The sequence below is a fragment of the Podarcis bocagei genome, assembly GCF_964188305.1.
Source record: "Podarcis bocagei genome assembly, chromosome: 1".
Classification (NCBI taxonomy): Eukaryota; Metazoa; Chordata; class Lepidosauria; order Squamata; family Lacertidae; genus Podarcis; species Podarcis bocagei.
In genome coordinates, this window is record NC_138125.1 from 124,431,566 (window position 1) to 124,502,518 (window position 70,953).

The 70,953-nt window shown below is 44.7% G+C and overlaps 2 protein-coding genes and 3 long non-coding RNA genes across 14 annotated transcripts in view; 1 reads left to right on the top strand and 4 right to left on the bottom strand.

Annotated features, from left to right (window-relative positions):
• Positions 1 to 5,032: 5,032 nt before the first annotated feature.
• Positions 5,033 to 14,442, bottom strand: LOC308582057. Its single transcript, XR_014005466.1, has 3 exons — positions 14,316 to 14,442; positions 13,186 to 13,237; positions 5,033 to 5,526 (listed from the first exon to the last, which is right to left on the bottom strand). It is a non-coding gene; the product is annotated as an uncharacterized lncRNA (long non-coding RNA).
• Positions 14,443 to 14,555: 113 nt separating this feature from the next.
• On the top strand, positions 14,556 to 58,900 carry MFSD6 (major facilitator superfamily domain containing 6). Of its 4 annotated transcripts, XM_081164598.1 has the most exons (8): positions 14,561 to 14,676; positions 26,071 to 27,643; positions 37,016 to 37,113; positions 47,096 to 47,257; positions 49,679 to 49,777; positions 51,830 to 52,110; positions 55,558 to 55,579; positions 55,811 to 55,953. In XM_081164598.1, the coding sequence occupies exons 2-8, from the start codon at positions 26,127 to 26,129 to the stop codon at positions 55,822 to 55,824; spliced, it is 2,193 nt and encodes a 730-aa protein (XP_081020724.1). In that variant the 5' UTR covers positions 14,561 to 14,676; positions 26,071 to 26,126; the 3' UTR covers positions 55,825 to 55,953. The 4 variants fall into 4 exon arrangements, with proteins under 4 accessions (XP_081020723.1, XP_081020724.1, XP_081020721.1 ...); XM_081164597.1 differs by lacking the exons at positions 55,558 to 55,579; positions 55,811 to 55,953 and adding an exon at positions 57,800 to 58,900 and having other exon boundaries at positions 14,556 to 14,676; XM_081164595.1 differs by lacking the exon at positions 55,558 to 55,579 and having other exon boundaries at positions 14,564 to 14,676; positions 55,811 to 58,900.
• Positions 20,125 to 45,572, bottom strand: LOC308581821. 7 transcript variants are annotated; one of them, XR_014005308.1, is made up of 3 exons: positions 44,414 to 45,572; positions 22,192 to 22,298; positions 20,125 to 20,449 (listed from the first exon to the last, which is right to left on the bottom strand). It is a non-coding gene; the product is annotated as an uncharacterized lncRNA (long non-coding RNA). The 7 variants fall into 7 exon arrangements; XR_014005309.1 differs by lacking the exon at positions 44,414 to 45,572 and adding an exon at positions 25,145 to 26,060; XR_014005310.1 differs by lacking the exon at positions 44,414 to 45,572 and adding an exon at positions 24,978 to 25,119.
• On the bottom strand, positions 53,837 to 55,551 carry LOC308582003. The gene is made up of 2 exons (XR_014005444.1): positions 55,103 to 55,551; positions 53,837 to 54,773 (listed from the first exon to the last, which is right to left on the bottom strand). It is a non-coding gene; the product is annotated as an uncharacterized lncRNA (long non-coding RNA).
• Positions 58,901 to 61,371: 2,471 nt separating the features above from the next.
• NEMP2 (nuclear envelope integral membrane protein 2) overlaps positions 61,372 to 70,953 on the bottom strand; it is a 20,080-nt gene continuing 10,498 nt past the window's right edge. The window contains exons 6-9 of the mRNA XM_081181200.1: positions 69,319 to 69,433; positions 67,001 to 67,226; positions 65,431 to 65,607; positions 61,372 to 62,129 (exon numbers count right to left, since the gene is read on the bottom strand). Coding sequence (XP_081037326.1) covers positions 61,913 to 62,129; positions 65,431 to 65,607; positions 67,001 to 67,226; positions 69,319 to 69,433 — 735 coding nt within the window. The 3' untranslated portion in view covers positions 61,372 to 61,912. The remainder of the gene's footprint in view (positions 62,130 to 65,430; positions 65,608 to 67,000; positions 67,227 to 69,318; positions 69,434 to 70,953) is intronic.

Sequence of the window (70,953 nt, forward strand, 5' to 3'; positions counted from 1 at the left end):
GCAGGGTTTGTTACCTTCTCAGCACATGGTATGCAGGAAAATGTCTGATATTTCCAGGAAGCAATGCTACTTTTATAAATCAATGGGCGCAACCCAAGCGAAAATACAGTGGTACCTTGGTTCTCAAACTTAATCCGTTCCGGGAGTCCGTTCCAAAACCGAAGCGTTCCAAAACCAAGGCGCACTTTCCCATAGAAAGTAATGCAAAATGGATTAATCCGTTCCAGGCTTTTAAAAACAATTTAACAGCAATTTAATATGAACTTTACTATCTAACGAGACCATTGGTCCATAAAATGAAAGCAATAAACAATGTACTGCAGTCACACAATCAATCAGGCAGTAGCTGAACTGGGTTCCACACAGTCACAAAAACAAAAAGAGCCGCAAAAACAAAAACGCAAAATAAATAGCAAGTGTAAGTGTAACACTCAAATCGTCAGCGTAACACTCAAATCATAAGCGTAACACTCAGAATGGAGCATGTTCAGCTTCCAAATAAAGTTCGCAAACCGGAACATACACTTCTGGGTTTGTAGTGTTTGGGTTCCAAGTTGTTTGAGTACCAAGGTACCACTGTAAAATCTATTGCCTAGGTATAGACTCAGCATAGAACAACAGCAATAGTTCACTGTCGTGGCTTTTACATTAAGAGTCACTTGCATGTTACAGCAAATTAATGTTGCACAGAACAATATTGCAGGTAAGCTCTATATGGAAAAGACAGCATGCTGAAATGAAGTCTGGCAAATACTGATTCTTTATTACAAAGCGTCTCTACCTTCTCACTTCTCCTGTAGGTAGCCCTTCCATAAATCCCTCTACCAGTTGCCACTGGTAGGGCTGCTATATATCCAAGTTTTCCTGGACATATCTGGGATTCATCCTGGTGGAATTTCTGGAAATCATGAAAAATGTCCAGGAAAACTCAAGACGTATGGCAACCCGTTGGAAGTGTTGATTTTTTGGCGAATTTCCTTAAAAATAGGTCAAAAACTTCCATTTTTTTTGAGTATTTGCAAAAAGAGCTCAACAACTTCTGTGTCTGGATTTTCACTTTTTGAAATATGGCAACCCTATGTTACGGGAGCAAAGTTAGAGGACGTCTTCCTTGTATAATTTGCAAGGCCAAATGTGATTAGGAAGGGAGTTCAGTTGGAAAGCAGGAAGGGAAATTGGCTACGGCGGTCTAGGTGGGCAGCTATTTTTATTTTTTTATTTAATGGAAGAAAAGCAGAAGACGTGGGGGAAAGTAAATGGAACGCTCAGCAATGTGCATGCTCAGCAAACAGAACTACCATATTTTACACTCTATAAGATGCACCAGAGGAAAACAAGAAAAAAAAATATTCTGAATCTCAGAAGCCAGAACAACAAGAGGGATTGCTGCGCAGTGAAAGCAGCAATCCTTCTTGCTGTTCTGGCTTCTGGGATAGCTGCGCAGCCTGCATTCGCTCCATAAGACACACACACATTTCCCCTTATCTTTTATGAGGGAAAAAGTGAGTCTTATAGAGCAGAAAATACAGTAGTTGTGTGGGGCGGATTCACTGAACTATGGCTGCACCCCATCCTAATCTGCCTACTGGTGTGAACAGAGAAAACAACAAAATGAGGCCAAATGAATTAAAATCTGCCAGTGGTGTGGAAAATTTCGCTGCAAATCCTCAAACAACATTATGAGGAAGGGGACTCTATACCAGATAGTGAATGGGTGGGGCTTTTCCTCCCTCTCTTAGGACAAAGCCAAAATTGAGAGTTGGTTGTAATGGGACCTAGAGGAAGAGCTACAGGCTGAAAGCTGGATTTCTGTCTGAATCCAAGGCTGCGGCTATGGGAGAAACAAGACCCTTTTGGGATGTTAATGTTGTGAACCCCTCCACCATAGGCTTAGGTTGTGTATATGTGTAAATAAACCATACATCATAAAGACACCACAGTCTCTGCTGTGCCTCATTTCCAAAAAGGAAACACAAACCCTGGGTAAGGGTCCAGGATCCCTGGAATCTCACAGTGCTCAGAGATTGGGGTGGTTTACAATATGCAGCGGTACCTCGGATGTCGAATGGAATCCGTTCCAGAAGTCCGTTCGACTTCCAAAACATTCGGAAACCAAGGCGCGGCTTCCGATTGGCTGCAGGAAGCTCCTGCAACCAATCGGAAGCTGCGGAAGCAGCGTCAGACGTTTCCAAAGAAGGTTTGCAAACCAGAAGACTCACTTCCGGTTTTGCGGCATTCGGGAGCCAAAACATTTGAGTAGCAAGGCATTTGTCATCCAAGGTACGACTGTATAGGCACTGAAATTATGTATGTCAAAGGACGTAGTCCTGTTTCTTTCCCAGTGGGAGTCAAATGTGTTTTTGTAGGAACAAAGGAACAGGAGCCCACCTTCTAGCTATAATTCAGCAACCTAATTTAAAAAGTTAGGTCAGGGGGAAAAACACGCTTAACCAAAAATAGCCTGTTTCTGCCTTGTTTACGTTTTGTCTGTCTGGAATGTTTTCATTTCAGTAACTAGCTAGGCAGGTTCTAAAATTGCATTGTATTCTGGAAATAGGATCTTTTCTGATGGTATCTAGGATTAGCACAATTGCTGAAATGGTTGGGGAAACAGGTGCCCTAAAAGGAAGCCCCAACTTAAAAACAGGGTTGCCAACCTTTTCTCTGCTGAGCTGTTGGGCCTTTTAACAGCTTTCCAGCAATTCATCTGTTTTTATTCTCTATGGGATAAATTCAATCTTTACATTCCTTTATATTCATCTTTTTTTGGAATATGAAACAAATGGAGGCGGGAATCCAGTTTTCCAAATATTGTGCCAGAATCGTCCTTATTCCACTGCCCCATAAATTTATGTTATTTCTGATTTAATGTTAGTAATAACCCATGTGCCCTCAAAATACTCCTCCTTAATCTGGGTTTCAAAATAATTTGTTATTTGAGTCCTGTTCGCTTGCAGAATTCCGTTTGTCACAATGTCTCCTTTACAATGCGTTTTCCTTGAAAATATATTGAGGATCCAAGCACTGGATTGCACTGCGAGTCATTCATTGATGTCATAATCCGAGGTTCGTGGCAACTCTGTTTGCTTCTATGATTATAAACCGGGACATCCATTAAAGATTTAATCAATAAGACTGAATTAATATTTCAAAAGGCATTTTCTGCTTTTGACACCAGAAAGCTTGCATTCTGAAGCCGTATCTACAAGTTTATATCATATAGAATTGTAGAAGTGGAAGGGACCTTGAAGACCATGTAGTCCAAAACCCTGCAATGCAGGAAGATGCAGCTGTCTCATACAGGAATCCAACCTGAATTTCAGACTTCTCTAAGGACCAAACGATATGCAGCCTTAGCGATCTGTGACAGATTTTGTGGCTTTGCAAAAAAAGCAACCTGCTATAGCAGAGGACAAGTTGGAGGACTGGGGGGTGGGGTGCAGCTCTTTAACCCTTTCCCTGCTGAAATAGCTCCCCTGAAGCTGCTGCTTAATTTAGCCCCATGCCCACAATAGCTTTTTGGGGAGAACAGTAGTTCTTGGAAGCTGAGCCAGAGAGAACTAAACACTGGCACCAAACTACAACTCCATGGATCATTTGGAGGAAGCAACGGCTGGGTTAATCATAGCAGCTTAAGGGGGGATTTTGATGTGGAAAGGGTTAAACGCCCTCTTTCTACACCACAGATTTCCACATCAAGTGGCCATTTTCAGAAGAAAGAAAATCTACCCAAAGAACGTTGTTGTTGTTCATATAATGGTTAAGTCCAGTCAAAGGCGACTATGGGGTTGCAGCGCTCATCTTGCTTTCATGCTGAGGGAGCTGGCATTTGTCCACAGACAGCTTTCCGAGTCATGTGGCCGGCATGACGAAACCACTTCTGGTGCAACGGGACACCGTGATGGAGCGGTACCTATTTATCTACTTGCACTGGTGTGCTTTCGAACTGCTAGGTTGGCAGGAGCTGGGACAGAGCAACAGGAGCTCACTGCGTCACGGGGATTCGAACCACCGACCTTCTGATTGGCAAGCCCAAGAGGCTCAGTGGTTTAGACCACAGGGCCACCTGCTAATTTAATGCCAATGGCATGAGTAATGAACGGGACTGATCTGAGCTAAATGAAGTAGAGAGCAGTCTCCTACGCAGTTCTGCCAACACACACCAGCTCTGACCCCTGGCCACCTTCCCACAGCCTTCCTCCAGAGCCTCTCTTGCATGGAAATACGCAGTAGCTCTATGAGCTGCTGAGAGAAACTAAAGAGAAACAGGAAAAGAGGGACTGCAGTGAGAAAAGCCAGGAGTAGAATTCTTCCTGTTTACACACACCATACATTTAAAGCACATTCAAACCACACCCTCCCGCCCCCAAATAATGGGAACTGTATTTTAAGAGTGGTGTCGAATTCTTTAGCTCTGTATAGCTCTGTAAATTGCAGTTCCCATGACTCTTTGGAGGAAGCAATGTGCTTTAAATGTATGACGTCTACGCAGTAAGTCACCTTTCTGTATGATAGAAATATGTTTACTGAAGTGTAGGTGGGTTCCCATGAGGCAAGACACAGTGATAACAGCAAGAACTTTTATTGAACTACATAACTGGGAAACAGGGGCAAAGCAACTGCTTATATACATTCCTGAAAGCCTGGGCCACTCCCACTCCCAACATGACTGGCTGTCTAAACTTCCAAGCTGCAAATCACAACTCAGAGTTCAAGGACCAATAGCAGAGGCCCAAATCCTGAAACGTTCTGTGATTGGACATCATGTATCAAATTGGAACACAGGAGCTCAGAATCCTTAGTCCAGACTCAAGCTCAGGCAAACACAAACCACTGAATACATAACATTTACAATGGGCAAAGCGATACCCTTTATGTGGTGTTTAATCGCCTGAGTTTGGTACAACCCAGTTCTTTATTTTAAAAAAAATAACAACTGGCCTTCATATTTCATTAACATTTGAAGCATTTGAAGATTTACAGAATGCCATCATCTTGACTAGTAGATAGATAGATAGATACCTGTAGATAGATTTCAGGTTCCGGTGGAGGAATTAGCAATTGTATTGTCCGTCTCACAGGACATATGGGCTTCTATGTGAGGAGCACCACCCTTGGTAGCTACTGCTGTGTGAGCACAACCTACAGTTGTGTAGCACAGCTTTCATTTGACGTACCACCCAGTATTACAAAGCCACTTCCTATCCAGGAAAACAAAGCTTATTTTCTGCTTCTCACAGCACCACCCAACATCCTAGGCAAGGAACCAGCAACCACCCTTCCTTGGCAACCAAGCCGCTCCCAACATTTATTTAGTAAGGGTGGATGTCTCTACCTTGCTACACAAATAGAACCAACTCTGCCCTTCCTCAGAGACAAGTTCCAGAAGAGCTAGTCTGTAGCAGCAAAGAGAGCGAGTCTAGTCATATCTTTAAGGACCAACTGGTACTCCTGTTTATTGTGCTATGACGTTTTGCAACTACTTCCACTGATGGACTGAGAAGATGGTGTCTGAGTGCCCATGGGCTGAGATTACAATGGGAGAAAAAGCAAGTTATGAGGTGTTTTATCTTCCGGTGTGCATGTGTACAGTACACATGCCTACTCCTGAGACACGGGTGGCCCTGTGGTCTAAACCCCTGAGTCTCTTGGGCTTGCCAATCATAAGGTCGGTTGTTTGAATCTGTGCAGCAGAGTGAGCTCCCATGGCTCTGCCCCAGCTCCTGCCAACCTAGCAGTTCGAAAGCACACCAGTGCAAGTAGATAAACAGATAAACATTGCATTAATCAATTGTTATCTCACACGTTCCAGTGCATTTTCCTGTCACTTTCATTACTGCAAAAGCCTGGGATGAATTGGGTTGGGGGTTGTTGTTGTTGTGCAAGAGCTCCAAATCGGTTTTAATTGCGCAACTTGAATTTGCCAGTGTGTGGCTGAATCCCACCCAAAAACAGCAATAGCTGATTTCATGCCCTTTATTCAGCTCATAGTGGTGAGGAGGAATGAATGAAACTCCCCTCAAAGCATCTGCTTTATATACATTATTTACACAATGGGCTGCACATGATTGGCTAATTCTGGAATTCTACTGTAAGCCAATCAGGTTGTGGATTCACTTATATCTGGAGCATGATTGGGTGGTTCCTGCCAACCAATCATACTGCTGCATTGTTCTAGGACCAATCAGACTGCTTCAGTTTGGATCCTATTCAACTCAGGGCATAACAGCCTTGAATCACTGTAAAAAGGAAACTAAAACAAAAACATTATTTTTGTAGCATCGCTTTGAAAAAAAATGTTATCCACAGAAGGACTTGTGAGAAGCAATGCGATTAATCGAATAAGAATGTTTTACACATTACTGTCTTAAAATGCAAGTGGGTCTATCATTTTCTCAATTCGGATCGAAGCTGGTTTCGGGGGAAATGCAGAAAAATGTAGGATTTCCTCCTAAGAAACAACAAGATAGATATGGATTGCGGTCAACGTTGTGCACATGCCTCTACTCAAATATGGGAATATTGTAGTAAATGGGAGTGTGTTCACTGAAGTGAGAACAAATGAGATTGAAAAGACACTTTTTATTAGTATTGAACGAGGAGCAGGGGGAAATGCAGGGAGAGGAGCAACTCTATGGTTATTTATAACAAATTGAAAAAGAATGTTTAAAAGCACCTTTCAAAAAAAACCAAACCAGAGTCCTTTTGTTGGGGATAATTCAGATGGAAATTCCCAGGTGTCAAAAAAGGTTATTTATGTATGCCACTATGGCGGCCCTGATTTGTTAGCCCAAAAATGGAAAGCAAGTAAGGTTCCGACCAAATAAGAATGGGAACTTAAACTGATGGAATAGGTAAAAGGTAAAGGACCCCTGGACGGTTAAGTCCAGTCAAAGGTGACTATGGGGTGCAGTGCTCATCTCGCTTTCAGGCTGAGAGAGCTGGTGTTTCTCTGCAGACAGCTGTCGAGTTGCAGCTCGGCATCCAGGGAAAAATCAGTCTCACACCATGAGGGGTTCCGAAATATGGCTGCTCCTAGGGCTAATGCAGCACAGCTTTTATTGTGTGAAATCAGAAAGATACAAAATACAAGCCAAGCAATTTGTTCTAGCCAGCAGATAAGAACATGCGCACTAGACCGTGCGAGCGATCAGGCTATGTTAGTTGACCAATCATGTAGGACAGCACGAGCTGTTCACGCACTGTTCATGCTCCAAGGATGCTTCTAGCTATGAGATCACCCTGCAACAATAAGAACTTTGCTCATGCTCTCATGTACAAGCAATCATTTTCCCACATGTCCCCTTTTCTTGTTTATATTATTAGAAGAAAAGAGGGACCATTAGTCCAAATCATACACTTCATTGCCTAAGCGTCTACACTTTGCAACATAAATTCCTCTTGTAACCCCTGTGGTGGGCCGTGGTCGGTACCACCATGCAGTGCATTGGGAAATCAAAGAGGGTATGCATTGAATGCAACAACACACCATAATGAAGCCAGCAATACATGCAATTACAATCAATAATATTTTTCTTAACCATAATCCATTAGGCAACCAAGAAAACAACCACTCCCATGGATCAAAACCTTCAGGTGGATTCAAAGGATTATGAGCTATCATTTGTTCCATATAATCAATAGTAGCAGAGATATTGGTCGATTGATCGGTTATATACATACAGCAATGAGAATGAATTAAGGCACAAATTCCACCTTTAGAAGCAAGGATCACATCTAAAGCATAACGATGTTGAAGAACTACATTTCTTATTTCTGACATTTCTTTGTTAATCATTTTTAAAGCCAAAATGGTGGAATTGAACAAATTTTCTGTCCAGTTTGCCAATTTATGCAAATCACGGTAATTCATGGCTGCACCTAAAGAAGGCAGAAGAGACCTAGAAATAGCTGTCCCTGTATATTGAGAAATAGGTGATTGTACTTCCCTTCTGTTACGCAAACGGACCGCTGGGAGCTTATCTATTTTATATATCAGGGGTATTGAAGCAAACATGTAGATTCACTGCTTTTTCTCATCCAGTTGAACCAAACATAAAAATCTCTACACGCAGCTTGTTGTTCATAAGTCATGTAAGTTGTGACATTATTAACTAAGACCTTTGGCCTACCACTCATGGTTGTAACATTAAGAAAACAAGAAGATCCATTAACATACTCATAGGTCCAATTACAATATGGATAATGACCTAAAATTTTTTTTGCTATTATGATTAAAACGAAAACAATAAGGAGCGAATTCTACAAGCGATAGAAATACAGGAGGTAAACTTATGCGATTGTCCTTCATATTATTGCTAATCTTATATAAAGCATTTACAGGAATACTAGAATACCATCACCAAAAAAACCCTCAAAGCTTTGAGAAGCTTTTTAAAATCATTTTTCTCAGCAGCTAAAGGCACTAGCCAAGCATATCCCGCTTGCTGTAACTAAAAAGATTGCAACAAGGTTGAGAACAGAGCCCATTGTCTTCGCAGGCCTTGCTAAAGAACCATACTGCAACTTGCAACTTGCTTTCTCTCCGGGAACCATGCCAAAGCACAAGAATGAAACAACTGGAACACACTGAAATCCCTTCACCCCCTCCCTTGCCAAGAGTCCACAATAGTTCCAAGACAGCCCTCTGTACATGCTCAGGGGAACACATCATAAGGCAGGACTCCTGAGGGAGGAGAAAAAAGAAGAGATCTGGGGGGGTAAAATCCAAGCGATGCCAATAAGGATGAGAATGGTAAATTAGTCCAATGGCTGTTTCCGAGCAACCTGCGTGGTATTTCGCGGCTCGATTATTGGCATGTAAAAACCATAATCCAAAAGAAGTCACACAACCATTTCTGCAGATACAGGAGCCCATTTGCTGTAAATAAGTCTGATGTATTGCTCCTTGTACTGCTGAGTCAAAAGTCCAAGCCCAATGAAGCGTGATGACACAGATGGGATGGTTGCTATTAGGAGGCAAAACCCAAGCGATGCCAGTCCAGCGAGGGCATCCTTCAAAGCCAGGCTCACTTCCCAAACAAGAGGCGGCAAAACTGTAATGATGTTTGGTGGTTGAAGTGGCTTCCCAGGGAAAAGGGGGGCCAATGCAGTAGGGGTGAAGATGGCCTTTCAGCGTGCCAGGAAACACTGGAACAGCTGTGGAAGAGCCTCTTCCATTGCAGAGGTGATTGTGATCTTGTCCGCTGGATTCTTGTGTTCTTTAAGGGCAGAAAATAGTGGAGACAAAGTGGAGGTGGGCAGGTCCAAATAACTCTTTATCCAATTCAGCTGTCCAAGAATTTGTTGTAAATCCACCAATCTAAGATAACCAGGAAACTGTAGTTGAGGCGTAACTGGAATGGCTGCAGATGCTGTCAGCTTGTGTCCCAGGTACGTAATAGGTAAAGTCCGCTGGATTTTTTCCTTAGCCACTGTCAATCCAACAGGTTTTATCCTTAGCAGGATTTTGGGACACGGCGGAGGACAAGGCCGTGGCTAGCAGATGAGCTTTGTGCATCTCAGTGCCCACTGACTGGCAGGCTGTAAGGATATCAGCAATGGCTATATTTGATGTTGTCATCAAAGGGCACAGTGCTTGCTTATGGTTCTCATTTACATTAGTGAATGCAAGCTGGCGTACAGTCAGGTCTTGTGCTGCCAGGTCCTGAACTTGCCGCTTGAAGGTATTGTACAAGCGATCAACAAATTGTCCATAGGGTTCTGTAGGGCCTTGTCTAACGCTCCCCAATAGGCCATCGCGCTCATTCTTGTCATCAGGGACAGAGGCCAGAGCCTCTTGGGCTGAGGCTGTGGTGGCTGCCCAATACATAGGATCAAGGGCCAACTGTTGGGCAATGGTAAGAAAATTGCCTCCTCCCGTCAGCCCATCGAGGACATCGGTTTTGGTCAGCATGACGGGGGCTGGGGGTGCAGGAGCAATCACAGGAAAGAGATTTGGAGTATCAGAATCAAAAGGCAGCAACGGAGCGGTGGCACAAAGAGTCTCTTCTTGGAGAGGAATAATAACGGGAGGTGCAGGAAGTGAAGAATGCGGAGAATGCAGGGGAGGGACGACAGGAGGAGCCGAAGGGAAAATGTCCGGCGGTTTAGGAGGTAGGTTTGAGGCAGGCAAAACAGGTACCGGGAGGGCGGGCGAAGAAGCTGTTGCAGCAGCCAGAAGAATGTTTGAAGGAGTTAAACACGACATAGCTTTGTAGACGTTACACCAGGCATGCAAAACCTTGACATCAATTTGTGGATGATTTTGAAAGAAGTGTCCAATTTTTTTCCAATCATCTAACCCCCAAGTTCCGTCCTGGGGGAACCACGGACAGTGAGTGTCCAGGGCTTTTATAAGGGACTTAAGGTCAGCTTTCCGAACAGCAAGGTTGTTACTGGCCAAAAGGAATTTAAGGTCTTTATAAAAAATTTTCTGTGGTGCAGAGAGAGACTTTCCCATGATTGCGAGAGTTGCAAAAAGAGCAGGGAGCACTTACCGAGGGATCCTTAGGAGGATGAGGGAGGCGCCTTTTTGCCCTGTCCGGGCGGAGATAAGTGCTGATAAGTCCGTAACGTAGTCCAGAATCACATTCACACGGGAGCTCTCACCAGGGATCCACTACGTGGATGAACGACGCGTCTGCAGCCCTTGCGGGGCGAGGTGAGAGCTGAACGTTGTAAAACAGCATGAAGTCCGAAAGAAATCACACGGGAGCACTCACCAGGGATCCACTACGTGGATGAACGACGTGTTGGTGAGTGCTGAATAATCCGAAGGCAGTCACACGGGAGCACTCACCAGGGATCCACTACGTGGATGAACGACGTGTTGGTGAGTGCTGAATAATCCGAAGGCAGTCACACGGGGCACCAAATGTCGAGTTGCAGCTCGGCATCCAGGGAAAAATCAGTCTCACACCATGAGGGGTTCCGAAATATGGCTGCTCCTAGGGCTAATGCAGCACAGCTTTTATTGTGTGAAATCAGAAAGATACAAAATACAAGCCAAGCAATTTGTTCTAGCCAGCAGATAAGAACATGCGCACTAGACCGTGCGAGCGATCAGGCTATGTTAGTTGACCAATCATGTAGGACAGCACGAGCTGTTCACGCACTGTTCATGCTCCAAGGATGCTTCTAGCTATGAGATCACCCTGCAACAATAAGAACTTTGCTCATGCTCTCATGTACAAGCAATCATTTTCCCACAGACAGCTTTCCGGGTCATGTGGCCAGCAGGACTAAACCGCTTCTGGCGCAATGGGACACCATGACAGAAACCAGAGCGCACGGAAACGCCATTCACTTTCCCGCCAGAGCGGTACCTATTTTTCTACTTGCACTGGTGTACTTTCAAACTGCTAGGTTGGCAGGAGCTGGGACAGAGCAACAGGAGCTCACCCCATTGCGGGGATTCGAGCCGACGACCTTCCGATCGGCAAGCCCATGAGGCTCAGTGGTTTAGACCACAGCAGCTTGTGGATCTAATTTATAGAATAAGAGAACAAGAAGAACATACGTTTAAAGAAGCCTGGAAAATGTTTATTGAATATATGGGGGGGGAATTGTGTACACTCGAAAACGTTGGCAGCATTAAGATAAATTCAACAGTGTAAATAAGTTTTGATGGAAGTAATAATGGAATACTGAATGGTTTAGTTTATGTAAAATATGCAGGGATTTATGCCATGCAAAATGAACCATGGAAAGGGAAGAAGGGAAGTCATTGATATTTTAAGGTTGTTTAAATGAATTTTCTAAATTGTGAAACAGAAAATTTAATACAAATTATTATTAAAAAAAATACAGAAACCCTATGGTTGTGAGCATCAGCTCCCTAAAATGGCTCAAAAGTAGAGGAAATAGTAATAATAGTAATAGTAATAGTAATAATAGTAATAATAATAGTAATAATAGTAATAATAATAATAATAATAATAGGAATAAAATTGGGGACCCAAACATTCCTCCATGCCACCTGCTTTCATCATTCCAGCCACAGGGAAATGGGCAGGCTGTAGTCTGGATGAGAGCCCAGTAATTTGAAGCTGTATCCAATCAAGACTGATATATTCTGGGTGGGTGGTTCGTCTGTCCAAGCACGTGTTCATTCTACGCTACATAGGACTACATAGAATAGATCTGCAGCTTGGGAGCAGGTGTGACTTGATTCATTTTTTTGTTACCAGAAGCCTTGAATGCAAACATTCAGTAAACAGAACCTGGAAGCTATGTGCCTGGATTTTTTCCTCACTTAATGATACCACTCGGGCACCTTGTGCTTCTAATTATCAGCCAACTGTCATTACCTCTCCAACGTGATCACACACACCGTGTGCAGCTTGGAAGCTTCAGGGGAAAGTGTCTGTCAGGGAACTGACATCGGAGGGAGAGGTGAAGGGGAGGCTCCCAGATGATGCTGGTGAAGGACCCAGCAGCAGGGGGAGAAACAGCTCAGTAGAGGAGGAAGCCAATCAGCGCAACACCAGGGATGAAGGGGGGCAGACGGGGGAATTGGAGAGAGGGCTCCAGGACTCTTCACTGGACATCAGTGAGGAGAGCCCAGGTCCTCCGCTACCCACGCCTTCCCTGCGCAGAAGACTCCCGCACAGTGAGAGGAGGAGGAGACTGGGTGTCAAACAACTTTTATGTTGGAAGAGGTTCAAGAAACGCCCACTGACGGATTCTGCCAGTGACTGAGGCAGCCACGATGAGAAGGGGCTGTGCAGTCAGAAAGGTTTAACAAGGCAAATTAACCGAGAAAGGCACCAGCTTACGCACGAGTAACTCATACTTATTACAGTGTCCCTTGGCTCTGATGGGGTATCTCATCCCGCCAACTTCTAGCCATGCAAGGTGGGAAGGGAAACGATTGCCACCCCTTCTTCCCTCGCACTGCCTTCCTGATAAGGATTCCCCCCTCTGCCTGTAATTAAGTCAGAAAAAAATCTAGATACGTAGCTGTATGCTGCCTAATCAAATAAATGTTTACTTTGGGCCTTAGCTGCACCCCCACTTGGACAAACGTAGCCTGGGGTTAGCTATCTGGGCTTGGTGACCTCCAAATTAGACTACTGTAGAGCACTGTTGCGGGGCTGCCTTTGAAAACAGTGCAGAAACTTCATTTACCACGGAACACAACTGTTAGATTAACTGAGGGGCTCTGTGTTTTAAACATGTTACCTCTGTACTATTCCAACAGCTCCCAGTCCTTTTCTCGGTCCAATGCGAAGTACTAAAAAAAAAAAGAAAAGAAACATTTAAATTACCATGTGTTGAGATTCTTGCATTGCAGGGGGTTGGACTAGATGACCCCTGGGAACCCTTCCAACTCTACAATTCTATGATTCTACTCATGGTTTAGATCAGGTTAGGATACTCAAAGAACCATCTGTTTCCACACATTAAGACCTTCCGTGGGGGAGGGGCTAATGTATCTGAGAAATGTTGCCAGTGGAGTTCCTCCTTAGTGGTGGCCCCCCAGTTATGGAATGAATTCCACAGAAAAACTCACTTTATTGTCTTTTTGAGGCCTTGCAGCCTTTGTAATTCCGCAAACCTCTAAGTTTATATCTTTTTGTAAAAATACAGTTGTAAAACAGTTTAAAAAAACTGTTTCTGTTTCTCTTTTCCTTTCATTTACATCTCACCATGCTTAGTGCATTATGTACTTTTTGAACTTTCAATAAAGATGTTAATAAAATACTGGTTTTTTGTTTTTTTTTTAAAGTTCAGTATTCCACAATACCTTTAGAAAGAAAGCATACTTTTTTTACATATCTGAAGGCCTGCAAACACCCATCAGCTCCCGCTTTTTCTCCCGTGGGTCACTCGCTGAGTCGGACTATGTTGTCAATCATGACAACAAGCAAAGCTTTATAAACCAGTGTGGAGATGTGATACCTTCAAAGAAGGCCTTGTGCATGTTTAAGTTAAATTTCATAAAAAATTGGATTTGGAAAACCGTTAAAAGGACATGCAATGAAATTCAACCAAGGGGAAGCGAGGAAGTCACTTAACAAAGTTAATAACTGTAATTTTCAATAAGGCTATGATTTATGTTTGTTTGTCTTGTGTGTTTGTTTGTTTATAATATTGTGAAAACTAATAAAAAAAATTGGCGGAAAAAGAAGGCCTTGTGCATGAAATTGGATGGATGAAAAATATTTTAAACACCCGGAAAAGGCGAAGAAGAAGAAGAAGGAGCCGCTAGACTCTAGACTAGAGGAAGGTAAGGAAGAGCGGCAGGAGGAGGAAAAGCTGCGCAAGGAAGAGGCGCGGCGCGGCGAAGGCGGAGCGCTGCTGGGCTGCACCTGGCGCGCCTGGATCCTGCCTTTTCCTCCCCGGCGGGTCCCCCGAGAGACGGGCGGACGAGGCGGTGCTCCGGCAGCCGGCGAAGCCTCCTCCTCCTTCTCCAGCATCAGCGTGCAGCAGCCCGGGGAGGCGGGCCCTGCAGGGCGCCGGTGTTCTGGGGCGCGACCGGGGTCAGCCAGCCAGCCAGCCAGACGCGCCGAGGCGAGCAGGAGATGGTGCGCCACGCTCGCCATCCGCCGCCGCCGCCGTCCAGCAACAGCAGCAGCACTCGAGGCGCCGACGCCAGGGCTGCCAGGGCCGCCGCCCCAACCCCCGGCTGCAGTCGCCTAGCGAGCCTAGCGCCCCCCTCGCCGAGCCGAGGTGAGTCTCTGCCTCCGCGCGCCCCTCCCCGCCTCTCCGCCTCCTCTTCCCCGGCAAAGGCGAGCGCGGAGAGGCGCGCGCTGCCCTCGCGCTTTGCGGAGAAGGAACAAAAGGCTGAGGGAAGGGCTGGCGGGTGAAGCTGCTCCCCAGCTGCTGCTGCCGCCGCCGCCGCTGCTGCTATTATTATTATTATTATTATTATTATTATTATTATTATTATTATTATTATTATTATTATTATTAGAACGGCAGAGGTGTGGCGTCGAGGAACCCGAATCAATCTCTCCCCGTGTGAAAGAGAAATAATAATCTGGGGAGGCAATACCTTCCCATAAGGGACCCCTGGCAAACTCTAGGGTGGGCTCCTTCTGTGGGTTTGGAACACAGGTGCCATCCCACGCCGAAGATTGTGGATTCCTGCAACTTTGCCCATTGACTCTCTTTTGAGTGGAGGGTGCCAAGTCCCCACAAATATATTATTGTGGGTGCCGGAGCACCCACGGCCCCCTGGAGTTGGCTCTTGTGGATTATTATTATTATTATTATTATTATTATTGGAATGGCAGAGGCATGGCGTGGAGGAACCCGAATGTGTATGTGTCTCTCTCAGTGTGAAAGAGAAATAGTAATCTGGGGAGGCCATACCTTCCAATAAGGGACCCCTGGCTAGGACGGGCTCCTTTTTGTTTTGTTTTGTTATTTTGACAAAGTAATAATCATAAGCAATTAAGAATAAAAATGTGCACCCCCACCCCTGAGAGACTATTCCATTGGAGCTATCCAACCTCCCAAAATTTCAACACCTTTTGATGGTTTGACCCCTTTCCCTTTTAACAGTACAAAATTCTACAAACACCTTCCATATCTCCTCAAAATCGTTTCTCTTGCATAGTCAGGGTGGGCTCCTTCTGTGGGTTTGGAACATAGGTGCCGCCCCATGCAACTTTGCCCATTGACTTTTTTGGGGGGGTCCCAGTCCCCACAAATATATTATTATGGTGAAGCACCCACAGCCCCCTGGAGTTGGCTGCTGTGGTTTGAAAGGAAGATGGGTGCATAGGAGCCAGCCCCTAAGGCCTGAGAGGTCTTTGTCCCCCCCTAAAATATTTGAGGGGGCCAGCCTCCCCAAAGTTAATGGCCATTCCCGTTCAAATAGGGTGCGTGCGGCGTGTCATGTGATTGATTATGTGGGGCATGGCTTACCTGGGCACCCCCAATATTTTATTAAAGTTGGCACCCCTGGGTGGGTGGTGTGTCTGTGATGGGTGTTTGTGACATTATTTAAGTTCCTTAGAAAATAATTTGACGTGCGTTGAAAGCCTCACTATATGTCCTGGGAACGCAGCACAGGGCAGAGTGGTTGAATTCATATGCACAGACATACACGGGAGTTAATAAGCTCCTGTCAGTGGATCAAGCCTGCCCACTGTCTCCTCAGAAGGAAAACTCATCCGAGTGCTTTGGGACCTGCCTCCAGGTCAAGTGTGTACAGTCCTGGCGTTACGCTCTACGTACAATTTGTGTTCTCATTTTGTCTTTTTCCGTTGTGAACCGCCCTGTGATCTTTGGATGAAGGGCGGTATGGAAATATAATATATAATAATAATAATGACAATGCTAGCTCTATGTTCCTGAATTCTGGCTTATTGCTCCTGCTGCTGTTATCCTTGGCCCTCTGCTTCTGTGTTAAGTGCTTAAGTTTTAAGTGCAGAGGGAGTATTGAAAAAACAAAACATTAAATGAGTACCAAAATTAAATTATTTAACAAGAGGATCAGACAGGCATCATTTCCCACTGCTCCACCAGGTCCTCCGGATGTTTGAGGGACAGCGGGGCTGTTAATAACCCGACTCCTGTTTGTTTTTGTGATGTGCCAGGGAGCCGGCGTTTTCCTGCCGGGGACTTCCGCAAATGTAATTGCCAGTGGAAAGAGAAAACGTTGCAAAAGCAACTGGGCGGTTGTTAACATGGGAAGAGAGGGCTAATTAGAGAAAGGCAGCCAATCGTGCGCTTGCGTTTACTAAAAGGAAACAACATCTCTCTGTGTGTCATCCTTGCTGCTACCGGTGTCATTTGCAAAAGTGGTGCTGTTGCTTGTAAAAGCAGCTAAAATATCGGAGGGCTTTTGTGCACAAAGGTAAAACACTTTCATGGGACTTTGCCTGCATTCTCACTATTGCACTCACCCACCTTTGTTCTATTTTAGCTGCATAATAGCCACTGTAGCGTTTTTTATTGCCGCAACGTTCAAATAGGTCGGCCCTAATGAGTTTTATTTTTAACAAGTTGAATGGCTTCCTCCCTGCCCCTCAGCAGGGCATCAGAAGTCAATAGGTTAGAGAGTCATTTGTGAGGGTTTGAAAACAAGCACATGAGGCTGAAAGGGGGCTGTATCTCTTTTAATTAACATAATATTTTTTAAAAAATGATTAGGAAGACTGACCAAACTGGCCGTGTTAGTTCACATTTGTGAGTGTTGTGGTTCCAACTTCATCGAATTAGCATTTCAGTCCGGATGTTTGCCGAATGGTGTTTTTTCTTGAAGGAGAGAGGCTGGAGACTGAGAATCTCTTTGTCATTACCTGTTGTATTGCAATTATGCGTTTGGGGTAGAGGACCAAGCAAGCGCCGGGAACAGACAACCCTAGGAAATTGGAATCCTAGCTATACCTAGAGAGTCACAGGTCCCCCACCTGTAGCCTAAAGTTTTGAAGAGGAACGATGGACAGTTTTTCCGCCAAATATTATTCCTGAAGTAGCTGCCACTCATCCTAGATTGCTGAAGGCTAAGGCCACATCTGCATCCAGTGTTCGAAACTCACATTGTTCTGGGTGCATTTTGAAACAGGGTATTTCATTAGTGCGAGCAGTTTCTGAGCTCTGGGCGCAGTGCTGTGCCTAAGATTTCAGATTAAAACTTCAGAGTGGAAGAAAAATAGGACCTTTTCTGCCTCCCCACTTCTAGCTACTCTCTGCTGACTGGAGAAGAGACCCTCTTAAGAATATGGGGGCAGGGGAAGGACTAGACCATTTGAAAAATGAACATAATATTTTAGCTGCAGTTCATTCATTTTCAGCTTTGTATTTTTGTTATTTAAAAAAGCACGCCTAGGCATTCTGCTGTTGCACCTGTAAACTAGGTTTATGATGGGATTATGCTCTGGGATTATGCTCTATGTTGTTGTTTAGGGTGGAAAATTTCCCTCAAGCTTTCTCTTCAACCCTTGGCAGTTTTGCATGCATAATTGTTCTATCCAGTCATGCTAGAGGCAGCGCCATTGGCTGTGTTGTAACGTCTAGGTATTTCCTAATGTGCAGGGAAGAGCTTTTCTTATCTTGATTTAGCTCGAAGCATTTCCTTAGGATGAAAACTGGTGGTTAAGAAAATAACCTAGTCCCACCTGCGAGTTCCCAGAAGTTTCTCACTTTAATTTCACACCAATGCTGTAAAATGCCGTGCGAAGCCTTGGTGGGCTGCGAAAACAATCTAGCGGCAATATCGTAAAATATATCCAACCCGGTGTGAGATATGTTGTATTTGTCACCAGGGATATTTCCTATATTCCAGTTCCTGTCTGGTTAAAATATTATTTTGTGCCACTTATAAACCCTTGTTTTTCCCCCTTTTGAATAAAACAGAGAACCTTTTTTTAGAGAGAGATGCTTTTCCGAAATCTAGTTAGTAAAGCTGCAACTTTTATTCAGGCTGCAATCCTATACCCAGTTACCTGAGAGTAGGCATGTTAATTGATGACTGATATTTAATTTTAATTATTTTTTTTTAAGTCATGACGTGAGTGCTGCTGATCATCTCATTTGTGGTTCATGTAGTTGGAGGTCAAGCTTGCCTAAGGGGCTCTTGACTTCATACCCCTGCCTTCAACCTCACAAGTCACCAGTACCCACTGACCAGAGGCAAATGGGGAGATGAGATGGTGGGCTGTGAGGTAATAATAGATGTCACAGTACTGGCCGATGGGCAAATCACTAAATTTCAGACACTGGTGGCTTGAAGAAGTCAAAGCTAAGGTAGGCTTTCATGAATCACTTAACTTGTGGATTTGTATGTGTTGCTAGAGAGACCCACATGGTTGCGCTAATGAATAGCAGTGCTTTTATAATGCAGACCGTTCGTAATGGCAGTTCAGATGGGAAATTAATTTTCTGGAAGGCTAAAAGCCGAACGGCCCATAAACCTGTCTTTTAAACTCTTTTTTATTTGTTAGGAATTAAGCCCCAGAGTGGAGGTCGGGTTCTTTAAGAATGATAATTTGTGCTGATGTGATCGTGCTGACTTTCAGCGAGGCTACACTACCATTGTAAGCGGCGAGGGTATAATTATTTCCATTGAGCGAGGCTTCAGTCTGAAACACGTATATTAGGAAGAAAAACCCCACAGAGCTCGGAGGGACTTCCTTTTGAGTCAACGAGGTTGTGCTTCCAAGTCCCTTGAAGGATCGTCTAAAACTGACATGTGAGTAATAGGTTCTGCTGTTAAGTGTCAGTGGTGCTCAGTTGCAGATTTATGTATAAGCTAAACAAGCTATAGCTTAGGGCCACACGCTCTTGGGGGCCCCCAAAAAATTTAAAGGAAAAAAACCAATGATGTACATTTCCGAAATATAAGATAAAAACAAACAAACCTACATACAGCAACAGTGTTTTGTGTTGTGTAGGCTCCTATGATGCAAGTAATGGGCCCCGCCTGCTAGCCTGCTCCCTAAAATATCACTGGTTTGCTCATTTCTATATATAGGGTGCCTACATTCTGCTGGGACTGGTTGCATGTCAACATGTGCAAATGGCTTTAGATACCTATTACAGTAATACAGTGGTACTTCGGGTTACATACGCTTCAGGTTACATACGCTTCAGGTTACAGACTCCACTAACCCAGAAATAGTACCTTGGGTTAAGAACTTTGCTTCAGGATGAGAACAGAAATCGTGTTCTGGCGGTGCAGCGGCTTCAGGTTAAGAACAGTTTCAGGTTAAGAACGGACCTCCAGAACGAATTAAGTACTTAACCTGAGGTACCACTGTACCTCCGCAAACGTCCTCCTCATCTAGCGTCCATTCTGGCGAACGTCCACAGCAAACCTGGAAGTACCAGAATGGGTTACTTCCGGGTTTGCCACTCGCGCATGCCCAGAAGTGCAAACCACTCCGCGCACGTGCGCAAACGCGGCGCTTTGCCCTTCATCCTTTTCAGCTAGCGGCTGAAACGGATCCCGGTTGCAAAACAAGGTACGACTGTAGGACCACAAATTACCATATAGCATATATTCAACACACACAAGAACGGCAACAATTTGTTGTTGACAAAGGACAGCTGGACATATAAAGGGTCCCATTACCTTCAGTAGCTTAGGGCCTCTTCAAACCTAAATCGGGCCCTGGTGGTGCTGGTCCCAAATTTTGCTCCTTCCGTACGGATATTTACACATACTGCAACACACGCTCCCTTTTATTAAGTAGATGTCAGTGCCCGGTTGACATTTAGTAATGCACACTGGTTTCATTTGCTCGGCATAGTTCTTCCTTCACTGCTTACTCTTGCAGAAGAATCTGCGGGTGAGCTTATGGCCAGGTGTGATGGCTAAACAGACCATTTCTGGGTTTCCCCCCCATAGTTGCTGTTCACCAGGCTTCCTCGGTTTCTGTGACTTCAGCAGCTCTGAAAGGTGCAAGGGACAGTTTCGCATGGTGGTGGTGGGGGTAGGAAGCGCTCTGTTGGAGCTCATCTGCATGCAACCAGTAAGCCCGAAATGTACCTGGGAATCGATAAGTTCAAAAGGCAAATATTTGTTGACTGCATTTTAAGTTGCTCGGTTCAAGCTGCCCTAAACTTCAGGGCGATCGGGGTAGATAAGAGATATTGCTGCTTTAGTATCTTGAGCATGGGTAGGCAAACAAAGGCCTGGGGGCCGGATCCGGCCCAATTGCCTTCTAAATCCGGCCCTGGGAATCAGTGTGTTTTTACATGACTAGAATGTGTCCTTCTATTTAAAATGCATTTCTGGGTTATTTATGGGGCCTGCCTGTTGTTTTTACATGAGTAGAATGTGTGCTTTTATTTAAAATGCATCTCTGGGTTATTTGTGGGGCATAGGAATTCATTCATCTCCCCCCCCCCCAAAAAAAAATATAGTCCGGCCCCCCACAAGGTCTGAGGGACAGTAGACCGGACCCCTGCTGAAAAAGTTTGCTGGCCCCTGATCTTGAGGATGAAGATCAGTGATGGTGGGCATTCCCGCCCCCCACCCATTGCCTGTGGTGAAAATGACTGCAAGGTTTGGTTTTACCTAGAATGTAAGAAAAAGCACCTTCTGGGAAAGTGCAATAAAATAAATAAATACAACTATATATAATCAGAAACTTCAGTATCACCGTATTTGCAGTTAATAAGATTTTTCCAGCGATTAAACTTGCCTCATCCTTACAAATCCTGAATTTTCATTAAAAAAAAACAAAAAAACCCACACAGCAAGTATTAAGACAACTTAGGCAACCTCACTCTTTATCTGACATTCATCTTAGGTTTAGGGAAGTTTTTTGTTTGATGTTTGATCGTGTCTTTAATATTCTGTTGGGAGCCACCCAGAGTGGCTGGGGAAACCCAGCCAGATGGGCAGGGTATAAATAAATTATTATTATTATTACTATTATTATTATTATGCGACTTAGGTATAGCAGCAAGAGCTCCTTCACAAATGTATAATGGCTTTAAAATAAGGCAGGGGTCTCTACTCAAGGCTTCTAATGGTTTTTCGATCATCCAGTATCAGCAGAACAGTCATACCTCGGCTTGCGAACACTGCGGGTTGCGCGTTTTCGGGTTGCGGACCATGCCAAACCCGGAAGTACCAGAACAGGTTACTTCCGGGTTTTGGCGCATGCGCAGAAGTGCCGAATCGCGTCACGTGCGCAGACACGGCACTGCGGGTTGCGAACGCTGCGGGTTGGGAACGTGCCTCCCACACGGATCATGTTCGCAATCCGAGGTATGACTGTATTCCCCTAATTTTTTCAGTTCCTTTGCAGAAACTTCTGAGAAATCATAATTTCCTTCAGAGGTTTAGGGAGTTGTATTTCAGCGCATGTAGAAAACCACACTGTCATCGGTAACCGGGTAGATGTTATGAAATAGAAACCGTATGGTTTCCTGAAAGAGTTGAGCAAAACTCTCAGTAGTTCTAGCTTTCTAAGAGAATCTATAGAAGGAATTTCATTTGGTCAATTGACCAGTCAAATATTGGCGGTTGACCAGTTAATTAACTACTTAATATTTGATTGCAGTCAACTCTTCGCAAATATTCTACAAAGCCAAGAATACCATGGTGTAGCTTTTTTCAGCTTCCTTTAAAATGGTTGCTGTATTTTGCATTATTTCTGTTCTTTTTTAATTTCATTTTTTAAAACAACAACAACATGCAATTATAGGCCAGGCTTCTGTGCAACATGCAATTATAGGACAGTGTGCAACCTGGCACACTGAAGTTTTTCTGTACTTAACAACTCTGATCAGTCCAAACATGACATGGCTGTGCAAAAATGGATTTAAAGGGAATTGCAGTCTCTGGAGAGCACGAGGTTGGGAAACGATAGATTGACCTGGTGTTCCTGTATAAAATAAAAATGTTCTGTAAATGGTTAGCATTTATAGAAATCTTCCTAGCACTATTGAAAGTAAAAAGAATTCATTATAATATTTAATTTTATTTAATCGAAACATATCATTCTGTAACACATAACATTAACTTATAACATATATGAAATAAGAAACCGAAGCAGAAAACATACAGTTGAATTAAAATTAAGCATACCCAAACAATACAAATTGGGGTTGTTGCATTTACAGTCCCTGGGGAGAAGGATAATTATTGCTATTGGAGGGTAGCAGTATCCCCTTTCTAAAAATAAAAATAAAATGTTTTATTTGTAATAACAGGATATTGTCCTCAGAGTTTTATGATATTCTCACTTGAAGCTGAAGAGTTATTAAGAATTCCAAATAGTGCCATATTTCCCTAGAGGCATTTAAACATTGTTGTCATAAAATAATTTTTTTGCCCAGTTGTTGAAAATGAATATTATTCCCCCCCTACTCTACTATATCTTAATATTTTAGTTAATTTGTCATCAGTAGCCATGAGCCAGATTTTACCGTCCTTATTTAGCTCTTCTAAATATGTCTTGCGATAAACATCCAGGCAGCTAGCAAAAAAATAATAGAATCAATACTTTATCCAATCCGCCTTCATTTTGCCCATCCCATAATAATACTAGTGAAGAGATTGCCATTGGTTCTTGTTTTGTTATTAAACTAATTTATACATCTCCAGAAAGCTTGCCAGTTGGATGACATTCCCACATTATGATGTTATAAAAGCTAATTTGATTGTTTCAAATTACTATTAAGGAGTTGGCAGAAATACCAAGGCCCTTGAAGACTTAAGCACTAATTCTTTTTTGTTGTTGCTGTTCTAATAAAGTTAATGCTTTTTTTTAAAAAAAAAAACCCTGACTCAGTATTTGGGTCATATTTGACTGATCTGTTAGCCTTTATTGACTAATCTTGTGAAGAACTGAGGATCTAGTGCCTAAAACACATAGATCTAATCTAAAAGGAAGCGGTATAGGCTTCATGGTTTTGCCACGGATTTTGGATAGTACAGCAAAATCTATTCGGATTTTGGATTTGTACTTCATAATAATGCGTCATTCGTCTCATCATGGTACCAAGTTCTGCAGCATAATTGCAACTGATTTTAACCTGACCATGTTCATAAGGGGCTTTGGGATACTGTGGGTTCTGGCCGTGAAAACCTATTCTGGAAATTTGATTTTTATGGAGTTTGTGGGAGGCTGTAGCCCTATCTGGGCAATCCTTTCATGGGATTGTGGTTGTGAGGAGGACAGAGTCAGGCTTTGAAGGAAATAAACCACCATCTGACTTTTAGAAGACATCTGAAGGCAGCCCTATTTAGGGAGGTTTTTAATGTCTGATGTTTTGTCGTGTTCTTAAATATTCTGTTGGGAGCTGCCCAGGGTGGCTGGGGAAACCCAGCCAGATGGGCAGGGTATAAATAAATTATTATTATTATTATTATTATTATTATTATTATTATTATTATTATTATTATTATTATTATTAATTGAGTGTGATGAAACAGGAAGTTTGTCCCTATGGGCACACTCCACTTTTTTTGCAACGGTTCCTCAGAAAATGAAAGCGACAACAACAAAAGAGTGGCATTTGAACCCAGACCATCTCCCATTTTGATTTTTCTGACGTGCCCAAAAGTCTAAGAAGTACGGATCCAGTCATTTTGTATAGGAATGTGGAAAGGACTGAAAAAGCTCGCGAAAGCTGCATGCTTATTGACTCTGGCTGTTTTGCTCCCTTCTCCTGAGGTGAAAAGCCCTGCCAGGTTTCTAGGAACCAGGGTGGATTTGATTTAAATGAAATCGATTTAAATCACGATTTAAATCACTAGTCAGTAAGACTTGATTTAAATATATATTTTTTTTTAAAAGAAAGACCATTCCTGCTGGTATAATCTTAATATTTACAACCAGATGAAGGTTTCATTTCTGGAATAAGAACTTTCCAGAGTAGTTTTTACATTTTTATATCAAAAATTACTGATTTGGTTATACTATTAGAAATACTTAGATAATTCTTGTGAGGTTTAATAAGTTAGCTGTTTATATTTGGACAACTTTTCTGCTGTGCTTTATTGGAAGAGAAAAACAATCATTTCCTTAATAACAACTTAAACAATTTATTTAACTAAAACGAAAACATTACAGCGTATGTATCCATGTTTGTTAACTGATGTGGTTTAACCTTTTAAAAAAAAACTAAAAAACTTAGAGTGAGTTTCAGCACACAGGAAAAACTTAAAACAAATCCTTATTTCCTGATGAATAGCCTTTGGACTATAATGTAATTTAAATAGAAAACTATCTTTAGAAAGATTTTTTTCCCCCTCCAAAAGCATTTAATTTTAAAAATCTAATTTAAATTTAAAAAAATCAATTTAAACCAAAAAAATCCATTTAAAAAAAATAAATCCATTTTTTTAAAAAAAAAAATCATTGATTTTTATCCACCCTGCTAGGAACTGTTCCCTCACTTTTTAGCACGATTCATTTCTTCCCTTTATAGTATGAATTCTGTGGTCTGTTCCCATTCCCATCCCCAGGTACTGAACACCTGTGAGTTTTGTAGAAGCAGAGCCAACACTGTTAACTGTCACTAAAAATAAATAAATCAGGCCCCAACCTGAGATTCACTGATATTATTAATAGGCCTTACTTATGTGGTATCAACCAGAACAGACTTCAATGTGGCACAAAGGGTTGTAGCCAGAAGAGGTAATGCCATCCCCTCCAAAAGAATTAGAGCACGTTTTCTTTGCAGTCGATCCATAATATTCTTCCTGACTGATAAATAATCATACCTGAAAGATCATATCATCCCTTCACTATACTCTGCATGGTATGGCTTCCGGTGAATAACAACTTAACAGGAGGTCTATTCTGCAAAATGTAGGAACAGGGCCTTTAGTGTGGTAGCACCTACCATGTTGAGTATTATTATTATTAATAATAATAATTGAATTTATATAATAGACCGGTGCCATCTCTGTTGCCTTTTTGTCACCTGCTGAAAACTTTTCTCTTTCAACAAGCCTTCTAGGTTGAGATGTTTCCCAGGCTGCATCGGTATTGAAATTGTTTAAAAGACATTTTTTTATGGTGATTTTACTGTTTTATCCCTTGTTGGTTGCTGCGCTGGGCTCCTTTGGAAGGAAGGTGGAAATTTAATAAGTAATTAATGATACATAAATAAACTTTGGCATTAATTTCTCATAGAGACACTTCAGGTACCTATCTTTAATAATCCTTTGTCCTTTCCTTATTGGAGTACTGTCATTCATATAATAAGAACTGGAGATTTTTTTGACAATTGCATGCAGACGTTTATTAGTTCTGTATTTACAGATGTTGCAAGGGTCTTATGTTACTGTAGGAGGGATCAAAGTTGTTAGCAAAAAATCGAGTTATTCATTGCTGCCGTATCTCTGTAAGTAAGGGCTAATAGTCCTAAAGTCCTGTTTAAGATCCTAACTGTAGCCATAAATGATAAAAGACATATTTTATTCCATAGGAAATGAGTATATCACAGTGGGGAGCCTGTGGCCCCCTGGAAATTATTGGACTACATTTCCCAAAATCCATGACTGTTGGCCATTCTGGCTGGGGTTGATGGGAGTTGTAGTCCAGCAACGTCTGGCCGTTGCCTTGTTCTCCATCCCTGGTCTATATTTTAGCCTGTATTGAAGCATGGTGTTTTAACCATGGTGATTCTTGTGTGTTTCCACAGGCTACTTGAATTAAAGTTTGGAGATCTGGGCACGTAGCTCATGCTGACAGTAAGCCATGGCAGCCGACGACAAAGTAGCCATTTTAACCGACGACGAAGAGGAGCAAAAGAGGAAGTATGTGCTCGCTGACCCTTTCAACGGGATTTCGAAGGAGCCGGACCCCCAAACCCAAAGCGATACACCTTCGACAGAGACCACCACCACCATTCCGGACGAGGAGCTGGATTGGCTCGAAAAGCACTGTGTCAAAGTGAACAACGATCTCCTGATCTCCAAAGTCTTTTATTTTTTCTTTTATGCTGCTTACGGTTCGCTCTACCCGCTGCTTCCCGTGTATTACAAACAACTGGGCATGACGCCCAGCCAGAGCGGGCTGCTGGTGGGCATCAGGTACTTCATTGAGTTCTGCAGTGCTCCGTTCTGGGGCGTGGTGGCGGACCGCTTCAAAAAAGGGAAAGTCGTCCTCCTCTTCTCCCTTCTGTGTTGGGTGCTGTTCAATTTGGGAATCGGGTTCGTCAAACCGGCTACCTTGAGGTGCGTACCAAAGTTCCCGCCGCCAGTCTCTCCCACCAACGCCAGCCACCTCTCGACGGCAACCACGCAAAACGTCTCCCTTCCTTCGGTGATTCCTACCGCCCGGGCTGCGTCGCCAGAGGGCCGGAGGAAAAGAGACGTTTCTCCTTATAGCTTGGCGGCGGTGAGCTCAACTCCTCCTGAAACTACATTCCCTCTGACCACGCGGAACGTGTTGAGGGCCGAAGAGAGCGTGGTTACTCCCAGTACTCCGAAAGGCATCGTTACTGCCGGGTCGTTGGGGAATTTGACCCGTCCGACGGTGCCTCCCGCTGCCACCACCGGGGCTGCCACTCTCGTCTACGACCACCAGGAAGTGGAGGCCATCTTCCTGCTCATCCTGATGGTTGTTATCATAGGGGAGTTTTTCAGCGCCTCGTCGGTCACGATTGTGGACACAGTGACCCTGCAGTACCTTGGCAAGCACCGAGATCGCTACGGGCTCCAGCGCATGTGGGGCTCTCTGGGCTGGGGCCTGGCCATGCTCTCAGTAGGGATCGGCATCGACGCCACCCGCATCGATGTGCTCATCGAAGGGCAAGGCTGCAAAGCCCCGGAGTACAAGAACTACAGGATTGTTTTCATCGTCTTTGGTGTGCTGATGACGCTCTCCTTGATCGTGGCCACCCAGTTCCGGTTCCACTACAACCACTACAAGCAAGAGGAGAACCAAAGCAAAGAAGGGGACGTCTCCCAGGCGGACAGGAACTCCTCCCACGACTCCTCCAACGAGACCCCGAGTGACATGAGCCAGTCGCCCTCCTTTAGTTTCTGGGACTTGATAAAGCTGCTCTGCAGTATCCGATATGGCTCCGTGCTCTTTGTGGCTTGGTTCATGGGCTTTGGGTACGGATTTGTCTTCACCTTCCTTTACTGGCACTTGGAGGACCTGAACGGCACCACCACTCTCTTTGGGGTCTGCTCCGTCCTGAGTCACGTGTCCGAACTGACCGCGTATTTCTTCAGCCACAAGTTGATCGAGCTAATTGGACACATCAGGTAAGCAAACGGTATGGTGGTGGTTGACTAGCCGTAGTCAGTGTTGCGTCAAGCATAGATATACATGTTAGTTTCTGTTCTTATCACTGAGCAGCTGCTGGGAGTCGCAGGACTCTGTTTACATTCCAGAGACCTTCAAGTCTCACAGGAAGGGAGACGGGATGTGACGTTAGTGGTTTCTTGTTTCCTTTGTTCTGTTGCTCTCTGCTCTCACAGGGAGAGGATGTATATTTCTTTGCTCTCTGCGTAGCTAGAAAATAAAGCATAGCAATGTAGCTCATACTATCTCATCCTTCCGTGCCGCTTTGAAGCTCTGCTGGGACGACGTGCCTGAGGCCTTATCAAAGGATCAGGTCGTCAATTAATCGTTGGGAGGCGATTCCGAAGATGAGCCTTATCAGCTCGGTCGAACGGAGTTCCGACAATACAGTCTTACCTTGGAAGTCGAATGGAATCTGTTTGACTTCCAAAACGTTTGGAAACCAAAGCGTGGCTTCTGATTGGCTTCAGGAAGCTCCTGCAGCCAATCGGAAGCCCCGTCGGACGTTTGGGTTCCAAAGAGCGTTCGCAAACCGGAACCCTCGCTTCTGGGTTTGTGGCGTTCGGGAGCCAAAACGTTTGACTTGCAAGGCATTCAGGATCCAAGGTACGTATGTAACAGTGCAAGGAAAACTTGGCCCTCCATATGTTGCTGGATTAGAGCTCCCGTCAGTCCTGATTCCTGGCCATGCTGCCTGGGGCTACTGGGAGTTGAATCATTTGGAGAGCCAATGATTTGCCGCCACATCTGAAGGTGCAAAAGAATTGTGATGGCAAAACGGTGCAGTCCTAAGCATATCTACAAAGAACCAAGTTATATTAAAGTGAGTGGGACTTACTCCCGAGTAAGTGGGTTTAAGATTGCAGCTCAGGGGAGTGAAGCTGCATATACATTTAAAGCACCTCTGTCTCTCCCTCCTCTAGGAAGAATAATGGGAACTATAGTTTAAGTGTGTTGGTAATTGCAGCTCTTTTTGGGGAAACTACAGTTCCAAAAATTATTGGTGGGTGTGCACGCGCTTTAAAATGTACCGTGTGTACATAGCTTAAGGTGTGAATCGGGATAGTCCCTCATTCAAATTTCACATGTGGCAAAACCGCACTAGGTGGTCTTAAGCAAGCCACTCTTTCTAAGCCTCATTCTTCTGATGTGCAATTTGAAGCATAATAATTACTTGGTTTAAAGAGCTCTTGCAAGGGTTATACTTGAAAATACATTCTTTGAATGGTTAAAAGAACTATGTAAATGTTCAGTATTATTATATCTGATCTATTAGATACATCAGTATTTGACGAGCTATTTTCTGGATTTTCCCAGTATTTGCTAGACTGATTGATTGATTTTTTAAAAAAACATTTTAACCTGTTGATGGTTTCATTTCTCCCACATAACATGGTACCAGCCACTGTTAGGATTACAGATTAATAAATTGCTCTGCATAACAACTGTCAGCCTGAAGCCAGTTCAAGAAACTGCATGAGAAAGGCTTTTTTTTTGGTGACAGTCGTTATTTGGCATAAAACCAGACACTGGAGATGTTTTGAACAGGGTAGGGTAAATGATTATGACTTTCAAATGCATTAACATGTAGTAACCACACAAGAAATACATGCATGCAAACCGGCTGTTAAGGAAGGCCGTGAGTGGACCAGCTGGAATTGCCTGAGTCATATTTGGTGTGATTTCAGTGGGCCACACCCTGAGTGTAATTCACTTGGATATAGCCACCTGTACCTTAACAGTGCAAGCCTGTATGTGAGTACTCAGAAGTGAGCCCTTTTGCAATCTCCCCACTGAGTTTAACAAAGCCTATTCAAAGGAAAGTGGGTATAGGATTATAGCCCCAGGCTTAGATTTTACTGGCTCATACGCATTGTTCTCCATAGCATGGATAATAACCGTCTGTGGGGTCAAATAGAGTTCCCAGTGCCTAACCTTGAAAAATGATCTTTCAAAAGCTGCCACAGGGGAAATATTTGGCAGCTGGGACTTTGCCCGGACAGCAGGGTAATGCAGGGTGACATCACATAGACTCCATATCTCTCTGCCATGCTGCCATAAATGAAATAAGAGTACCTTTCAAGGGAAAGTCCTGGCGAAACTAATGACCGAACTGTCATTTTTTGCAAGTTTTTGCTTGAAAAAACACAAGTATGCCTTTAAAGCAATGCCACCGTTAAGAAAACCCAGTTTGGGGAGGTAGCTTTAAAAGAACTTTGGTTTCTGATGTAGTAGAAATGTTTGGTCCACAAAATTCATCTGCTCCTCTTCAAATTTCCAACATAACACTCCTTCCTTCCCACATCCCAGGAAAGATATTTATGACCTTTCATCTTTGAATTATTTTATGCATGCCATTTTGTTCTGCCAAATAAATGAGGAAGGTTTTCTGCCTTAGGTAACAAAATATTCTGGGGCACAGAGGTAGGTCACTTGCTGTTTATTTATCTTATTTTTTTGGTAGCAACATAATATACAATAATCTTCCAGTCTGGGTAACTCTGGCAGCTGAGAAAGTGCATGATTGTCGAATCGGAGGTACCATACTATGAGAAGTTTGCCCCGCTGCAAGAATTCAGTTTTTTCTTCATTTAAATACAGTTTCACTTTAGAGTTGTTATAGAGATACGTGTACTGTGTATTGCTTATTTGTATTTTTCATTTATTGAGTTTATATAGCGCCCTGTACCCAAAGGTCTCGGGGCGGTTCAGAGAAAAGATCACAACATATATAATCAGAATAAAAAACAACAACCCAATAACACCCCGGCCCCCCGAAAAGAGCCACATTTTAAAAGGGTATAGGATGTCAAAAATAGAGCCACCAAAGGCCTGGTTAAAAAGGGACGCTTTTTCCTGGTGCCTGGAGGTGTATAATGAAGGCGCCAGGAGAACTTCCTTGGGGAGAGCATTCCATAGACAGGGAGCCGATTCAAAGTGCTGGTTTTAACCTATAAAGCCTTAAACAGCTCAGGACCGCACAACCTCAAGGACCGGGGAGAGCCTGCAGAGAAGGCCCGTTCTCGTGTTGCCATGCTCTGAATCTCTGAAGGAGGCAGCACACGAAGGAGGGTCTGGGTAGGTTCATATGGGAAGAGGCGGTCCTTGAGGTTGTGCAATTCCTGAGCTGTTTAAGGCTTTATAGGTTAAAACCAGCACTTTGAATCGGGCCCGGAAACTAATTGGTAGCCAGTGTAGTCAGACCAAGATCAATCTAATATGCTCAAACCGTCTTGCTCCTGTGAGCAACCTTTTCAAAGTTTGCTGTTCGTAGCAATCTTCATTAGGAGGCTACACTGTTGGCAGTTAACCAAGCAAATAGCAAGATTGCACCAATCCACGCCATAGTTGAAATGGATTTCTGTAGCTCAGCGGTAGAGTTATGTGCTTGCATGGAAAAAAATCTTGGGTTCAATCCCTCCGAATAGGGCTGCGAATATCTCCTTTTCTGAAACCCTTCAGAGTCGCTGTCACTCAGTGCAGTGAACTAGATGTACCAGTGGTCTTGACTTGATGAAAAACATCTTATGTTCCTACATGGTGAGCTGCATTCTTTTTTCACGTAAGACTATCACATATATCTGCATTGGGCTTCCTGTTTCTGCTTTACCCGTTCCTGATCTGAAAAGGGAAATGAATGAGGTAACAGATCTTGGTTATGGTTTGATGGCACACATGTCTTGGCCTTGCTAGTGCCTGGATAGCAGACCACCAGGGAACCATAGAATCTTAGAATTGTAGAGCTGGAAGGGATTTTGACCCTTGACCCAACCCCCTGCAAAGCAGGAATATTTCGCCCAACATTGGCTTTGAACCCATGACTCTGAGATTAAGGTTGTCTCATGCCCTGAGCCAATAATAATAATAATAATATTTTATTATTTATACCCTGCCCATTGGGCTGCTCCCAGCAGAATTTTAATAATACTGATAAAAAAGTGATAAAACATCTAGCATTAAAAACTTCCCTTAAAAGGGATGGCTTCAGATGGCTTCTAAAAGTCAGATAGTTGTTTATTTCCTTGACATCTGATGGGAGGGTGTTCCACAGGGCGGGCGCCACTACCGAGAAGTCCCTCTGCCTGGTTGTCTGTAACCTCACTTCTTTCAGTGAGGGAACCGCCAGAAGACCCTCAGAGCGGGACCTCAGTGTCCAGGATGAACAATGGGGGTGGAGACGCTCCTTCCGGTATACTGGGCCGAGGCCGTTTAGGGCTTTAAAGGTCAGCACCAAGACTTTAAATTGTGCTCGGAGCCAATGTAGGTTTTTCAGGACTGGTGTTATATGGTCTTGGCGGCCACACAGTCGCCAGTCTAGCTGCCGCATTCTGGATTAGTTGTAGTTTCCGGGTCACCTTCAAAGGTAGCCCCACGTAGAGCCCATGGGCAGAAAGCTGCTAAGGTTTCAAAGCATATTGAAGTTGCAAAAAAAAAAGGATAGCTACTGCCCTCTCCTCATTCAGTTCCACATGTTCCACCATGGAAGGTGGGAAACGTATGCTAGAAAACAAATACATATTGGAATGTTCTCATGATAACAATATTTCAAAATCTTTAGCTCTAATGCAGGTCTGGAGACATTTCAGAAAATGGCTCAGCCTTGGGACAATGGTTATTGGAGTGCGAAGCTAAGCGCAACATGTGGAAAAACAAAACCACATTTATTCATTGCTGGCACGAAAAAATCATTTTTTGAGAAATGGGATAGATGCAGCATATGTCATTATGCCCTCTTAGAAATCATGTCACACTTGGTGTTTGCATACACTTTAGCTATCCTAATACAAAAGAAATGTAGAAGAACCAGAAAAGGTGGAAGGGAAAAGTAACAGAAATACGAGTTGTGCAGGTATAATAATGCCCTTGACACACAAAGACCGCTCAATATATTTTGCCTGAAATCAATAAAATAAAATAAAGATGCACACTTGTGTAAGACTTGACAGTATTGGGGGGGGGGTAGTGTTATTTATGACATAGGAGAGGACCACTCGCCAAGAAGGTAGCCATGTGATACGGCTATCTGTGTTCAGCAGATTCTCAAAGAGGCAAGGGACAACAATGAATAGCCACTTCTTTGGGAATACAGTGGTACCTCGAGTTAAGTACTTAATTCGTTCCGTACTTAACCTGAAACTGTTCTTAACCTGAAGCACCACTTTAGCTTAATGGGGCCTCCTGCTGCCGCCACGCTGCCGGAGCACGATTTCTGTTCTCATCCTGAAGCAAAGTTCTTAACCTGAAGCACTATTTCTGGGTTAGCGGAGTCTATAACCTGAAGCATATGTAACCTGAAGCGTATGTAACCCGAGGTACCACTGTACAGAGGGAATACAGAGGGCTTTTTTTTCCAGCTGGAACTCAGTTCTGGCACCTCTCAGGTGGGCACCGTTGCCATTACAGTGGTACCTCAGGTTACATACGCTTCAGGTTACACACTCTGCTAACCCAGAAATAGTGCTTCGGGTTAAGAACTTTGCTTCAGGATAAGAACAGAAATTGTGCTCCGGCGGTGCGGCGGCAGCAGGAGGCCCCATTAGCTGAAGTGATGCTTCAGGTTAAGAACAGTTTCATGTTAAGAACGGACCTCTGGAACGAATTAAGTACTTAACCTTGGTTCTTGAACTTAATCCGTTCCGGGAGTCCGTTTGACTCCCGAAACCGGTCGAAAACCAAGGCGCGGCTTCCAGTTGGCTGCAGGAGCTTCCTGCACTTAAGCAGAAGCCACGTCGGATGTTCGGCTTCCGAAAACCATTTGCAAACCGGAACACTTGCTTCTGGGTTTGCGGCGTTCGGGAGCCGATTTGTTCGACAACTAAGCCATTCTGGAACCAAGGTACCGCTGTATAAGAGAACAAGGGAGGCGTGAGTTCCAGCACTCCTTTTTCTAGAAAAATAGCACTGCATAGAGCAATATTTGACCGATTGCTTTTTTCTCTTTTGTGTGTATAAATTATTTCTTTGGATGGACTTCCTTTGGAATTCTGCAGATAGAAAAGAGCTGAGTAAACAAGGGCATTATGGGATGCACATAAATCAGAAATGACCGGGGGGGGGGGGAGTGAATAATTCATCCTCCGTTTCTCACAATAGTTGAACTACATATCACCAGAGAAAATTTTGTTCTTTTAAAAAAGAATTGAAAGCTCTCCTGCACACAGTGGGTCAATGTATACAAAAAGGAGGCAGTCTTGGCAAGCACACATCTAAAAGTGACTTGACACATCATCATCATCATCATCATCATCATTATTATTATTATTTATATACCACCCTATACCGGGAGGTCTCAGGGCGGTGATTCATAGGCATATCAGTGGTTGCTGTCTGAGTATTCTGGAGTATTCCAGTATTAACTTCAGAAGTCTTGGTTTGTTTGTTTTTTAATGAAGAGATGTTTGCTACAAATGAAATGTTTGAAAATAATTAATTTCAGTTAATGAAACTGATTACGTATTTTATCCACCTTGTTTAGCCAGGAATTTTGCTAAGTGTTTTATTGTCTTCTTCGGAGGGCTTTGTTAGCAATGAGTACAAACAAATAAAGAGTCCATTCTTGGGTAACTGGTTGGATATGCTTCCTAGTCTGTTGTTTATACTAGACACTTGAGATGCTATAAACATAGAGACTACCAGAGCTGGATCAATCTCAGTTTGAGAAATGTGTAAATAGCATGTGAATGCCATAAACAGTGTCTCTAAAGACTGGAAACAGTTTTAAAATATTTCATTCTGCCACCTCCCAAATACATTTTATGAAACGTTTTTAAACAAACATTTTTTTAAAAAAAACCCTGCATAGCTGGTTATGCTTAATTGTACTTTTTCATTGGCTGATTTGTGTCCTCCTCATACAGTCATACCTCGGGTTACGAACTCTGCGGGTTGCGAGTTTTCGGGTTGCGGACCGTGCCAAACCCGGAAGTACCATAACGGGTTATTTCTGGGTTTTGGCGCGTGCGCAGAAGCGCCGAATCGTGTCACGTGCGTGTGCAGACACGGCGCTTCAGGCTGCGAACGCTTCAGGTTGCAAACGTGCCTCCCACACGGATCCCGTTTGCAACCCAAGGTATGACTGTATAGTACAATTCCTCCTACCAACCAGCTGTCAGCATGTAACGGCTAAAAGTTGTGTTTTTTTAATTTTTTATTAAAGATTTTCACATTTGCAGCTGTTTTTCTTCTGTCTCAGGTGATCCAGGTATTCGCAACTCCCCTTTCAGTGACAATACTTGCCTTCTAACTTTTTATTTATTATATATTTTACATTCACAGCCCACCTTTCCTCAGAGGAGGTCAAGGTGGTAGTGTACATGCCTCTCCCCAATCCTCATTTTATCTATACAACAACCTACCTGTGTGGTAGGTTAGGCTGGCAGACAGTGATTGGCCAAGGATCATGAAGTGAGCTTCATAGAATCATAGAGTTGGAAGAGACCACAAGGGCCATCGAGTCCAACCCCCTGCCAAGCAGGGAACACCATCAGAGCACTCCTGACATATGGTTGTCAAGCCTCTGCTTAAAGACCTCCAAAGTAGGAGACTCCACCACACTCCTTGGCAGCAAATTCCACTGTCGAACAGCTCTTACTGTCAGGAAGTTCTTCCTAATGTTTAGGTGGAATCTTCTTTCTTGTAGTTTGGATCCATTGCTCCGTGTCCGCTTCTCTGGAGCAGCAGAAAACAACCTTTCTCCCTCCTCTATGTGACATCCTTTTATATATTGGAACATGGCTATCATATCACCCCTTAACCTCCTCTTCTCCAGGCTAAACATGCCCAGCTCCCTTAGCCGTTCCTCATAAGGCATCATTTCCAGGCCTTTGACCATTTTGGTTGCCCTCCTCTGGACACGTTCCAGTTTCTCAGTGTCCTTCTTGAATTGTGGTGCCCAGAACTGGACACAGTACTCCAGGTGAGGTCTGACCAGAGCAGAATACAGTGGCACTTCATGGTGGAATGAGAATCTGAACCCTGGTCTCCCAGGTCCCAGTCTTTCCCCTTGAACATTATACCACACTGGGCTCTCGATACTTTTTGAAAGTTATATTCTTCATGTTAGTTTGTGGGAGGAACCTTTCAGGGCGCAAGGAACTCTTTAGAAACAAAGGGTGGCAAGTCTAGGAAAGGTACCTTCCCCTCCTGCAACAATTCCTGACCATTTCATTCGTGCTTTGTCTTACAGTGGTGCCTCGCAAGACGAAAAGAATCCGTTCTGTGATTCTCTTCGTCTAGCGGTTTTTTCGTCTTGTGAAGCAAGCCCATTGACGGATTAGCGGATTAGCGCTTTTAGCGGCTTATCTGCTGATCGGATCAGCTGATAAGTGGCTTAGCGGCTTAGAAAAAGGGGGGGAGGGGAAAAAACCCGCAGGAACTCGCAAGACATTGTCGTCTTGCGAAGCAAGCCCATAGGAAATTCGTTTTGCGAAGCACCTCCAAAACGGAAAACTCTTTCGTCTAGCGAGTTTTCCGTCTTGCGGGGCACCACTGTACTTTATTTCAGTCCTTTGCTGACTGTACACTCCCCCCCCCAGTATAGAACTACACATCTCCCCTTGCATAATGGTTAAGTTGATCCCTCTGCAGAGACCTGCTTTCCCTTCCTCCAGTTCGGTACATGAAACACAGCAGCCTCTTTTTGTATAAGAGTCTTGGAGGTGGGGGCAGGAGACAGTACTAACATTGAAGCTTGCCTGCCCCCCCCTTTTTTTAAATCACTTGAGAGAGCGGTCATTCCTAACTTGAAAATGGCCGGGTCCATATTAATGCAAGGAAGCACAACGAACTGATATCTCAGAAAAGGAGCTATATGGGAAGAACTGTTATAGAGCAGTAGCTGGGTCTAAACCACTGAGCCTCTTGGGCTTGCTGATCGGAAGGTCGGCGGTTTGAATCCCCATGACGGGGTGAGCTCCCGTTGCTCTGTCCCAGCTCCTGCCAACCTAGCAGGTCGAAAGCACGCCAGTGCAAGTAGATAAATAGGTACCGCTCCGGCGGGAAGGTAAATGGCAATTCCGTGCGCTGCTCTGGTTTCGCCAGAAGCGGCTTAGTCCTGCTGGCTACATGACCCGGAAAAACTGCGGACAAACGTTGGCTCCCTCGGCCAGTAAAGCGAGATGAGCGCCGCAACCCCAGAGTCGTTCGTGACTGGACTTGACTGTCAGGGGTCCTTTACCTTTTTTACATTCATTTATTTAAACTTCTACCTTGTATAAAACTGCCAGAAAATTGCTCTAAGCCAGCCTAGTAACTGTTTGTTTATTTGTGACTATGTGCAAGACATGGCAAACATTAAACTAGCCCGTGTCGTTTTCTTTCTTTCCTACCTTTAGAGTCCTGTATATCGGCCTTGCTTGTAACACAGCTCGTTATATTTACATCTCCTACCTGGAAAATGCTTGGACGGTTTTGCCTATGGAATTTCTTCAAGGTAAGGAGGTGGTGTACTTCTGATCATGGGTTGCATCATTACCAGGTACATAAATTCTTCATCTAGGCCATGATGAACTAAAAGTCCGTCTGTGTTCTTGTTCCTAACAGTAAATAACCCAAGGGATCCTTTTTTTAAAAAAAGCTCTGTGCAAGTTTAATATCTGGAGGTGGTTTATTCAGTTGACCTCAAATTCTGTGGCTTTTCACCTAAGCAAACAGTGAAATGGCAGAACACACCTTGATCCCTAAACAAAGGAGACAGGAGCTCAAACGGAAGCTTGTGCCTTCTGCAAATAAGCCTTTGTTGCTGGCAGACTTCAGCCTATTCCTGTCTAGAAGGCATTCATACCCCTGAAATTTGCTGATTTTCTCACATTGTGCAACAGAAAGGAGGCCATTGTTTTTTAGCATTGGATCTTAAAACAAAAGCACCCAGGTAAATGTTTAGGAATAACCGGTTCTCTTCAGTGTTCCCCAGTTATCAGTGACGTTTTGTGAATCATGATGAAGGTCAATGAAGTCTGGAAAGAAATGACTGGTGTGGAAAATAATTGGACAGATTGCATGCAAAGGGAAGCAAAAAGACTTGTGCTTTCAAGATATTTTGCCAGCGCTTCCTCATCCTAGAATGCCCTTCAGATGTTGTCAGACTCCAAACTCCCACCAGCCCCAGAGAGCATGGTCAGTGAGGATGTGGAGTCCTAGCCCAAAAACATCTAGAGGACACGAGGTTGGGGAAGACTTTTCTAATGGTGCTTTTCACACAAGAGTTGCTGTTTGACGTTTTATAAACATAACCGTGTTAGATTTGCACTCACGTGCTGCGAATCCCAAAACACATTGCGATTCCCAAAAATTGCACTCACACGCTCAATCCCAAAACTCAGTGCTCAGAATAATCAGTCCTCATTTGTACAAATTCCTTTAATCTGTCTGTTCGTTTGAATTGCAACCGTGTCATCATGAACACTGAAACCAACCTAGACAAGAAATACAGTATTACCTTGGTTCTCAAATGCCTTGGTATTCAAACAACTTGGAACCCAAACACTGCTAACCCAGAAGTGTTCCGGTTTGCAAACTTTTTTCGGAAGCCAAACTTGTCTCGTTTTGAGTATTAAGCTTCCGATTGCCTCCTGTCTCCATAGAGGAGGTGGGGAACCTAATTTCCCAACTGAAAAACAATAAAGCCCCGGGCATAGACCACATTCCAGCAGAGCTCATGAAGAACAATATCAGTTGGTGGGCTCCTTTAATGGCGTCAATATTCACATACATCGATGCAACAGGCATAATCCCTGGCTGCTGGACAGAGGCAGTAATCATCCCAATCTATAAAAAGGGTCCTATGGCAGATCCAGCGAGCTATAGACCCATTAGCCTCCTTACTATCCCCAGCAAATTGTATGCCAAACACCTCCACATCAAACTAATTGACTGGATGGAAACGGAGGCAGTTCTGGCAGAGGAGCAAGCCGGCTTCAGACAGGGCAGAACAACAATAGACCATTGTTTCGTTTTAGCACATCTCATTGATAAATACGCCAATAAAACACGTGGGACTCTATACGCAGCATTTATTGACCTGAAGGCGGCCTTTGACTCGATCTCACGAGTCAAACTTTGGGCTAAACTCAATGTTACCAACATTGATAAAAGATTACTATTCCTGATAAAAAGCCTATATAAAGACTCCAAGTTATATGTAAGAACCTCAGTAAATGGGCAACTAATTGGCCCTGTACCAGCCACCAAAGGAGTCAAGCAGGGCTGTATTTTAGCCCCGGCCTTATTCAACTTATATATAAATGACATGGTCAAATACCTAACATCCCCGGAGTTTCATGCCCCCAAACTGGCCGAAAAACCAATTTCAGTACTCCTCTATGCGGACGACGCGGTTCTCTTATCACGAACTAAAGTAGGCCTCAAAAGGTTACTAAGAGAATTCTCAGCCTACTGCAGGAGAGATCAATTGGTGGTTAATCACCAAAAAACCAAAGTCATGGTCTTCGCTAGGAGACACAGACATCATAGATGGGAGATGGACAATCAGCCAATAGAACAGGTCAAAATTTTCAAATACCTAGGAGTGGTTTTCCAGTCAACAGGGGCCTGGGAGGCCCATCATAAATATGCTAGGGAAAAAGCATCTCAAAGTGCCAAAATACTGTCTCGCTTTTACTTTACGAAAGGGGGCAGACATATCCCAGCAGCTCTGGAGGTCTTTCAAGCAAAACCCTTGGCGCAATTACTCTACGGGGCCCAAATCTGGACAGGAAATCATTGCCGCACACTTGAAACGGTCCAGTCTAAATTCTTAAGACAGATTCTAGCCGTTCCACCATGCGCACCAAATGCGGCCCTACGGCTGGAGACTGGCCTCCTCTCCGTCGAAACCCGAACCTGGCTAAGAACATTTAACTATTGGCTTCGCTTAAATTTAAACCCATCCGGACTACTACCTCTAGTAGCACGAGATGCACATAGAAGTCGCTGGTCCAAAGTAGTGCATCAAAAACTACTTATATGTGGCCTCCAAGCACAGCATCTCCTGAAAATGGGTCTCCCCAAGGCAAAAAGTATTATTGATCAGCGCATGAAGGATATTGAGCAGCAAAATAATCTGGCCTATATTAAGAAATTTAGTGCTTGGTACGCTTATCTGCCTCCCTCCCACTTTGATTTTCGGGCACCTTATTTGTCTACCTTAACCATTCCAAAACTCAGACGGGCCTTCACACTGGCCAGACTAAATATGTTACCCTCGGCTGTTCTTGAGGGTAGATATCAAGGAACTTCATTTGAGAACCGGCTCTGCCCCTGTGGAGCTGGCTGCGTGGAGACTGTGTCACACGTCCTCTTGTCTTGCTCCCTATATAAAGATCTCAGGGACGAGACCATCGCGCCACTCCTGTCTGCCATCCCGGGCCACTCTTGTGAAGCCAAGCTGTTCTCACTCCTGGCCGACCAGAATGGTTCGACAACAGAGAAGGTTGCCAAATTTGTCGAGAGAGCAATGAGATTGAGAGCTGCTACCTGAGTGACATTAGCGTCGTCGCCCAGATTCCTCTCCTAGGATTTTACTATTATTATTGTCATGTTTTGCTACTATTATTTTGTCCCCTAAAATGTATTTTATATAATTGACTTTTTAGTTTTATTCTTTGTGTGTTGTATTGTTGTTTTATTGCTATGGCCGATGGCTGACGCAAATAAAGATTCTTATCTATCTTCCGATTTCAGTGCCACACTTCTGTTTTGAGTGTTAAGCTGAGGTCTGTCTGTTTTTGCTATTAATTTTGAGTTTTTGTTTATGCAGCTCTTTTTGTTTTGTTTTTGTGACTGTGTGGAACCCAGTTCAACTACTGATTGATTGATTGATTGATTGATTGATTGGTTGATTGTGGGACTGCAGTACATTGTTTATTGCTTTCATTTTATGGATCAATGGTCTCGTTAGATAGCAAAAATCATGTTAAATTGCTGTTTTAGGGGTTGTTTTTAAACGTCTGGAACGGATTAATCCGTTTTGCATTACAGTACTTTCTATGGGAAAGCGTGCCTTGGTTTTGAAACGCTTTGGTTTTGGATCGGACTTCCGGAACGGATTAAGTTTCAGAACCAAGGTACCACTGTAGTTAAGGCAGCGAGGGCCAGAACGGAAGAGCTTTTGACTCAAGAAGAAAAATATGGGGTAGGTTGCAGGAACTTGGCCTTGGGTGTGTGTGTGCATGTATGCACACACACACACACACACACACACACACACACACACACACACACACCTTTTTTGGCTACAGGAACCCTTTATTTGACTCCTGCTGCTGCTCCCCCCGCCCTGCCACTTTTGGTTCTGAGTTTCTAGACGGTACTGCACTTTCCAGGTCTCCTCTCCAACCACGAGATCTTGGCTTCCGCTTAGACCAGTGATGGCCAAACTTGGCCCTCCAGCTGTTTTGGGACTACAGTTCCCATCATCCCTGACCACTGGTCCTGTTAGCTATGGATGATGGGAGTTGTAGTCCCAAAAGTTTGGCCATCACTGGCTTAGATAAACAAAACACTGAGATACCTCTCTTTGTGCAAGCGCTCCCAATCTCTCACACATTGAATATGTCCGGCTGCGTGTGTTAACGACCCTGAAAACTGGATGACAGCTTTTAATTGGCTCAGGAAGAATTCAGCGCATGGAAGTTGCTGGAGGTGCGTGGAACCTACACTTGCCTCCACACCCAGATTAAATCGAATCAGCTGCGGAGAAAGTTATTTTGGTGACTGTTTTCATTTTGCGTAGGCAGAAAACACTCAGGGAAGGGATGGAAGGTAGAGGCCAGGGGAAAGGAAGTAGGCATGGGGATTGCTGGTACAGTTTATGAGATTTTCCAGCCCTTCAATCTGCAGTCTGAATGGTGGTGCAGTCATGGGCTGCAACTGAATCCCAACCAGGTGGACACCCAATTGAGGTGCGGTTCCCAGGTCTGAGAACTGAATTGTGTACCTACACTGGACAGAGTTGCGCTTCCCTTATTTCCCTTCCTCTTCCCCTGGAATCCCAGCTTATTTTCCTCCCTCTTCCCCTGGAATCCCAGTTTATTTCCCTCCCTCTTCCCCTGGAATCCCAATTTATTTTCCTCCCTTTCTCCCGGGAAACCCAGCTTATTTTCCTCCCTCTTCCCCTGGCATCTCAGTTTATTTCCCTCCCTCTTCCCCTGGAAATCCCAGCTTTTATTCCTCCCTCTTCCCCTGGAATCTCAGCTTATTTTCCTCCCTCTTCCCCTGGAATCCCACTCCCAGGGCAGTTGGTGTTACATGGCATGCCTTACTTCCGTTTGGGAGGAGTAGTAGCAGGTTTGTTGATTGAGAGCAATAAATCAGCTTTAATTGTACAGCCTGAATTTGCCAGGATATGATAGAACCTCACCTGAAAATGGCAAAACGGCCATTAATATGTGCCCTGATTTTTCAATGCAGGCGTCTGTCGTCCCCCCCCCCATAACATGGGGGTTATGTTCTGGGGGCCCATACACATATTTTCCCTTGTAACGTGTCCTTCCTTCTTAAATCCCTTGTGGCAGAAGCTGTCTTTGTCTTACACACACGCTGAGAGCCTTCAGCTAAGGATGTTGGCCTTGTAAATAGTGTTACGGAAAATCTGGGTGCGGGGCTACTCTGCCACCCAGCTCGTCGGACTAGGTCCGCGGGTCCCTGCGGAAGAAAATGAGCTCAGCTGGAGACAGGAGCAAACTGCAGAAGATCCAAGTTTATTGCGCAACAGGTTCAAGGCGAGATTGAACCGCGAGAAAGGGGTGACATGAACTTTTGAAATTTCCCTCCATGTCCCAGAATACAGTGCAAAATACATCCCAGTTACATCATGAATACATTAAGAAGAGGTTGGGTTACACAGATTACATCATGAATACATTAAGAAGAGGTTGGGTCACACAGGATTAACATATGGAGGAGGGAGGGGGGAATATGCAGAGCTGGAGATATTGCGCAGATAAACACATCCTGAGTACCTGATGAGAAGACAATGGTCCATGTATGCATGGTCTGCCACCTGGCCTTGCCCGGAGGAAAGGCTTGGCAGAGTGATTTGACAGGATTAGGGTCTTGACACCTTGCTTGAGGGATTATGGAGGACAGGAGAGGTGTCATGGAGTCCTAGAGAAATTGAGCAAATTGGCACGTTGATTTTCTATGAATTTTATAGATTTTCGTCCCTTTTGACATTGACAATTGGAAATAAATGGATGTATTGTAGCGAAGAAGGAGGTGAAGAAGACATGCCCCCCCCTTCCGTATCAATAGAAATAATTCTTTTCTCCTGAACTTGATACAAACATTTCCCTTGGATACGAAATGACTTCTTTTCATGTGGGAGCGATAAAAGTATCCAGGAGATTGCGTATGGCCCCAGATCCGTTTTTACAACTCCTAAGCATTTCTCCTTTGAGTTGCTGCCCTTTATTTATGCCCACAGAGCGTGCCGTTTGGGCTCCTTGTGAAATCAGTGGGAGTTTTCCTCATCTGTGGAATGAGATCAGTTGCTGTCTGAGAGTCAGCCGCTTCCCTTCATTGCTGCCTCCCTTTCATTCCTAGGTACATTCTGTTCAGGCAGAAGTGATCAGATAATGAAATGTAATTTAATACGCGCAAGATCCAAACGATGCCATCTCTATGATTTCCAGATGCCCTTGAGAAGCAGCTATGAGGACTGGAGCATTTTATGCAGGGCCTTTTCAAATGATCTCAGGGGAGGGAGGAGTCTTGCCACTCAGTGCTATTGAGGTCCAGTCCCTGCTATCGGCGCTTTTCAAGGATTGGGGGGAAAACATTTGCTGGGGACCCCAAAGAAATGTTGCCAGTCAAAGCAGACCGCAATAGGCTAGGATGAAAAAAAAAATGTACTTTTCCGTGTATTAGACGAGAGTTTTTTTACTCCAAAATAGTGTTTAAAAACGGGGCTAGTCTTATACATGGGCAGTGCATTGGGGGACCGGGTGATTGGTTGCAGCTGCAAGCGGCAGCTTGTAAGCGGCGATTTGGTGGGTGATTGGTTGCTGCGTCAAGAGCTGCGTTGGATTGGCTGCTCCTGCACTAATTGGGCGGGTGATTGGTTGCTGCGTTGGATTGGCTGCTCCTGCGTTAATTGGGTGGGTGATTGGTTACTGCTTCAAAGGCTGCGTTGGATTGGCTGCTCCTGCGTTAATTGGGCGGGTGATTGGTTGCTGCGTCAAGGGCTGCGTTGGATTGGCTGCCGCTGCGGCAATTGAGCTGCCTTCAGGTGTCTTTTAAAAGTATGAGAGTTGTTTATTTCCTTGACATCTGATGGGAGGGCGTTCCACAGGGCGGGCGCCACTACTGAGAAGGCCCTCTGCCTGGTTCCCTGTAACCTCACTTCTCACAGTGAGGGAACCGCCAAAAGGCCCTCAGAGCTGGACTTCAGTGTCCGGGCAGAACGGTGGGGGGTGGAGACGCTCCTTCAGGTATACTGGGCCGAGGCCGTTTAGGGCTTTAAAGGTCAGCACCAACACTTTGACTTGTTCTTGGAAATGTACTGGAAGCCAATGCAGGTCTCTCAGGATCTGTGACACAGAAGAATTTTTATTTTGTTACTAAATTTGTCCCTTACTTGATCTTGCCTGGGGTAATCCAGAGCAACATAACAACCATACAAATGGACAGTAACCCCCCCCCCATTAAAACCGAGAGGAAAGAGAAATACATTAAATGCATCCCACTTGCTTCTAAAAGGCCACAGATAGTTAACAGCCAAAGTAGATATTTACCTGGGACTTTTGCCAGCGCCAAGGGTGGAGAAGGCGGTGTCACCTGACAGTTAAGTAAAGACAGCTTGTAAAGACATGATTAGTCGGAACAGGTTTTCGCCCAGCGAATGGCATTCCTTATATATATCTGGCTCAAGGCAGTAGCAGCAAAGCGTCCCTGTGCTTTGTCATCGTGACATTTTGACATGTTTGACATTTTGTTAAGTGAAGGTTGGAAAGCAGTAGAGAAACAACAGGCGCTCTCGATAAACTAAAGTTGTGTGAAAGCAGCCTATGCCACACTAAGCACAACTGCTAAGCCTGATGTGTAAACTTAAAAGCACAGGTGATGCAAAACAAGGCAGTAAACTTTAATGGGAGAGCTGTAATTGCAGATTTGTGCTATCTCTCTCTGTGTGTGTACAGTTTTAACTAGTAGAGTTGAGATCAAAGGCATGTCACCTTGCAGGCAGCAGCAGAAATGTCTTGGCAGCCTTTGACCAGACTCTCGGAATCAATGAATTAGAAACCCGGATAACTCTAGTTTGCATCTAATGCATTTCAGAATGTAATAATAGCTGGGTCCCCCTTCTAGCAACAAGAATCGCAGGCAGCTGAAGCTTAGCAGTGCTGATTTGAAATTAGTGTACACACCAATTACATGTGAATCTTTTACAATATTGATGAGATTGGAACCGAATTGTGGAACTGAATTGTTGTTGTTGTTGTTTAGCCTTTCTGACCCTGCAGTTTCAAAAATAGGAAATAGTTCCTTTTCCAAAATTGGTTTTAAAAAAGAAGAAAACAATTAAAGAGAGCTTTTGCTTGCAACAAGGAGCAAGCAGGCCCTCCCAAAAACACGCCGTTTGGAAATTTACATTATTTGTTTGTTTGCTGGATTTAATAATGAATGATTCAAACAATCAAAATAGTGTAGAACAGCTGGTAGAAAATGTGTTTTTTGGATGGCAGCATTGAGGACTATGATTCTTACCATGGCCACTTCTATACTTTGGCCACACCCACTTTGCCATGTGACCCCCCCCTGAGGGGGGCACCATGGTAATTGTGGCCCTCAGTAGAAAACAAAGGTTAACCACCCCTGTTTGGGGAGACTGGGTCAACCCTATCCATAACAGTTTGAAGGCCTCCGCCTAACTAGGCAGTTGAACCTCCCATTAGGCGTACCTTTGTGTAGGGATATCGCGGAGTGGGGCAGTGGGGTCCAGAGGGAGCACACTTCCCCACCAGCAGGCAGCCACGGTCGGCCTGCACGCGTGACCTTGGGGTGCAGGGAACCCCCCCCCCCCCGATAAGCCACAGCTATCTGTACATCGTTCCACCAATGTCTGACCTTTCGCGATCTCAGCAGTTTGCGGTGTCCTGTCTGTAACCCTTTTCCATGAGACCTTTGTCTCCATTTGTCATACATTGTGCAAGGGGAAAATAACACTGTGGAAAAGGTGCCAAAATAACTTTGTACAGTGGTGCCTCGCAAGACGAAAAGAATCCGTTCTGTGATTCTCTTCGTCTAGCGGTTTTTTCGTCTTGCGAAGCAAGCCCATTGACGGATTAGCGCTATTAGCGGCTTTTAGCAGCTTTTAGCGGCTTCTCTGCAGATTGGATCAGCTGATAAGCGGCTTAGCGGCTTAGAAAAAGGGGGGAAGGGGGAAAAAAGCAGGAACTCGCAAGATATTGTCGTCTTGCGAAGCAAGCCCATAGGAAATTCGTTTTGCAAAGCACCTCCAAAACAGAAAACTCTTTTGTCTAGCGAGTTTTCCGTCTTGTGAGGCATTCGTCTTGCGGGGCACCACTGTACCACCCCACGATTTTGGGACGGAAGATGTGCAAAGGTCACAGCCCCAAAATGCACTTGCCTAGCTTGCATGTTTGTCTCAATAAAAAGAGGCTCCACAGGAATGGTGGTAGCTCGCTCGCTTCAGACCACCTGTGCGCAGCTCACATGATGATCAACACCTGTCTTGGGCCTTCACTTCACCTTTGTTTTGTCTGGCTCGAGTCTCGGGCCTCATCCAGTCCTTCTGTTCCCAAGCACAGTTTCAAAGCATCCCCTGCCTCTCCTGATTTGATAAAAGAGAGCTACAGAGCTGGTGCCACCTGGATCTTAATGATGCCTCACCTCACACCCCCAGACTCATGATAGTTTCATGTGGATGTTGAGTAGAATTGGCGATAAAATGGACCTCTATGGGGAAGTCCATAGCATAAGTGCTGTAGGGTCATCCGCCAGACCATCTTCTGCAGTCAGCCATCCAAGTAGGAAAGGGAGCATTAAAAACCAGGGTCTCCCACCTCTAACCCAGACAGCCTATCAACACTGATACCATGGTCGCTGGTGACAAAAGTCCTAGAGCAGGCATGGCCAAATTTGGCCCTCCAGCTGTTTTGGGACTACAACTCCCATCATCCCTTGCTAACAGGACCAGTGGTCAGGGATGATAGGAAATGTAGTCCCAAAACAGCTGGAGGGCCAAGTTTGGCCATGCCTGCCCTAGAGAATCAACAGGGTCTCACACTCCCTCATCCAGTAGAGTAACCAAGCAACTTCTGTCCTTGAAGCCCAGCCTAAAATCCATTTCATCCAAGGCAACCTGAATCTGGCTGAAGAAGAAGAAAGGGGGGGGGGGAAACAATTTTCAGGAGCATAATAACTGAATTCTGAAACATCTTCCTTTTCTGCAGGTGTGACCCATGCAGCCATCTGGGCAGCTTGCATTTCCTACCTAAGTGCTGCTGTTCCTCCCGAATTAAGAACTTCCGCTCAGGGTATACTGCAGGGCCTCCACCTTGGCCTGGGCAGAGGATGCGGAGCAATGGTTGGAGGAGTGCTGGTCAACTATTTCGGTAAGAGAAACATGTTGGATAGTTTCATTAGCAATTTACTCTCCTTTCATGCATTTTGGATGCTGCTTTATTAAATGTTTCCCAGCCATTCCCTTCCCTATACTTAAGTTATGTTAGCCAAATGCTTTTATCGTGCTTGTGTTTTCTTTGGGGGGGGTTGTGTTATGTATGAAATTGTGTGGATACTTGACACACCAAATTAGAAGGACCTGTATCTTTAAGACATTTCTTTTACCTGTCATCTTGAAAGCACCTAATAATAATAATTGTCAGGGAACTGACATCGGAGGGAGAGGCGAAGGGGAGGCTCCCAGATGATGCTGGCGAAGGACCCAGCAGCAGGGGGAGAAACAGCTCAGTAGAGGGGGAAGCCAATCAGCGCAACACCAGGGATAAAGGGAGGCAGACGGGGGAGGTGGAGAGAGGGCTCCAGGACTCTTCACTGGACATCAGTGAGGAGAGCCCAGGTCCTCCGCTACCCACGCCTTCCCTGCGCAGAAGACTCCCGCGCAGTGAGAGGAGGAGGAGACTGGGTGTCAAACAACTTTTATGTTGGAAGAGGTTCAAGAAACGCCCACTGACGGATTCTGCCAGTGACTGAGGCAGCCACAATGAGAAGGGGCTGTGCAGTCAGAAAGGTTTAACAAGGCAAATTAACCGAGAAAGGCACCAGTTTACACACGAGTAACTCATACCTATTACAATAATGATAATATGTTGTTGTTGTTGTTGTTCTTCTTCTTCTTCTTCTTCTTCTTCTTCTTCTTCTTCTTCTTCTTCTCCTCCTCCTCCTCCTCCTCCTCCTCCTCCTCCTCCTCCTCCTCCTCCCATCCATCTGGCTGGGTTTCCCCAGCCACTCTGGGCAGCTCCCAACAGAATATTTTTGTGTGAATACTTGACACACCAAATTAGAAAGACCTGTATCTTTAAGACATTTCTTTTACCTGTCATCTTCAAAACACCTAATAATAATAATGTTAATTTATTATTATTATTATTATTATTATTATTATTATTATTATTATTATTATTAACATCATCCCACCCATCTGGCTGGGTTTCCCCAGCCACTCTGGGCAGCTCCAAACAGAATATTATTAATAATAAAGCGATCAAACATTAAAAATTTCCCTAAACAGGGCTGCCTTCAGATGTCTTCCAAAAGTCAGATACAGTGCTACCTCTGGTTGCACACAGGATCCGTTCCGGAGCTCCGGTCGGATCCCAAGGCATTCGTAACTGGAGGTGCCGCTTCTGCGCATGCGTGCAGTTTAGTACTTCTGCGCATGTGCGCAGTGAAACCTGGAAAAATACTTCCAGGCTTGCTGCGTATGTATCCCAAAGGATACGTAACCGGCGGTGAACCTAAGTAGAGGTACCACTGTAGTTGTTTATTTCCTTGACATCTGATGGGAGGGCGTTCCACAGGGCGGGCGCCACCACCAAGAAGGCCTTAACAGTTGTATTCAAATAAAGAACAGAACGGGAGATGATCCCATACTTTTGAAATATTTGCAAGTCCCGATACACACAGGTGTGGCGTACCCAATTTGAGCATGCATCAAAGGTTCTAAACATCAATCCCCAGCTCACCATATCTGTCCCTTGCTGAGTACTCTTTTAGTTTCATGCAGGATTTAGAGACTTTAATAATGCATGCGTGGTCAGAGGAGGAAGCCTGTCTGCCACTTGTTAGCATAAATTCAATGCTTTGAGCATCGTGAGCAAATTTTATTCACTTTAAGTTAGCCATGCCGAAAGGGAAAAGACCCCTGGATGGTTTAGTCCAGTTGAAATCGACTATGGGGTGCGGCTCTCATCCGCTTTCAGGCCGTTGTCTGCAGGCAGCTTTTCTGGGTCATGTGGCCAGCATGACTAAACCGCTTCTGGCGCAACGGAAGCCAGAGCACACAGAAACACCGTTTACCTTCCCGCCACAGCGGTACCTATTTATCTCCCTGCACTGGTACGCTTTTGATCTGCTAGGTTGGCAGGAGTTGGGACAGAGCAACGGGAGCTCACCCCTTTGCGGGGATTCGAACCACCGACCTTCTGATCTGCAAGCCCAAGCGGCTCAGTGGTTTAGACCACAGCGCCACTCGCGTCCTTAGACATGTCGTAGTTCCACTCTAAATCCAAGCCATGGTGTTTTAAATGCTTCTACAACTTCTCTCCTAATGTTTTCATCCAAAGGGTGTGATCTAACTGGCTTAAAGTAGACCACGTTAAAAGTGCAATCCTCAGAGGTGCCTCAGAAGATAATTATATATATATAAATAAATAAAAAGAAACCTATAAAGATGCAAATCTGCCTTACTTTTGAGCCAGACCTTTCGTCCATCTACTTCATTACAAGTCTGGCTAGAAATCGCTCTTTGCATGATTGAATTGGGTCTCACTCTTCCTTGCTTCTCTCCACAGGAGCTGCTTCAACATTCAGAGGGATAGGAATGGCCTGTCTTGTGATCCTATTGCTTTTTGCTTTGATCCAGTGGGTGGCAGATCCTGATGAGAAAGAAGGTAGGTAGATTATTCCCATGTGTTCAGAGGCACCCAACCTAAGAGCATTTTCCTCTGCCTCTTGGGGTGATCTCCTCATCTGCTTTGAACTCCTCTCGTGTCCATTTAGTCTCATTGATCTTTTGACTCGAGTCATAACCTTAATGCTATAGGGCTGGGCTTACTTTTAATTGACCTTTAAGCAGAACTTTCCACGCTGGGCACGCAGGGGCTTTTCCAATAGAAGACATCCTTAATAAGCAAAAATGTTGGGTCCTCTGTCTACAAGACAAACTGATCCAGAGACAAGGGAAAGACAGCAGCGCTTGGACATTATTATTATTATTATTATTATTATTATTATTATTATTATTATTATTATTGGATTTCTCTGGGAATGGGGGTGGTCTAGGAGCGAAAGAGCTTGCTAGCGATAAGCACTGCCCCATAGTTGAATTTGTCTTGCTACCTTAGGCATAATTCATTTTAAAGCGTGAGCTGAGCTGCAGTAAGAAAATAGCTCTCTATCTGAGTCAGGTGTAGGCAACCTAAGGCCTGTGGGTCGGATGCAGCCCAACTGCCTTCTCAATCCGGCCCACGGACGGTCTGGGAATCAGCATGTTTTTATATGAGTAGAATGTGTGCTTTTATTTAAAATGCATCTCTGGGTTATTTGTAGGGCATAGGAATTCGTTCATCTCCCCCCCCCCCATATAGTCCGGCCCACCACATGGTCTGAGGGACGGTGGACCGGCCCACGGCTGAAAAAGGTTGCTGACCCTTGATCTGAGTTATTCTTAGCAGCAAGTGGGCCCAGGGAAGCCATTGTGGTGTTTTAGACAACCACAACTGCAATCTACACTGTGCCCGCCAGCTGGTTACCCCCCCCCCGGTCCCTCCTCCTCTCCCATTATTTCCCAACTTCCCCCCTCATCTGCCTCTGAGCTGTGACCTTCCTCAACCTCCTGTTGTAAATCTAAACTGTCTTCCTCTTCCTCCTTCCTGGAAGGGTCAGGATGGGGAGGCGGTCTCCACCATTCCTTCTTCTGCCCAGTCCCTGACAATTACAGGGGGTTGCACTAAGTGTGTCCCTTTGCATGAAAGGATCATAGAACAGTAGATTCTATTATTCTTTCCATTCAGGGCTTGAGGATTCTGGGGATTCTGAAAAGTGCCCTTGATTGCTCAGAAGTAAATTTTGTAGGGCAACAGGGTGGATTTGGTTTAAATCACGATTTAAATCACTAGTCAGTGATTTAAATCATTATTATTTTTTACAAAAAGACTCATTCTTGCTAGTGTAATCTTAATATTTGCAACCAAATAAATTTTCAGAGTCGTTTTTACAGTTCTATCTGAAATTACTGATTTGGTTATACTATTTGAAATACATAGACCCATCATTATGAAATTATTGTGAGGTTTAATAAGGTAACTGTTTATATCTGGACAATCTTCCTTCTGTACTTTATTGGAAGGAGAAAAAAATAATTTCCTTAATAACAATTTAAACAATTTATTTAACTAAAACAATGACGTTATAGCAGATGTATCCATGTTTGTTTACTGATGCGGTTAAACAATTTTTTAAAAAAACAACCCTTAAGACTGGGTTTTAGCACACATGAAAAACTGAAAATAAATCCTATTTCCTGATGAATAGCCCTTGGACTGTAATGTAACTTAAATAGAAAACTACCTTTGGAAATATTTTCCCTCCAAAACCATTTTATTTTAAAAATCCGATTTAATTTTTTTTAAAAATCTGATTTTTAAAATTTTATTATTGATTTTTATCCACCCTGTACGGCAGGGGTCGGCAGCCTAAGGCCCATGGGCCACAAAGCGGCCCCCGAGGGTCATTTAACCAGCCCACGTGCCGCCCCTGAACCGAGCTGCCCCCTTGGCCAGTCCCCACGCTCTGCGCATGTGCAGACACCAGAAACTGCGCACGTGATCAGGCCCACGGAGGAATCTCAGCTGGAGTGAACCGGCCCAGGCGAGGTAAACCTTGCCGACCCCTGCTGTACGGCAACGAATACTGACCTTTCAAACGGTTATTTCGAACTTCAGAGAAAACCATGCTGGCCGAAAGGATCCCAGTGCCTTCCAGCCCTGTGCCCATAGCCACCATTGACCTGGTGCAGCAGCAGACGGAAGATATCATGCCTCGGCCAGAGCCCAAGCTTCCTCCCAAGAAAACAAAGCACCAGGAAGAGCAGGAAGACGTCAACAAGCCTGCCTGGAGCGTCAGCTCTTCCCCCTGGGTCACTCTCGCCTATGCTCTCTATCAGATCAAGGAAATGGTCCAGCTCTCCAAAAGCAACCAGGTGCTCGAGAACCAGCCTTTGCAGGTAACCCACGCTTTGCTGCCTAAAAGGTGTTTTTAGGAGGAGAGAGGTTTTTAGGGTTCCAAGGAAACGTTCTCGGGGTTAGATGTGATCATTGGTCCCTGCCATCCCTTTCTTAATTCGTGCCGTCAAACCCGACAGCAGAGAAACAGGTTGCAAATAAGGCTTCTTGCACAGTTAGAGGTGGGCAACCCCATCCAAAAAGTGGGAAATGGCTCAACTCATTTCCTAGCTTATTCTCCTGTTTTGACAGGTGTGCTTACCTGACAGGCGACGATCTCTTGCAAGCCTCCCTGAATTCCTAGCTGTTAAGCTTTGCATTCCAAAAGAAATAGCAATGGGGGTATCTCAACCACGCAGATCTGTCCATTGGGGTGTTTAGGGCAGTCTAGGAGTGGTGTACACAGGGGGTTCTGGAGAAGAATTATGGGGCTTGCAGTGCTTTTCTCTTCTTTGAGGTAAGCCCCAGAAGGTTGTAGCTGGAGGGCTTGAGCCCACAAACTTCGCGGGTTGTCTCCATATGCAACGTGGAAGCTTTTCCGATTGTGGTTATTCAACAAAACTTATTAGCTGTTACTTGAATACTGACTAGAGAGAGTTCTGCTTTGTGCAACCACAGATTTAATCTACGGAATGCTTTACCACAAGAGGAGATAATGTGTATATCTTACAAGGGTGGGTTTGTTGTTGTTTTTTTGGAAAGGGCAGATAATCAGTAGGAATTAGCCACAACAGCTATATGCAGCCTCCAAGCATCAAATATTTGCGGCAGGTTGATGCAGAGCAAGGCTGGAAACAAAGCCAGTCTTAAAAGTACCTGGATTTTGGGAAGAAGGTTCTGTCACACACACACACACACACACACACACGGGGTTCCCTTTAAATATGGGCTCTCACTGACTTGATTTTATATATATATATATATATATATATATATATATATGCAGGTTTTGGTGTCTTCGGGTGTCTTCCCGTGTAAGAGTTGGGGTGTCTAGGCGACGTTTCGACGAGGTCTCACTCGTCATCTTCATAGTCCGACGAGGTCTCACTCGTCATCTTCATAGTGAGACCTCGTCGAAACGTCGCCTAGACACCCCAACTCTTACACGGGAAGACACCCGAAGACACCAAAACCTGCATTCCTGTACCCGTGAAAATCTACGAAAGCATATATATATATATATATATATATATATACACACACACACACACACACACACACACACAGTTGGTTAATCAAATGATGTTTAATTCACTTAATCTTAAAATGCATAAATGTGTGTGCAAGGAAAAAGAATCCGAAGAAAATAGCATTACAGTCGTACCTTGGTTCTCGAATGGAATAATAATTATTATTATTATTATTATTATTATTATTTTTATTTATATCCCTCCCTCCCCAGCCGAAGCCGGGCTCAGGGCGACTTCTGAAAACGTTCAAAAACCAAGGCGCGGCTTCCGATTGGCTGCAGGAGCTTCCTGCACTCAGTCGGAAGCCGCCTCGCATATCCAGCTTCCAAAAAACATTTGCAAACCTAAACACTCACTTCCGGGTTTGTGGCATTCAGGAGCCAAAACAGATGAGTACCAAGGCGTTTGAGAACCAAGGTACGACTGTATTTGTCTTAATTGATGTGCACCCTAGAAAACGCATGATCCCTTCTCAACATTGGAGAGGATGCTTCTTATAAGATAGCAGCTAACACTTTTTAAAAACGTACTTTTTAAAAAAGAACCCCCCTCCCAAACTAATGAGAATCTCCTGATTAATCAGGTACACATTTGTGATCAATTAACTGGATTGTTGACAGTGTCCATTGCCCCACTTTGGACTGAGGTGTAGCCAGCCTCCTATGTCAGGCTTCCTCAACCTTGGCCCTCCAGATGTTTTGAGATTACAATCCCCACCATCCCTGACCACTGGTCCTGCTAGCTAGGGATCATGGGAGTTGTAGGCCAAAAACATCTGGCGGGCAAAGCTTGAGTAAGCCTGTCCTATGTGATTTGCAGCAATGATGCACGGGGGCCAAAATTTGGAGCAAAAGTCCTGCCCCCCCCAAAGACAACAGGGCTGGCCATTGCGTTTTGAAATAAATGAATAGACATTGCCATCTATAGAGCTCCCCTCACTCTGCAAGGCCAAAGTCTAAAATGACCAAATTCCACTAGTAATTTGCAGGCGGGCTTCAGCAACAAAAGAAGGAAAACGTTCACATTGTTGTAAGGCAGCGGGGGAGCCTATCAACACTGCTGTTGAATCCAGAGTTTTGAAAAACCTGGTGTGTGTTTGCCTGAAAGAATGCTGTACTAACTACTTCTTTAATGTGCTGTTACACTCAAGCAACATTTGCCTTTAATTCCACCAAGATCTTCACAAGCAGCTTAACCGGCTAATGACAAAATGATTAGTTTTGCCATCAAGAGGAGTCTCTGCCTCATAAAGCAGGCACTTGAGCAGCTGTCTTAAAAATGAGATTAAATGTGTCCCTTCAGAGGTTGGAACTAATGATAGCTCATTGATACTTTTGCACAAGAATCTGTTCCACTACTATCTAAAGCACCCAGAGATAAGCATCTCAGCCCTTGAATGATAGATGTCACCCACATTAGAGTCAGGAAAGAATATGGCCCGTTTGCAGCCATCGGACCCAAGCTAGCAGGGAGATCTGAATACAGTGGTGCCCCGCAAGACGAATGCCTCGCAAGACGGAAAACTCGCTAGACGAAAGAGTTTTCCGTTTTGGAGGTGCTTCGCAAAACGAATTTCCTATGGGCTTGCTTTGCAAGACGACAATGTCTTGTGAGTTCCTGCTGGTTTTTTCCCCTCCCCCCCTTTTTCTAAGCCGCTAAGCCGCTTATCAGCTGATCCGATCAGCAGATAAGACACCACTAATAGCGCTAATCCGCTAATCCGTCAATGGGCTTGCTTCGCAAGACGAAAAAACCGCTAGACGAAGAGAATCACAGAACGGATTCTTTTCGTCTTGCGAGGCACCACTGTACATAAGCCTGCTGCCATGTTCCAATTGGGCCGCAGTGGTCTATGGGATTTGTTTAGTGTTTGGATTTGGGGGGGGGGGTCGTGTTAACTTTAAGCTTTAGCTTCATGTTTGCAAATTGTAGAAACGAACTCGTTAAAAATACCTGAGAAAATGTTACAATCTCCCCTCCCCCCCCCCACTTTTTTCCACGAGTAGGAAAATGGCCTGCTCCTTAGTAAGTCTCCTGAAATATTCATAGCTCAGCTCCAGAAATAGCAAACGCTGTGGCGCTAATGCAAAGGATTACACGGGAAATATGTCAAGCAAAGTATGTGCACAGGAGCACCAAAATGTGTTAACAAGCCGTAGGGATGTGCTGCGTTATTGCCTATGTAACATTTCGAGAGCACGTTTTTTTGCCTTAAAATACAACAAGTTTTTTTCATGCATGCTTCTTGGGGAAGAGCAGTTAGGAAAAGATAATAAGCAAGGTAAGTTTTTTGACATCTTGCTGTCCAACCTGTTTTTACCTGGATATGATCGCGCTTCCCCCTAATTGCTTTTAACGCTTATGTGCTGTGTTGTGTATGATTTTTTTCGTTGCTGCTGTTGTTCTGACAAGGCTGCCTGGCTTACCTGCTGTAGAAGGAGATGTGCGCTTTCCTGAGCAGCGGGAAAACCGCAAGTATGCATTTTTACATGGGATCCTTTCTCTTTCCTAGAAAGCCAACAATAGTCATGACTCTGCACCAAGCGTCCCTCAGAATCAAAGCAGTGATGCGTCTTCAGAGACTTCTGTACCTACGGCAGCTCCTGAAACCCATCCCAGCCGAGGCTGCCCTGATCCAGACCCAACTCCCGCAGATTGCAGTCCTCAGCCTCCTGGGGCAGGGCAGGAATAGGCCTTTGCTGCCTGACTTCATCTTGCTGCACTGGATCCTGCTCTTTGGGGGGAGCTGAGAGGAATGCTGAAACGAAAAGCTTGAAACTGCAGCTCCCTTCATCTCCGCGATGGTAACCTGACACAGCACGCATTTTAAAATATTTAAGGCCTTTTTCTGTGTCAAAGCCCAATAGGCCTGTGGCAGGAAGGACCAAAAACCTAGGAAGGCTAGGCCAGAAGAGGCCGGCGTCAAAATAACTAGCAGAGGAGTTAAAATATTCCACACAAAACGCTTTTCAACCTTTGCGGGAACGAGGTTTGGGGTCCATTTGTGCGTAAACAAAACTGGAATCTAACCTGGTAGTGGATTTAATTTGTGAAAGGGAAGTTTGCTTCGGTTCGGTTCCGAAAGAGGAATGCTGCCTTGCATTCCTTCTTGCTTGAGACAATGAATTATTATTATTTTTAAAATCAGTTCTTAGGGAAGGGGAAAAGAGAATTCATAGGTATTACTCTCCACCCACCCACCCTAAATCTATGTTAATTTATTGGGAGGCATATTAGTTTCCCAAGGAGAGATGCATAAACTACTGAAACTCTATAGAGAGACTACGCTAGTTAAATACCTAAATGAAGGAGCAGCTTAGAATTCTGTCTTTTGTAAAGACCTTTCAGGAACTTTGAATAGCTTTGGGCCAGTTGAGTTCTGTGTTAAAAACGAGCCTTGGAACCTTTTGAGCTGGCCAGGTTGCTGTTCACTGCTCTCTGGCCAGGCCGCAGGGCATTGGTAAGGGCATTTAGACTGAATCAAAACTATTTGGCTGCCTACAACCCTTCGTTTACGAGGCTGTGGGTTAGGGCTTGTGTTTGTGTTGTGTAGGTTCGGCGTTATGCATAAAAAACCCCACTTGACTGTAATTGTTCTGCTTGTGAGAATATGGGACCCTGTTGACCCAACCCAACGCGGGGAGAAACAGTCTGTGGAGGTGAATCTTTCCTTTCCAACCCTGTTGTAGCCAGCTATGGGGTATTTGCGTTCATGCCGAGAGACAGGAGCCACATATGCACATCTGGGACCGATGGCCCTTCTCCTAGCTCACATAGGATGTCAGAATCCTTTTTTGGACTTGGGGGACACCCAAGTCTTGCCAGGGAAAACCCATAACAGGATTCACGTGTGGTTCGTGCTGACAGCACCTTTGGTTTCGTGCAAGAGAGGGGATCCTTGTGAGCTCGGCCGCTGCACTTCTTGATCAGGGCCAATATGTTTTATCTCACGATAGTGTAAAATTTATTTTATTGGGGGGGGGGCGCAGTTATATTTATTTATAGCAGGGGTGGGGAGCCTGCAGTTCTCTAGACGTTGCTAGGACTACACACACCATGATTCCTGACCATGGGCTGTGACTGATGGGAGCTGAAGTCCAGCAACATTCGGGGGTGGCAGACTGCCAGTTCCCCACTCGATGTGTGGGGTACATTTAAAGTGCCTGTGGACTGCCAAAAGAGGTGGGACACAACTCCTAATGGTTCTTGGTTAGGAAAAGGTGAAATCATTAATATAAACACAGCTGGAATGACAGGAGAGCCATCCTACGTAAATGAAAAATCGGCACCGTACGTTTTGAGCTGTCGCGACAACACTTTGTGTTGCTTGTCAAATACACTGGCAGATTCAGGTTTCTTTTCTTTTCATGTTCCCCAAATGTTAGTCGAACCCGATTTTGCCGATTATTGCTGAGAAAAGAAATGTTATGGTGGCTGGGACAACCCAGCCAGACAGGTGGCGTATAGGTAATACAATTATTAACATTATTATTTATTCCAGGCCGAAGCCTTGAGGCTCAAGAGGGTTGCTAAAAGCTTTCTCTCCTGAGGAACAGCTGCTTAAAAAGGGCAGGGTTTCCCTCCTACTGAAAGGCAGCACAGAACCAAACCACTGTTGTCTTCTGGCAGCCAAGCGACGTGGCAAATGGCTGTGTTTGCCCCCCATCCCACCCCAGCACTTACACCCCTGGGCAGACCAGCCTGAATACTAAGATTCATTTCCTGAGCTGGCTTTTGGGTGGCGACGGGGAGAGACATTACATTCCGTGTAATCGAGACAAGCGATGGCCGCAGGCGATCAATCCTTTTAAAAGGCGGGCGGAAATGTACAGGCCTGGTGTCCACCACCCAGGTGTTTTGGACTACATCTCCCACCAGCCCCAAACACAGCAGTGTGACCCTGAGACTTCTGGGAGTTGTAGTTCAAAAAGGCTGGAGTGGGGCCCAAGGCTTGGCGAAGGTTGCTTGCAAGGAAGCATGTCAGATTTTTAGATCTGTTCTAGGCAAAGCTTGAATGCAGACCACGTTAACGGAATACCTCAAGCTAGGTTGTGAGGAAGGCAAAAGAGCCCCTCAGATTTCCGCATGGAATACTATGGGGTCTTCCCAATGCATAAGCCTTACAGAATCTAGACGTGGACACCTGTGACCAAACAACAGAGAGTAGTTGATAAGTGTTTTGGGGTTTTTTTGCACTTCCACTTAAATGTACTGTAAATTTCTCATGACTTGTTTAAGTGTCCTTTAAAAGAGAGAATCAGAATTGTATTTATTATGTTACAGCTGGGGTACGTGTGTGTGGAGGTTAGGAAACCACCAAGCAGATGACAGGCTAAAAACAGTTAAAAAATAAAATATTAATCCCTCTCTTTAGCTAATTCGTAGAGAGATTCACATGGCTAATGTTGCCAGTGACACCTTAATGTGCAGCAGCTGCGTTGTAACGCTTTGAGCTTACGCGTTCACGTTTACACGTCTGAATTGTCTGTTGAACCTGTTCCTTCGTTACACGCGGGCGATGAGACCGTACACGGGTTTTCGTATTTGTGAAAATTGTTAAGATGTAGTGAGAGAAATAAAATTTCACTGTATATGTAAAACAGATCTCTGGCAATGCTCAATTATTATTGCAACCAGGCTCATACAACTGCATGGAGTTGGCACAGGTGACTATTTTTTGTGGACAGTGGGACTGTAAACTTTTAAAATTGTGGACAGTGGGATTGTGTGCTTTTAAAAAAATGGAAAAACCATGAAGGGACACAGCTGCTTTTTTATTTTTTGCATACGCCTCATTAGGGGAGCCAACCTGGGCCCCATGTTATGGGTGCCCGTGACGTCATGATGTCACACTGCAACATCATGATGTCACACTGCAATGTGATGTCATGATATCACACACGCTCCCTGGGCTTGGAACCCGACTTCCAGTGCCACCAGAAGTCAGGTTCCGAGGTATTGCGAGGCCTCTGACAGCATCTCTGAGGTCTTGCAAGGCCTCGGATGTGACTTCCGGTGTTTCCCGAGGCACCAGACATTGTGTTGGGGGCCCTGTGATGTGGCTGCCGAGCACCCACAACGAAAATTTTGTGGGAGCTTGGATACCCAGAGCCCCCTATAGTTGGCACCCCTGTGCCTCATTCACCAGAAATTAATTAATCACCGAAAACGACTCATAGAGGCACCTTTGTGCAACAAACAATCTTATTGATTTATTGGGGAGCCACTTTGGTCATCCTTGGTATTCAATAGCACAAAATGGTATGTCTGCTGTTCTCCAGACCCACTGTTTACCCATCCCAACTCTAGCCCTACAGGGAGCGGGCAGAATATCACCTTCGCTTCCTTGCCCATTCAAAATCTCGCTGCTCTGCATCCTCGGCTGTTGCTGGATACAGATGCGCTTTGCAAGACCCTCCTGGCGACAGCGTTGGGAGTCTTCCGGCTCATGCTTCTGCTTCCTCTACTTTTAAGAGAATATTGTGCCTGAGCAGCCCCTGCCTTTCGAAGTCCCCTTGGGCGGTCGAGCTCAGCTTTAAAAGCTGTCTTGCGTGAGCAGCGTAGTCATTCGTACTGATTTGAATCTTGGCTGTGATATCTCTCTCTGTCTCCTCTCCCCCTCCCCAGGCTCCCAAGATTTCAGGATGTACTTAACTATATCTTTCCCTTCGTTTTTTTAAGCTTTGCAAATAATCCTTGTGAGGTAGAAAGATAAAGACTCTGAACCGGATTATCCACCCGAGAAAGGGAAAATAAAGGGATCGGCTCAGCATGCAGTGTACTGAATACACACCATCAACAGCTCTCAAAATCGCACACTCCACCACTACAAGAATCTCTCCTAACCCATATCAAATGCTCCTTTGCGGAGCGTTCCATTAGTTCCATGCAATCTAATAATAATAATAATAATAATAATAATAATAATAATAATAATAATAATTTATTACTTTTATCCCGCCTATCTGGCTGGGTTTCCCCAACCACTCTGGCCGGCTTCCAGCAAAAGATTAAAAGTACATTAAGAGAATTTAAAACACATCATGCATGTGATATACAAACAGGCTTGTTTTGTTTTATTTAAAATAAAACATTCAACACCACTTGTGATAAAGCAGAGACTAAGCTGTGCGCTTGTACGCTACAGTGTATATTTTTTCTTTGAATCGTTTTTATTTGGCTTTTACAATACAAAATTACCAAAAAAATTTAAAAATCAATTACAGATCCATATATACAGATTCCTCTGAATCTCAGAACTTCACCCCTTCCATGGAGTCCCCTTTTAATCGTTTAAAACTGCATCTTCTCCAGACTCTTTAACTATCACATCATTCCATATTTTCCATGACAACTGTTAACACTACAAGTGAAATCAAAACCCTGCCAATGTTTCCATCTGCTTACCGTGGTCTCTTAAATAAGTTGTGAATTTCCACCATTCTTTATTACAGTGGTGCCTCGCAAGAGGAAAAGAATCCGTTCCGCGAGTCTCTTCGTCTTGCGGTTTTTTCGTCTTGCGAAGCAAGCCCATTAGCGGCTTAGCGGATCAGCTGATAAGCGGCTTAGCGGATCAGCTGTTAAGCGGCTTAGCGGATCAGCTGATAAGCAGCTTAGCGGCTTGGGAAAAAGGGGGGGAACCCGCAGGAACTCGCAAGACATTTTCGTCTTGCGAAGCAAGCCCATAGAAAATTTGTTTTGCGAAGCACCTCCAAAACCGAAAACCCTTTCGTCTAGCGGGTTTTCCGTCTTGCGAGGCATTCGTCTTGCGGGGCACCACTGTATAAAGTTCTTGTCCTCTTGGTTCCTGAGTTTTCCGGTCAACTTTGCCATTTCAGCATAAGTCCGTCGGCTTGGTTTGCCATTCTTCTCTGGTAGGGACTGTGTCCCTAAAAGTCCCCACGGTGTATGTTTGGAAGGAAGAACAAGACCCCACTTGCTGGCCTGCCCAGGGCTGCCCTACATCCAGACATTCAGCAGAGAGTTGGGGAGGCAAGCGCTTGTACCCACAGCTGTATGGATGTGGGGCCCGTAAGATGCTGTGGACTTCCATACACACCATGCGATAGGACACATACTTATTCCAAACCAGGATATGTAAATAGGGAAGAGGATAATTGCAGCAGAGCTACAAACACCCTCTTAAACATCAGCACCATGTTAAAACCAGAGACTGACAACTTTGGTTCACCCTCATCTTTCGAATTTTTTTTTTAAATAGTTTTTTATTAGGCTTTAACTTCTTGCTGGTTTTCTGAGCTCAACACCCCAGAAGTTGAGTCTTTTGACAATTGGGCAAACAAACCATATAAAAGTGGTCCTCGTTTTTTGTTTATCAGCAGGGAGGAGATTTCCCTGCAAGCCTCTGATTTGGAATAAAAAACAAAAGACTTGTAGAACTTCTGGTTAAACTCAGTACCTTTGGGGAGCAGACGTGTTCTCCGATAAATCTCTGCAACCCTAAAAGGTTGCAAAAAGAGACCTGAAGCGGCAGAATTGTTCGGAAAACCTTGGCTGCCCCCTGCAGTGCAGTTCAGAAAGCAGAACCTTCCAAGGTCCGTTCTGCAAATTCTTACCCACTTGCGTTTCCCTCGCTACCTCCAGACAGTGTGACTCAGAGAACATCTTTACTGAAAAAGTTTTGCATTTGTTCCTCTTCCTTGGGGTTTTCCTCCACCTCGCAGGGCTCCGCATGGCGGTCTGGCTCCGCCTCGGCCTCTGGATTAAAAAGTTGCTCTTCTAAGGCGGCCCCTCCCAAGCCGTACTGCTCGTCGTGGGCGGCCACTTCCTCAGGCGACACGTGCGGAAGGCCCAGGACAAATTTTGCAAATCTAGGGATGGGGCAGGAGAGAGCATAAAGCATAGCTGTCAACTTGCAGATTTGAAAATAAGGGACCAGCAGCCAAAATAAGGGATTTTAGTCAACCAGCAATAATAATAATAATAATAATAATAATAATAATAATAATAATAATAATAATAATAATAATTTTTATTTATACCCCGCCCTCCCCAGCCAAGGCCGGGCTCAGGGCGGCTTACAAGCAATAATAAAAACAAGTTGGATGATTACAACTTAAAAACAAAATTAAAATACAACATTAAAATATTGAAACATTAAAATGTAGCCTCATCGCAGGAGGAGAAGGAAAGGAAAAAAGAAAGAGAGGGAGGGAATCAAATTGGCTCCAAGCCAAAGGCCAGGCGGAACAACTCTGTCTTACAGGCCCTGCGGAAAGATATCAGATCCTGCAGAGCCCTCGTCTCATGAGGCAGAGCGTTCCACCAGGCCGGAGCCAGTGCTGAAAAGGCCCTGGCTCTGGTTGAAGCTAATCTTACTTCCTTAGGGCCTGGGACCACTAGGGTGTTGCTATTTATGGACCTTGAGGCTCTCCGTGGGGCATACCGGGAGAGGCGGTCCCGTAGGTACGAGGGTCCTAGGCCGTGAAGGGCTTTAAAGGTCGAAAGCAGCACCTTAAATCTGACCCTGTACTCTACCGGGAGCCAGTGCAGTTTGAAAAGCACTGGGTGAATATGCTCCCATGGCAGAGACCCCGTGAGGAGCCTCACTGCAGCATTCTGCACCTGCTGGAGTTTCTGGGACAGCTTCAAGGGCAGCCCCGCGTAGAGCGAATTACAGTAGTCAAGCCTGGAGATGAAAGTTAAACAAAGTTAAAAGGGACCAGATAATTTGGGAGAGCAGCGCCGGTTTTTAGCCCTTCGTTCCAGAGGCTGCTGCTCAAGACACCAGCTGATGAAACACTGCAATTAAATAACTACAAGCAGCAACCACTTTTCGCGCAAAACGAAGTCCAAGCTACGAAGATGCTGCTGCAGTTCTGTATCTTTTCTCTTGCGCTCCATCTGCAGCTCTCAGTTCCCTCAGGCGGGATGGGAGGAAGAGGGTGGGGGGAATAGTTCCTGAAGTAAACCCGCAGATCAGACCATCTATGCTAGTCTACCACTTTAAATCTATGGGAGAAGCGCTTGCGGTCCTTCCTCCGCTTTCCCCCTCTATGGTTAGCCCTTGGAACACCTGCCCACGCCTCCGCCTCCTCTCTCTGAACTGCTTTCTCTATGGTTGCCCTCGCTCTCCTCTCAAGGCTCCTCAGTCCCGGCAGGGAGGGGCTCCCGGGGGCCGAGGCTGGTGAGAGGAGGCCGGAGGGGGGCGGGTTGGTTAGCCAAGCAACACAGTTGGAGCCTCCCTCCTCCCTGGCCGGCAGGGAGGGAGGGAGAGGAGCTGCTTCCTTTGAAACCCGGGAAATTTAAGGGACATCATCAATAAGGGACAGCAGCGGGACACAGCGCTGGGATAAGGGAGTTTCCCGCCAAATAAGGGATGGTTGACAGCTATGTCATAAAGCGCTATATATAAAAGTGCCGCTCGGAAACGCTTGTCCACCACACCCACTGCGCTCTTAGCACCGGCAATATCTCCCACATCTTTCAAGACACGTTTGTGTCTTTGCATTTCATGTGGGGGGGGGGGAATGGGCAAAGCAAGCACAACCCAGCACTGGTCGCTAGTTATACATGATACCTGGACTATGATGAGGAATACTTGCTGGCACAACTAACAGATGGATGGTAGGAAGTTGCTCTCAACCTTCTTTCCATCTCTTTCTGTTTTGTTACCATTCTTATTTTCTCCTCTCTAAGTATTTTACTATTATTTCCCTTAATTATTTTATCTTACTGAATTTGGGTAAGAATTGCACGCGGGTGAAGGTGATGTACGGTCCCTGTGTGAGAGGCAGCGAAGGGGAAGTCTCTCAGTAGCAGTAGTAGTAATAATAATAATAATAATAATAATAATAATAATAATACAGTGGTACCTCTGGTTAACCTGAAGCACCACTTTAGCTAATGGGGCCTCTTGCTGCCGCAGCGCGAATTCTGTTCTCATCCTGAGGCAAAGTTCTTAACCCAAGGTAAGATTTCTGGGTTAGCGGAGTTTGTAACCTAAAGCGTATGTAACTCCAGGTACCACTGTAATAATAATACAGTCATACCTCGGGTTAAATGTGCTTCAGGTTGAGTGTTTTCAGGTTACACTCCACGGCGACCCGGAAGTAACGGAGCGCATTACGTCCGGGTTTCACCGCTTGCGCATGCGCAGATGCTCAAAATGACGTCATGCGTGGAAGCGGCAAATCGCGACCCGCGCAGACGCGGGTTGCATTCACTTCAGGATGCAAACGGGGCCCCGGAACGGATCCAGTTCACATCCAGAGGTACCACTGTAATAATAATAATAATAATAATAATAATAATAATAATAATAATAATAATAATAATTATACCCTGCCCATCTGGCTAGGTTTCCCCAGCCACTCTGGGCAGCTCCCAACAGATTAAAAACACGATTTAAAATTTCCCTAAATGGGTGAGAGGCTGAGAGATGAAAGGGACGCCCCCAGTTATGAGCTGGAAGGACACACCCTTGTCTGAACGGGACAAAAGATATATCTGTGAGAGAGGATTCGGTACTTACCTGTCTCTACGACCTTTTCTCTGTTCTTTTATTCTTTTGCTTTTTTGTGTGCGTTATTAGTTTGTTTTTTATTGCAATGAGAAAAGTTAATAAAACTTTCTCCCAACACCCCCCTCCCAAAATAATAATAATCCTGTTGCAGAAGGGCAGTTTATAACTTGATTAAAACTCAACAACAACTCAGCTTAGTAAACGGCTCCTAGATTCAGCCTACACCAGGGATAGGGAACCGATGTCCTTGCCCCCAGATGCTGTTAGACTCCACCTCCCATCAGCCCCAGCCCTATGGCCAATAGGGATGACGGGAATTGTAGTCCAACAACATCCGGAGGGCCACAGCTTTCCCGCACCCCTGGCCTAAAGCAAATGAATGCTTCCTTAACGTCCTTCTCATACAGACTCGCTTTGGGGGAAAGCCACCCTTTTCCTTTAGAAAGCTACTTTGTGAATAAATTCTGCCTCAAGACCCTCACCAGCTGCAGGCCTGTGGCACTGCCATCAGCTAAGATCCACACTTACACCTCCCCTGCTGCTTTGATGAAGAGTTCTGTGGAACTCTGATGAAGAGTTCTGTGGAACTCAAAAGCTGGCATGCTATTCTGTGAAATTTTGATTGGCCTAAAGAAGAAAGTGCCTACCTTTGCGGCGACTGCAGCTTCACCACTGCTACCCACGAGGGGAAATCGGGGCGACGGCAGAAGGTTCGTAGGTCCTCCAAGGCCTTGAGGGTCTCCTGTTCACCCTGCTCCCGATACTCTTCTTCAGTCAGGTAACGAACCTCCAACTTCCCTGATGTGAAGAGCCGGCTGGCTTTTCTGAAAAGGAGAAAACAAAAGGCCACAGCTGGCGGATCGAATGCTGCTCCGTGGATTTGAAATACAAAAAAAAAATGTGTGACAAGGGGGAATTAGAATTTGTTTGTAGCTGCACTGTACAGTGGTACCTCAGGTTACATACGCTTCAGGTTACAGACTCTGCTGACCCAGAAATAGTACCTCGGATTAAGAACTTTGCTTCAGGATGAGAACAGAAATCGTGCGGTGGCAGCGGGAGGCCCCATTAGCTAAAGTGGTGCTTCAGGTTAAGAACAGTTTCAGGTTAAGAACGGACCTCCGGAACGAATTAAGTACATAACCAGAGGTACCACTGTAATTGATCCTAAATAAGACAGTGCTCTGCCCATCAGGTTGCAGACCATATATAGAACACTAGGGAACAGGGAAGGAAGCAATGTTTTCAAATAACAAATACTACGAGGCAAAAAACTCCCAAGCTTCCCCTTCTCCTTCTCCCTGCATTTGCAAATTAAAACACCGATTAACTTTTCAATTATATTTTAATCTAATCTAATTAAAATTAATTAAAATTAAAATACTGCTTGACTTTTGGGGAGGAATTCAGCATGGTGCTACGTTGGCTGTTCTATCTGAATGGGGTAAGTCCTCTTTTTTAATGTTCTTTAATGTTTTAATTGTTTTAATGTTGTATTTTAATCTTGTTTTTTAAGTTGTATTTCAATCAACTTGTTTTTATTATTGGTTGTTAGCTGCCCTGAGCCCCGTCTTGGCTGGGGAGGGCGGAGTATAAATAAAAATTATTATTATTATTATTATTATTATTATTATTATTATTATTATTATTATTATTATTATTATTCCCCCCTCTGGAGCCAATTTGGGGAAGGCACAGGGGCCAGAGAGCTTGAGGGAGAGCCCCATTGTGGAAGCCAAGGTCCCTGCAAGTTCCTTCTGTGCAGGGAGTTTATTCACTGTCTCCTGCCCAATATTCCTATTTTTATATGTGTGCTCCTAAAACAGCACCTGCCTTTAAGCCACTCACGACATCCTTTCTTTAAAAGGCAGATTGGAAAACAAACAGCCCCTTCTTGCGAGTTGTGAAAGCAGCTGCACTTAACAGGGATGCCATCAAAGGGAAGATGTGCTGGAAAAGGTGGACGTGTGCTTTATTTTAGAATGCGTCGTTTGTGCAATCTTGTGTATTATCGACAAGAGAAGTGTACTGCCAAGGTATACATAGAATATAACAGATGGAGGCCCATATTAGAGGATGGCCAACTCCCACCCAAGTCCCTTCCATGATCCAAGCCAACACATGTGGGCAGATCCTGCATTCCATACACGGTGGGAGGAAACGTCCATTAAAGGGAGTTGTTCATCCAGTGGTTTAGCAGCCCAAAAGGATACTAACCTGCCAATGTAGCCGAATACTCTAAGAGGATAATGCAGCATTTTTGAACACAGCATGGTGACAATGACTGCATAGGCAACCACTGGAATGGAAATGCCAACATAAATGAAAACCAAGCCTATAAACTGTAGCATCCACATCAGAAGGTTCATACTCTGTTCACTCTTGAGCGGCCCATGCTTGTGACAAAAACCAAAACTGATGGATCCAACTATCAGGCAATACCCTGGAAAAGCAAAGGACAAAACCATACAAAGATCAACAAGGAAGGAACTCTACTACCTTAGCCTATTTCAAGCTAGTAAATTGCCCCTTGCCCTATTATCTGTGGTAAGAATCAGTTCTAGGAGACCAGGCGAAATGACTTCAACTGGAAGGGAGCTTCCGTGGTGCTGCAATGTCGCACGTGACCGTACGAAAGGCAGGCGAGCTAATCATTTCGATAAATTTATTTGCAAAGTCTGTGTTCCACCTCGTGGAATAAAGAGACCCCTGTGGGCAAGTTCACACATTCGGTTTCCGGCATAACCTCTTTATGTGAATAAAAAAGCTGAGGTGCACATTCATTTCAAAAAAAACCTAAGGGAAGATTTTAGCATCTCAGTTAGTAAAGGACCCCTGACCATTAGGTCCAGTCGTGACCGACTCTGGGGTTGCAGCACTCATCTTGCTTTATTGGCCAAGGGAGCCGGCGTACAGCTTCTGGGTCATGTGGCCAGCATGACTAGGCCGCTTCTGGTGAACCAGAGCAGCGCATGGAAATGCTGTTTACCTTCCCGCCGGAGCAGTACCTATTTATCTACTTGCACTTTGACGTGCTTTCGAACTGCTAGGTTGGCAGGAGCAGGGACCGAGCAACGGGAGCTCACCCCGTCGGGGGGATTCAAACCACTGACCTTCTGATAGGCAAGCTCTAGGCTCTGTGGTTTAACCCACAGCACCACCTGCGTCCCTATCTCATTTGGACAAAACTTTAAAAAGAAACGGAAGTGAGCCATTGTTTATCGGGCACCCTGCTTGTCACAGTAAACCGTGGCCAATGGTTTACTGGGACCCTATTGGTCTCACCCCCTTTGCTCTTTCCTGCTATTACCAGGGAGAAACAAACCACGATTGCTGGCTTAGGGTTACATCCAAACAAACCACAATCAGTAAGACAAGTGCAAACCTTGGTGACAGGTTGTGGTTTGGGGTGAGACAAAACCATGACCCTCAGTTTAGATGTAGTGCTAAGCTAGAGGAGAGTACAGTGGTACCTCGGGTTAAGTACTTAATTCGTTCCGGAGGTCTGTTCTTAACCTGAAACTGTTCTTAACCTGAAGCACCACTTTAGCTTAATGGAGCCTCCTGCTGCCGCCGCACCGCCGAAGCATGATTTCTGTTCTCATCCTGAAGCAAAGTTCTTAACACGAGGTACTATTTCTGGGTTAGTGGAGTCTGTAACCTGAAGCGTCTGTAACCTGAAGCATATGTAACCCGAGGTACCACTGTCCAGTTCTGCTCATGTCCTGCTTCCCTTAGATCTCTGTTTGGCCATTGTGAAAAGCTGATGCTGAACTTCTTCTTGTTGTTACTATTATTAATAATAATAATAATAATAATAATATACCCAGAGGCCTCAGGGCGGTTCACAAAAAAGATCACAACATATATAATCAGAATAAAAACAACAGCCCAATAACCCCCCCCCCAAGAAAAGAGCCATATTTTAAAGGGTATAGGATGTCAAACAGATCAACCAAACGCCTGGTTAAAAAGCGACACTTTTTCCTGGTGCCTAAAGGTGTATAATGAAGGCGCCAGGCGAACTTCCCTGGGGAGAGCATTCCACAGACGGTGAGCCACTGCAGAGAAGGCCTGTTCTCGTGTTGTCACCCTCTGGACCTCTTGTGGAGGAGGCACACGAAGGAGGGCCTCAGAAGATGATCTCAGGGTCTGGGTGGGTTCATATGGGAAGAGATGGTCCTTGAGGTATTGCGGTCCTGGGCCATTTAAGGCTTTATAGGTCAAAACAAGCACTTTGAATCGGGCCCGGAAACTAATTGGTAGCCAGTGCAGTTGGACCAGGATTGGTCTAATATGCTCAAACCGTCTTATTCCCGTGATCAAACCTGGCTTGCATCCAAGCCAGGAGAACTTCTCTTACGTTTCTTAGATATTGTGATATTGACTTGTGAACAAAGCCAGCAGCTGCAACTTTAAAACCTTAGAGGGGGAAATACCATTTTAGAAATTTTCTGTTTCTAGAATGACAATGCCTTCTGTGTGACACAGCCTAATGTTCACTTTCAGTTTTCTATTTCTATTCATTCCCTTACCTAGTACATAGTGCGTGCAGTGATGCCACAGCCATTTCAAATCATCTTTCCACGTGTAAAGAAAATAGAGGGAAGAGAACCAGCAGCCGCTCATTAAAATCCAGAAAGTGCTTACCTAACGATGGTGAGAGAAGAAAAAAAAGGGAGGCAGATGAACAAAAATGGCAATTTGTTTGTTTGTACATACATTAGTGGCCAAAACTGTGGAAACCTTTTAGAGAAAGTGTATATCCGGGGTTTGATGGCTCATAACACCACCTTTTTTTTTTTTTTTTTTTTTTAGTAATACCATAAAATTATATTTCAATGGAAAGATATATAATTCTTCATTAAATTATCTTTCCATTGATAAATAATTTTATGGTATTACTCCCCCCCAAAAGTAGTTATGAGCCATCATTGCCAAAACAAGATGGCACCTGATTGGCTCTCTAAACACTCCTTTTCATGGTTATTTGGCTATAACTTTTGATAGAATACAGATAATTGAACAAACCTTGTTGCATTACATTCTTCATTAAATTATCTTTCCACTGGAATGTGGAGAAACCGGATGCAAAAAGCACAGCTTTGCCTAAAGCGGATAAATAGGCTGCATTCTCAATCAGATAAAGACGTCGTCTCGTGCACAGTCGTACCTGGGTTTTCAGACAGCTTAGTTCTCAAAAATTTTGGCTCCCGAAAGCTGCAAACCCGGAAGTGACTGTTCTGGTTTTTCAACATTCTTTTGGAAGCCAAATGTCCGCCGGGGCTTCCACAGATTCCAATTGGCTGCAGGAGCTTCCTGAAGCCAATCAGAAGCCCACTTTGGTTTCCGGATGTTTTGGAAGTCAAACGGACTTCCGGAACGGATTCTGTTCGACTTCCAAGGTACGACTGTACTTTTAATTCTTACTGGTGTGTTACCTACATCCAGGTACCAGGCTGAGCCTATAAAGTAGGTTAGGGAAGAGGACTCTTTTACAAACCCACTCAACACCCCTATAATTTCTCAACACTCCTCTAACGTCTCTCACGCAACACAAACTTCCTGCTGCTGTTTCCCTTTTAAGTCACACGTGAAATATGCTGGCAGTTTGCTAATTGTTGTTGTTGTTTAGTTGTGTCCGACTCTTCGTAACCCCATGGACCAGAGCACTCCAGGCACTCCTGTCTTCCACTGCCTCCCGCAGTTTGGTCAAACCCATGCTGGTAGCTTCGAGAACACTGTTCAACTATCTCGTCCTCTGGCGTCCCCTTCTCCTTGTGCCCTCCATCTTTCAGGGTCTTTTCCAGGGAGTCTTCTCTTCTCACAAGGTGGCCAAAGTATTGGAGTCTCAGCTTCAGGATCTGTCCTTCCAGTGAGCACTCACAGCTGATTTCTTTAAGAATGGATAGGTTTGATCTTCTTGCAGTCCACGGGACTCTCAAGAGTCTCCTCCAGCACCATAATTCAAAAGCATCAATTCTTCGGCAATCAGCCTTCTTTATGGTCCAGCTCTCACTTCCATACAGTGGTGCCTCGCAAGACGAAATTAATTCGTTCCGCAAGTTTTTTCTTCTTGCGAGTTTATCGTCTTGCGAAGCACGGTTTCCCATAGGAATGCATTGAAAATCAATTAATGCGTTCCTATGGAAACCGCTTGCCAGGCTGGG

Excerpts from the sequence above, each read along its gene's own strand:
- MFSD6 (XM_081164595.1), top strand. The coding sequence starts at position 26,127 with ATGGCAGCCGACGACAAAGTAGCCATTTTAACCGACGACGAAGAGGAG. Across the intron at positions 27,644-37,015 it reads GAGCTAATTGGACACATCAG|AGTCCTGTATATCGGCCTTG; the intron begins GTAAGCAAACGG and ends TCCTACCTTTAG. Across the intron at positions 49,778-51,829 it reads AGATCCTGATGAGAAAGAAG|AGAAAACCATGCTGGCCGAA; the intron begins GTAGGTAGATTA and ends TTCGAACTTCAG.